Raw genomic sequence first — 72,089 nt, 5'->3', positions numbered from 1 at the left:
GAAAAGCTCCCAACGGGCAATTGAATGCCATTTTCCATTCATCCCCCTCCCGGATCCTCACACAGTAATAGTAAGGTAAAGGTTTCCCTTGACGTAAAGTCCAGTCGTGTCCGACTCTAGGGGGCGGTGCTCATCTCCGTTTCTAAGCCTTGGAACCGGCGTCCGTAAGGACCCGTCAGTGGTCATGTGGCCAGCATGACGTCACGGAACACCGTTACCTTCCCGCCGAAGTGGTACCTATTGATCTACTCACATTTGCATGTTTTCGAACTGCTAGGTGAGCAGGAGCTGGGACTAGCAATGGGAGCTCACCCCGCCGCACGGTTTCGAACCGCCGACCTTCCGATCGGCAGCTCAGCGGTTTAACCCGCAGCGCCACCGTGTCCCTATTATAGGCTTCCCTTAAATAGGCTTCCCTTAAATTCAGTTTCGAGAAGATTTTCCCCTTAGCCAGATGTGATAACATATCTTTTATCAAAGGCAAGGGATATTTATTTGAGATTGAGACTGCATTGAGCCCATGGAAATCGGTACAGAGTCTTAATGTCCCATCTTTCTACGGGCGGAAGAGAACCGGTGCCCCTACTGGCGAGCTAGCTGGTTCAATGAACCCTCTTGCCAAGTTTTTGTCCACAAACTCCCGTAACAAAGTTAGTTCCTTCTGAGTCATTGAGTAAATCTTTGGCTTAGGCAATTGGGTGTTAGGCACCAGCTCAATGGCACAGTCAGTTTTCCGATGGGGGGGAAGTTGATCCGCTTCTTTCTCCCCAAACACATCAGCAAATGCCTGGTATTCCTCCGGTAGACCCTCAAGAGGGGTTGAGTACTGTGGAGTCTCAGCTGCCGCTACCCCCACCACCTCCTCTGGGGCTTCGTTTCCCTCTGGTGCTTGATAAAATCCATCCCTAAAGGTTACAGTTCGATAGACCCAATTTATCTGAGGATTTTGTTGGACCAACCATGGGACACCCAAAACCACCAAAGGACCCCCCACCGGAGCCACTACAAATGACAACCCTTCCCGGTGGCTACCCATTTGCAAGGCTACCAAACCGGTGAAATGCGTGACCGGTTTGCCCCCTGCCATGGATCCGTCCAATTGGGTGAAAGCTATGGGTCGTTGCAACGGAAAGGTGGGCAACTCCAAGGCAGCTACCACGTCGGGATGCATTAAGCACCGTGAGCACCCAGAATCGATCATCGCCCACACTTCTATCGTCTTCAAGTGGGATCCCAACTTTACTTTCACAGTGAGAATGCGATAGTTGCCACTCACCGACACAGGCTCGCGCCCCTCCTCTACCACCTGCCCTGCGGCGCCCTTTAGAGCAGGTGGCTGGCGTTTCCCGCCAGCTGCAGCAATTCCGGTTCACTCTCGTCCCCGTAGAACAGCACGCTTTCCAGCTCGCTGTCAGCGACTGCTGCTTTCATTTTCCTCGGCAGAGAGGGGGACTTCGCAGTCGACTTCCCCTGCCGGTCCTCGCCCTTCGCCCTTGGGCACGCCGCCGCACGGTGCCCCTCACCACAGCGCAGGCACTGCCCCTTCGCATAACGGCGCTCCTTCTCCTCTTCCCACGAACGTTGTCCGGATCTTCCAAAGGAGCCCGAAGGGCGGGTGGGTTTTCCATCTCACCCCAACTTTGTCGCCCATCTCTGCGCAAACACCTCGTGGGCATGCTCAGCCTTTCCAGCAAGCTGGATCCACCCGTACAAGCTGTCAGGGTCATCTCGCCCCAGCGACCAGCGCAGCACTTCGGTGTTTAACCCATCCTTGAACAACTCTATTACAGTTGCCTGCGACCAATCTTCCACCTTCCCCACTAGCGCTTTAAACTCCAGTGCGTAGTCAGCTACGGTTCTCGATCCCTGCTTGAGTTCTTTCAAGGCACGCTTTGCCCGCTCCTTCACTAGTGGATCTTTGAAATGGTGCTGTAGGGCCCAGAGGAATTCGTCAAATTTCTCCAGTTCAGGGGCTTCCGACTGGCACATCTGTACATACCAGTCCGCTGCCCTCCCCTTAAGCTTGGTGGCAATGGTGATGATTTTCGCTTTTTCCGAGCGAAAAAGCGACCCCCACTCTTCCATGTACGCCTTGGCATACGTCAGGAAGAACGAGAGTTTTGTCGGGTCTCCGTCGAACTTGACAGAGAAGTCCCTCAGTCCTCTGCCTGGCGGGCCACGCCCCCCCACTGGCGGTTCAGCTGCTTTGACAGCTCCCAGCCGCCTCCGCTCAGGGACGGGCGGCGACGCTAGTTCCACCCTGGAAGCCCGGTCCCCCTCTCTTGGGCGAGCTCCCCTTCTCCGTTCCAGGGACTGTGCCTGGGAGGAAGGGGTCGAATGCCGCTGGCTTGACCCCTCCCGCACCTCTTTCAGTGAACTCAGGTCCATGCTCATTTTCTGCAAAATGAGCTCCAGAGAGTCCATCTTCGACTCTAGCACCCGAATTCAGTCTGGAGTGGGGGAGTCCCCCCTCGGCAGCACCTGTACCACCGTTGGGGACAGCGGGTATCTCTGCCTCCAGGACGAGCCCCTCGCCTCCGAGAAGTCCCCACGACTGTCGTCCCAGGTGACCAGTTCGCCCGGGGTCATGACCGTGGTCTCTGGCGCGGTCTTCATGCCCGTAGCTTCGCCTTCAGACCCCGAACTCGCCACGTCCCGAATCGCTGAGAGTTCTCCCAGGGGGGCTCTGTCGGGGCGAATCATGGTAGAGTCGGGCTCTCCCTCACCCAACCCGTCACTCTCCATGAGTAGCACATTTGGATCGGTCATCGCCAGCACTCTCCCTCACAGGATCGGAAGAACCTGTCTTTTCCTGGATAGGGGCCAGCGGGATTTGAAGTTTTTGATTCTCAGCTTTATGTAATGGTTGCCTATCCCAAACACTCAGACTCACAAGAGGTTACTTAAATGAAATCTGATTTATTAGGGAAATGATGGCAGATACAGAGAAAGCTGAGAATGACTAAAAGCGCGCCAAATACAAACTAAAAACCCTCGGCTCCAAACGTAATCCCTCCCCCCTACCAGCCATAGCAACAACCCCCCTCCCAGGTGCTGGTAACCGTTTTCCACACATCCTGGGAAAGCAATCTTGAACACATGAGATAACCCAAACACATTCCAACCCAGCGCCCAACAGATAACAACTCCCTGACGAGGAATCCTCCTCTCTCCCGAGATCAAACACGTATCAGGCAAATGTCATGCGAAACGTTACGATGTACCAAGCACATTGAAACGGTGAACATGACAAGTCTCCCCTTATTTATTCAGCCTATATGCAGGATATATACTGAGGGAAGTTGGATTAGAAGATCAGCAGTTTTAGAATTGGAGGAATAAATATCAGTAACCTGAGCTATGTTGTTACACTACTTCAATAGCTGAAAATACAAATGATCTGCAAGCTCTAGTAATGAAAGTTAAGAAGCATGGTGAAAAAATGGGACTGTGATTAAACATAAAGATGACCAAACTAATGACAACCAGTATAGCAACCACTTAAAACTGACAACAAAGATATTGAAGGGGTGAATAACTTCTGCCTTTTAGTATCAACTATCAACAGTAAAGAATCTAGCAGTCAAGAAATATGTCAAAGACATGCAAAAGATACTCAGATGTTGGGATTTGTCTGTACCTTCGAAAATCAGAATCATGCAAGCAACAGCTCTGAAGAAGCAGGATAGAAAGAGCATTGACACTTTTGAATTTGGTGTTGGACAAGACTCCTGAGAATACCATGGATAGCCAAGAAAACAAACACATAAATCATCAAACAAATCAACCCAGAGTTTTCACTAGAGGCACAAATAACCAGGCTCAAGTTATCCTACTTCAGACACGTTATGCAAAGACCTAGTTCTCCAGAAAATCGATAATGTTGGGAAAGGTGGAAGGAAAGAGAAGAGGATGATCAGCAGTAAGGTAGATGATCTCAATTACAGTTGCAATGTCTACACCACTGGGAGACATGAAGGACCAGGCTGAGGACAGATGATCTTGGAAAAATTCTATGTGGTTGCTAAGAATCATCACTAACTTGATGGCACATCATTAATCATTCACAGAATTATAGTAAATTATGATTTAGACAGATTACAATACTGTATGTTTTGGTTATACCATATTGCATCTCTTTCAGCTGCATTAATATGAGGTACTTATAAAAACAAACACCTGGTTCCAGCTATATTTACTTGGAAGCATATCGTAACAGATGCAGTGAAGTTTCAATTCAAATTACACAGCATGTAAGCTCAAGGCAGTTTACATTGTGAGAGAGGGGGGCCTCCTCTCTTTTTATCCCCACAACAACCTTCTATATAAGTTAGACTGAAGAGGATGGACTGGCTCAAAGTTACCCAGTGAGTTTCCATTGCTGAGGATGAACTTAAACCTGGGTCTCCCCTAGTCTAAACTTAACCACTACATAATTTCTATCTTAAAAAATTGGATGTATCTCATCGTAGTGGAAGAAATGGTGCCCATATGATGTGTACATCTGCTCAGTCTGCTGTCCCAGTGCTAACAGTTGAAGTGCTATCTTCATATATGAAATAGCTGTCTTTAGAGCAGGAAGGCATTTCAAGCCAAAAACCATTAATGAAGAGATTGCTCCAGCAAAACACAAGTCACTTCTCTGTTTCAGTTGGAAAGATCTACCTGTTTAGAAGTACTCTGGCCAAATTATTGCTGACTTTCCTTAATAGCTGACTTGTACACACTCAGATCTGGCAGTCTACTTAGTTGAATGTAATATAATGCATGAGAAACCTTATCTCTTAGAGTAAATCAGATTTTAAGCAATTTATTAAAGTACTGCCTGAGGATGATTGTGGTTGTGATACTTGCCAAAGCAAGCCTCATTCATTTCAGGCCCTCGCCCATGAATGCAATGCATCAAGAATCGGACTGATAAAACACAGAAATGTTATTTCTGTTTTGTGAATAATTTTGGGAGTGCTAATTTATACAGATATATTTTCAAAAGCTTAGTAAATGGCTGTTCACACAAATACTTAATTTTCTGTAAATTCTACTTTTTTTTATTGGCTATGTGTGGATAATATTGCTTGCCTATTTAGCCAAATAAGGTGAATTATTTAACAGATCCATCTGGATTTTGCAAAGATTTTGAGATTTCTCCCACTTTTTCCTTTCTTCTTTCAAGAGTTATCCTTACAAGGATCTGCTCACATGATCTAAACTAATATTCTTTGGGGCAATTGGAGTTTATTGCAGTACTGCTACAGATGTTTCCTGGAGGGTAAACTTGGTTAAATTCAGTTAGATCTTCTAAGTAAATATATTTAGGGAATTGTTTTATTTGAGTCTACAGTGTACCAAAGAACTTCAGAAGGTGTTCAACTTAAAGTATAATAAGACATCATTTTCAGGATGTGCCTTCTCAACTCTATTTTAAATTATTCATATACTCATATACTCAACAGTTTCTATTCTGGGAAAAGTTTCAAATGTATTACTGAGCAGGCATTTCCCATCCATTTTCTTCTTCTCAGCAACAGTTCAGGTCTGAGAATAAGCAGTCAGCAACACCTCCCTCAATCTGGTGTCCTCCAAATGTGTTTGTCTATGAGTGTCATCTACAGCATGTTTAGAAGCTGCAGAATAATGGTTAGAAAACATGCATTTAAATTTTTTTTTTTAGTGAGTTAGAATTTGTAACTTATTCAGATATTGCTTAAATTAATCTGTGGTTCTTTCCTAAAGTTTTTATGAAGCCATTTTTTTGCAATGTAATCATCAAATGGCTGAATTATTTTATACTATTTCTTGAAATCTGTCATTCATGTGGGTCACAGAATCAAATAGGTAGTTTGCTAGCTCTTGAAATCAGAAGTCATTGTGCAAAGCTAAATAAATAAAAAATATAACCTGCCTTTATTTTTTTAACAATCCCATAACTACTGTATCTTTTCTTCTTAGATCAAACTGTTATGTTCCCAGTGAGACTTTTAAGCAAATGAATATAAAGTAATTCTCTTGCAACCAGCAGAAATATCTTTAACCCTGTTGGAATATAGTTCATTCCTTGCTCAGAACCAGGCACCAGACACCGTAATTAAGAGGTTTTTTTTAACAAAATTATTTAGCACACAAGGCAAAAGCACTGAGTGCAACCAGCCCCCAGCCAGGTGCAACACTCTTTTATAGTCAGATACAAACAACTAGTTGGTGCATGCCTAATTCTAGAATTCTCAGGTTTTAGTTTCCTCTTAAGGCATAACCTGATTTCTCACTTTCTAATTGGCACGCCTTATCTCTGTGGCTAGAAGCAACAGTTTCTTCTCATTCCTCCCTTATCTGTCTATGTGACCCCTTCACCCCTTGTTTTCTATCTTCTACCATCCGGAGTAGGAAACTGTGGGCTGTTTAGAAGTTGTTGGACTGTAGCTTCCATCATCTCTGACCATTGAATTGAATAGAGTTGGAATCATCTGACAGCCGCAGGTTCCTCACTTCTGTCCCTCAGGATCAATTACCTGCCTACAGTTATTGATACAAGTACCTTTACCTACAGATACTGTACTTATTGTGAACTCAGTTGTTAGGATTGTGCAAAACTGTCTTGAGGGGGCTTTGTGAAGGGCCCCTGCACATGTGTGCCCAGATGGAACTTCTCCTGGGACAGCCACCAAAGCTTCATACATTGCCCACAAAATAGTTGTGCATGGTCTTATTAATTGCAGGATATCCAATACCTGTGTAAAGATTTAACATGCCAACCTTTTTAATTAAATAAAATGAAACTGGGCCACTACTACACAACAACAGCCAATCTTACAACCATTTCATCACAGAATGAATTTCTCAGTTGTTGCTAAGTAACAGGATCCCGCCTTCAGAAAGAATATCAGCCAAGGAAAATACGTTTTGATTATGTCATCGTTTTAACTTGCTGCTTCTCCTGTCTCAGTGGTTCTGTGTCCTCCTATTTCAAACCCGCTGGGAAAGTTTTTGGGGTGGCATTCCACACAACCCGACAAGCAGAACAGCAAGCTATTCAGTGAGAATATGGCAGTTCTTTAATCTGTTCCTCTGTGAGTACAAACTATTTATTTACAGCCAAAAGGCCCAAAAACAAGTTACAAATATAATCTGGACTTAACATTAAATAAAACAATTTAACAGATAAAATATTTAATAAATATTACATGATACACTTAAAAGCCCAACTCACTGATTCGTTATGAAAACCCTTTTTTAAAAATCCCCTGTGAGTAATGTGTTAACGAGATGTACATTCATGTGATCTGTAAGCTACTGTTGGTCAGGTTACAGAAAACCACTAGTGCGTGTTTGTGAATTATGTTTAAAAACTAAGTAACTGTCAAGGATACTATTGCCCCAACAATATCGCATATATCAGTATAGGGGATTTATGAACAGCCACAAAATGTCAAGTGGACAATAGCAGATATAATAAGGGGTGGGAATTCTGTATTCCAATATCTGAATATGTAGAGAGTTTGCCAACATTCATTCTGTAGTAGTTGTTTCTGCAGTTGTCCTAGAATCTATTTTTTATACAGTGATGTGGATTAAGGGAAGAAGAACATCAAGCCAATTTACCTAATGTCTTTAGAATGGAGAGAGGGCAAGTAGCTATCGTCAATTACTGAAGTTAGCTACTAAATCTTTCCTTTTTGCACATCTTTATAATATATAATATTCAGAATGGCTTTACCTTCTCCTAAACAGTTTGTTCTAATGCAAGCCAAATCTTACCAAGTTCTAATGTTTCCACCAACATGACTAAAATAATGTGAATAAATTTCCCAAAGCGCTTAAAATAATCAGTGTATTCACTTTAACTTCTCTTTTTCTCCTTGAATAGAAACTTCTTAAATCAGCATAGCTCTGCAGTGCTCAGATCAAGTACCTGTAAAAAAATATACAGATAAAAGCAATCCAAGATCTAAAAAATACAAGGCATATATTAATTACTGTTGAGTCATGCTGTGGTGGGAAATAAACATAAAATACAACATAAGCAATAAACTGGCTTAAGACAGTTAACAGGGATATCTAACTATATCATCTATATCTATCTATCATCCATCTATATCTATCTTCTATCCAAGTTCTCTGCAAAACCCTGAAAATCCCAGATGCATCTACATGCATGATGTAGCTTCCACTTTGCATCCATGCTACAACTGTTAGGACTCACTGCACGGAAAAGCATCTCTAATACATGGACTAACTTATTCTAATAACAATTTGGCTTGGGTGGGCAATAGCCCAGCTGTTGTATCCAGCCACCAACCCCATTTTGGACTGCTTGTATTGGATTTTTTTTTTTTTTTTTTGCTAAAATAAGAGGGGAAATGCATATAGCAAAACTCTACAAGCCTTAATGTGCCCATTTTGCCTTCTAATAGCTCCCAAACAGGATGAATATTCTGGTCCTGTCAAGTGACACTACCACGGCCTCAGAGGCGTGTGTGTGTAACGTTTCTTTGCCCCTACACTTGGCTCAGTGCTCTAGAATATCAGTAACAAAAATGTTTCTCTTAATATATCTTGAGAATGTGAAAGGTTATATTTTCCCTCTGCAACTAGTACTTGACAGACTTGTTTTAGGTCTCTCCAATGATTAAAATATATGAACAAGGTCTGTTCTTCTGTGGAATCGAGGTGGAATATGGATTTAACATGTGTGTGTGTTGCACAGATGCTTTCAGATCAGTCTTGACTCCTGGTGACTGCCTGGACTTGGCAACATTTACCTTTTCTTCCTTCCCAGGATTAAGAGGGAGTGACTGACCCAAGGTCGCCCAGCTTTTGTGCCTAAAGGTGGGACAAGAACTCAGTCTGCCAGTTTCTAGCCTGGTGCCTTCACTACTACACTATCAAGACACGGTCACTGGTTATTTTTCCAAAAGGGGGATATATTTTATTATCTGAAAATTAAGTAATTGCAAGCTGCAATTGTATAACCTCTAGAATAGCAGGGATCAGCAATTACTCAGATTTCACTCTCTAAAACTAAGGCTAAAACAATGTATAATATGTCTGTCAGCCTCCCTGGTTGGTTCTTTCTGAAGTTGCAATAACCTGATAGCAGAATGCACCAGTTATATCTGAACTGGCAGAGGGAGATGCTGGCAAGTTTAGAGAAGGGTTGGTTTTATCTACCCCTCCATTTTGGGGTGTGCGAGGAGCAAAATGATTGACTTATTTATTTAATAAATAAATGAAATGTGGTCAGAGGCCAAAGGAAAATTGTTCAAACTGCATCAAAGCCTCCCAAACTGCAAAACAATCCTAGCATTTGGTTCTACTTACTTTGGTGTCTTCCATTTCAATTGCCTAGAATTCTTCAATACAAATTGCTTGAATCAGTACTTCTTTGGTTCAAACAGCACTTTGCAGGAGCTGAATCAGAGCCTGGGTGCAGGGTGGCAGTCACAGATGCAGTACATGCAGTTTGGCAGTCTGTTCCCTCAAGCACTATTGGTTTATTGCCAGAAATACTTTGTTAAAGCAGCCATAAAGGATCCTCATGAGAGAGTATGAGACAACCCTTTTGGTGGTTGATGCTCCCCATTGTAAGTCCAGGAAGTACGCTGGTCCTTGTATTTGTGCATGTTACTAGGAATGTTATCTTTTAAAGAAAACTTTTGTGTTTGAAATAAAAAGGATGAAATATAATAATAATACAGAATTTGAAAATAAAATAATTAAGGGAGGAAAGGGATTACTTATTTTTTGGGGAGGGTGGCACTCAGCATGGGCTTGTGATGTAGGCCAATCATTTGTCTAGCCTAAATGAAATGGGAGGGAATTTCTTTTTCAAATCAGAAAAACAGTAAAGGCTTATGTTGTGTCTTAGTCTAAACTATCAGTTTATGGATAAGGCCTTGAACATACTTCGACAGATATTTCTCTCAGTGACTTAGGTCCAGATGAGATGATTATCTCACCTATGGACTAAGTAATGGAAGTGAGCTTTTGATTTGCACTGTTTCCATTCTTTAATAGATAACAGTTGAAAAATAAAATCCCCCATTTTCACTTTTTAAGAAATAAAAGCCACATTAAATCTAAACATAGGCATTATACCCAAAGCTATTTAAACAAACAACCATAACTGTAGTTTCAGATCACAGCTTGTTAGCAAACTCTGATTAAAACAATGCTTACTTTGAATATATTGGAAGTAAATCTAAAATAAAAGTATAGCTTTTTCTTAAAGATAAATGATGAGGGCAACAGAGGAAATATGGAACAACTGAAACATATATATAAGATTTTGTTCATTGAGCAGCAAGATGTAAATCTTTCCCAGATATGTCTACATTATCATAGCATTAGATGCAGCACCAAGCACAAATAGCCATTAATGGTAAGACTTCTGCTGTTATCCAGCAGCAGTTTTTGTACCTGGCCCTAAGAACAGAATTATGATTATGTTTATGAACTATCAGTCCCATAACCTGATTCTGTTGTTTATTCATTCAGTCACTTCCGACTCTTTGTGACTTCATGGACCAGCCCACACCAGAGCTTCCTGTCGGTCAACAACACCCCCAGCTCCCCCAGGGACGAGTCCATCACCTCTAGAATATCATCTATCCATCTTGCCCTTGGTCGGCCCCTCTTCCTTTTGCCTTCCACTCTCCCTAGCCTCAGCATCTTCTCCAGGGTGTCCTGTCTTCTCATTATGTGGCCAAAGTATTTCGGTTTTGCCTTTAATATCATTCCCTCAAGTGAGCAGTCTGGCTTTATTTCCTGGAGTATGGACTGGTTTGATCTTCTTGCAGTCCAAGGCACTCTCAGGATTTTCCTCCAACACCACAGTTCAAAAGCATCGATCTTCCTTCTCTCAGCCTTCCTTATGGTCCAACTATCTCAGCCATATATTACTACTGGGAATACCATTGCTTTAACTATGTGGACCTTTACCCATTACCTGATAGTCATTGGGTATTGGGATTTCATTATTGCTGTGGCAACTTTTGAATCTGTTTTAAACTACATAGGGCTCTTTTTATAATTTAAGAATAATATTTTTTGTAAACCTTCATAACAAAGTTAAAAAGCTATTTATAAAATCATGTAACAGTATAATTCCCTGTAACAACTTAATAATTCATAATAACTTACTTCAGGTATATCTGAAAACAGTGAAACATCACAGTAGGATTTTGTTGAATAGGAGAAAATTTAAGCTACAACCTAGCTAGTTACCTACAATACTTGTGATCTCTGTGCAGATTTTTATGTACCTGCACCTGATTTTTTTAGATGGTTCTAGAGCTGAACCATCTAAACCATCTTTTGGTGGCCTACAACAGCCAAACGTTCATACCACACATGACCAAAAAAGCTCCCATTATTTTATCTTAGTGCCTTTTGGCTGTTGCAACAACCCTATCTCTAAGAGCTTTTTTCTCTTTTATTGACAAACTTGTTGCTGAGCTTGTCTCTAATAATCTTTGTTAATCATAATCTTTTCCACTTCTGTTTTTTCCAACTACAGAAACTAACCAAACTAGCCAACTAAGCAACAGAAACTAACTTCTATTTCTGAGTCAGCATCACTGATACACTCAATGGCATTTTACAGCTTTGGAAGCTGCTTTCTGAAATGGTATAAAGCATTGAACCAAACTTCCACCATCAGGTGGGCTTTCTCTGAGTTTTCCCTGTCTAGGGGAAAGACATTGGATGCCCCATTCCCATCACTTCACAAAGCAAGCCTGTAAACTCTTCTTCCTGCTTCAGAGAGTTACAGTGGAAACAGGCTCTTCAGGTCTCATAAGTGATCTTGGTACTAAATGAGGTCATTTTCAGTAAGTATGATGTAGCTTTGACCTTTGTTCCTGCTAAGGAGCTGCCCATTTGAGCTATGGCAAAACTATCCTCAGGATTGTTACTGCTCCCTTAGTACTAAACCTAAGAGTCGTATCTCTTTAAAAGACAGTAACAAGTGTTAGGGAAGCCAGTTCGGTGTAGTGGTTAAGCCATCAGACTAGAAACCAGGAAACTGTGAGTTCTAGTTCCACCTTAGGCACAAAGGCAGCTGGGTGACCTTGGGCCAGTCATTTTCTCTCTGCCCTAGAAAGGAGGCAATGGCAAACCACTTCTAAAAAACCTTGCCAAGAAAACTTCAGGGACTAGACCAGGCAGTTGCCAGGAGTCAAAAACTGACTTGAAGACACCAAAAAAAAGCAAAGCAAAGCAAAGAAAAAAAGGTGTTGTGATACTCCCTAAAAGTGTGATCTAGTTGCAAAAAAAAACAACAAATGCAGTCCTAGGCTGCCTCAACAAAATATAGAGTCCAGATCAAGAGAAGTCATCTTTCCTCCCTACTCTGGGCATATCACGCTTAGACTATTGCTTTCACTTCTGGAAAACCACATTTTAGGAAAGACATTGACAATTCAAGCATCCAGAAAAAAGCAGCCAAGATGATAAAGGACCGGAAAGGAAAAACATATGAGGAGTATTTGGAGCCATTGGATACATTTAACCTAGAGAAGAAGAAAAAACTGTGGGGAAACATGATAGCTGTTTTCAGGTATCTGAAGCTTGGTCATATAGTAGATGAGGCAGAAAAAATCAGGCTTATTCCAGAAGTCAGGACAACAAACAATGGGTTTAAATTTCAAGGAAATTGATTTTTGTTGGACATGAAAAACAATTCCTAGTAGGAAGAGCTGTTCAACAGTGAAACAGCCTGCCTCTGGATGTGGTGGGTTCTCCTTGCTGAAGACATTTAAAGACAGACTGGATGGCCATTTTACAAGATGTTATGATAGTGGATTCCTCCTAGGGGTTGGACTAGTTGGTATCAAAGATCTGTTTCAACCATCACATTTTATGATCATTTGACTCCAATGCAGTCCTTGTAATCTCTAAAAATAATGCTGGGTTCTATTCATGCTTGAGCATTCCTGCAATTGGAAAAAGTATTAGTCATCTCTACTATGGCTTCTTGCCTGGTAGCTAATCAATCCTGCAACTGTAGGCCAATATATCAGCTGCCAAAGAGGTGGTTCATTATCTTTGGCTCCAGATACAACCTTACAGTATAACACTGGTTTGTCAACTGGTTTTTCTTCAGCAGTTTTCCAATATTATTTGGAAAACAACTTTACTTTAATATGGACTCTTCCCAAAAATTTGAGTAAAGGAGTATTTTTCTCTAAGGATTCCATCTAGAGTTATTTTATTTTATTTATTTTATTTTATTTTATTTGGTAAATTTATATAGTTGCCCATCTCACATACATGACTCTGAACGGTGTACAAAGTTAAAAACACAAAAACAGTACAGCAAAATAACCAAAAACATAACAAAAATAATTAAAAACCATTAAAAAATAATCTGCAGGATTGTGCACTCAATTTCCCAAGCAATACAGCCACTTTGCAGGCACTCTACCCATGTTACCAGATCCCCAGGCCAGATGGTAAAGCCATGTCTTCAGGCCCTTCTGGAAGGCCAATAAGGTTGGGGCCAATCTGACCTCAAGGGGAATGATGTTCTGAAGGTTGGTGCCACAGCAGAAAAGGCTCTCCTCCTGGGTCCTGTCAGATGACATTCCTTTGTGGATGGGACCCACAACATGCCCTTCCTGCTGGACCTGATGAGATAGATAGATGTGATTGGGGAGAGGCGTTCCCTCAAATAACCCAGATGCTTATCATAGATACTTCCTTCCAAGATTGAGGAATGCAGTTATGGATATGTGGTCAGTTTCAGAACAGCACCTCCATATAAATGTAATGGAACTTTTAGAGGTTTTGAAAGCTTTAAAGATGTTCAAGACCTTTTCAGTGACATAATAATATAGATGGCAATCAACAATATAGAATAGGTCTTTTATCCCAATAAACAAGGTGCAATGAAATCTTGAACCTTTTATCTGACCAAACAGGTCAGCTCTAGAATGTTCTGAAGACGTCCGCACCTTATATGTGAATGTATACATGACCATATGTATAAAAAGTCACATTTGGTCAGAGAAATAACCCTAAACTATATTTTATATACATTTAATTGTTATTCTTACTAGGATATTTAAGAAAGTGGTGAAATATCTTCAATTTCAGATGCTACTTACTACACTTGTACTACATCTTGGTGTGTGTACTGGTGCTTGTATGACACACTCCTGCTGTCTTTCTAAATGAATGTTTTACTGTGTTTGATGGTAAAATTTTTCTTTTTTAATTGTACATTTCTTTGCTGAATAGAGCCTTAGATCTTTCTTCCAAAGTGTGGCCCTGCATGTAGAACTGGCTGTATACTTGTAACTTAGTTTGGTCCAGTGGGCACAGCTTTAAGAATAAGGGATTGTATTTCATTCCCCTCATGACTCTCACTCCTGAATAGCCAATAAGCACCTCTGGGAGTGTGTAGAAATCTGATGCATAATTTAGAGCATTATAATGGACAGATAATTGTAATGCTTACATGTATTTTCAGAGAACTCAAATGTGGGCCTCTCTGCTAGTAGATGCCTGGAAATTGAGAAATTATAGGTTCCTTCCCTCTATTCCCTCCACACAAAGGATAGATTCTGTACACAATTCCAGAGTGGCATCAAATCCTCTTCATCTGGGAGTCTGTCCTGAGCTGAGAGGGTACTAGCCCACATAGTTCCAAAGGCTCCCCAACACATTCCAAGGATATCAGAAAGATGCCTCTTATTCTTCCTCACAACTATAGAGGTTCTTTTGGCTATGACTGGACACCCCACAAGTTGGGTGAAAGCTCCAGACAACACTCTGTTATGTTTCACACTTTCCCTAGAACAAGACCTTTGCCTTGGTTGGACAGGGTTAACTTCATCCTCCCAGTTCTAATGAGCTGGCCTAACCATGTACCCAGGTGTAATGATTGCCCTAGCCCAAATACTCAGACTCACAAGAGGCTGCTAAATGAAATCTGATTTATTAAGGAACTAAAGACAAATACAGAGAAAGCTGAGAATGAGCAAAAGCGCGCCAAATACAAACTTAAACCCTTGGTGCAAACGTATCCCGCCTCCCTCGTAACCGCCCCGCCCGGCACAGGTGCTAGCAATCGTCAGAGTTGCTAGCCTGGGAAAGTAACCTTGAGCGCAGTAGATAATGCAAATACATTCCAAAGCAAAGCCAAAAGATAACTACTGCCATCCTCCCCAGAAAGATGAAACACGCATCCAGTTAATGACATGCAAAACGTTACGATGCATCAAAGACATTGAAACGGCGAACATGACATACTGCCCCCCTAAAAATACCCCTAGGGACCCGGCTTAGTGGGATAAGCAGAGTGGAAATGGGCAACTAGGACAGGGGAAGCCACATCTGGTGCAGCGACCCACTCTGGATGAGGGAAATGTTTCCAACGAACTAAGTATTGTAAAGTATTGCGAAGGCGTCTAGAGTCCAAAATTTCTTTAACTTCAAAGTGTTGCTGACCGTCAATCATGATGGGGGTTGGAGGTGGAGGTTGGCGATGCCAGCGGTCAGAAGGAATAGTCGGTTTGAGCAAACTGCAATGAAAAACAGGGTGTAAGCATTTAAGGTTATGAGGCAAGTCAAGTTTAAAAGTCACAGGGTTAATTTGAGCGGTGATTGGGAAAGGACCCACAAATTTAGGAGCAAGTTTCTTGGAAGGTTGTGAGGACTTAATGAACTTGGTGGAAAGGTAAACCGAGTCCCCTACTTGAAATGCTGGCTGAGGGGCCCGCTTCCGATCAGCATACTGTTTATAATCCAATTGTGCATCAGCTAGTGCCTTTTGAATCATTGGCCAGGAGTCTGCCAGTTGCGATGCCCAATCACCCGGAGTGGCTGATCCGCCGGGAGGTTGCGGTAGATCAGGGATAGGTACAAAGTCTTTGCCTTGGGCTACACGAAATGGGGTTTGGCCAGTGCTTTGATGCACTGCATTGTTGTAAGCCACTTCGGCAAAAGGGAGGAGGTCTACCCAATTGTCCTGCTGGTAATTCACAAAAGCTCGAAGGTACTGCTCTAGAGTAGAATTTAACGCCTCTGTGGCCCCGTCCGTCTGGGGATGCCAAGCCGTGGACAGGGCTTGCTTCGTTCCTAACAATTTGAGGAACGCCCGCCAAAATTGTGAGGTAAATTGTGTGCCTCTGTCCGAAATTAAGCGGGAGGGACATCCGTGTAGCCTGTACACGTGTACCAGAAATAGGCGGGCCAACTGACGTGCCGACGGAATGGACACGCACGGGATGAAGTGGGCTTGTTTTGAGAAATAGTCTTTGACCACCCAAATGACCGTTTTGCGTTGACTGGGTGGTAACTCAACAATAAAGTCCATGGAGATTTCATCCCAGGGGCAAGAAGGGGCAGCCACCGGCTGCAGCAGTCCTTGAGGCTTGCCCACCTTGCGTTTAGACATTGCACAAACAGTGCAGGAGGCAATGTAGTCTTTGACATCTTTACGTAATGTGGGCCACCAAAACTGCCTCCGAACAAGGTGCAAGGTTTTTACAAACCCGAAGTGACCTGCCAGTTTGTCATCGTGTGAACGTAGTAACACGTCTTTTCTGAGGCTTTCAGGGACGTAGAGGCGGTTAGATTTCCAAGCGAAGCCTCGGTCAAAAGTAACATTGTTTTTATTCGCCAGCAACCAAGTATCCGTTTTCAGTTCTTTTAGAAACTTTTGTTGCAACTGGGAGGGAATTGACAAAGCGCTCGGCTGGGCGGCGTCCGCAGTGGGTGGCTGCTGCGCGCGTGTTTGGCTACGCGTCACAGCCTGCATACCCAATTGGGGCGCTGTCCACAGGGTGCTAACCACTTCTGGCGCTGCCCCGGAGTCCTGAGGTTGCCTTGACAACGCATCAGCCAGGAAATTCTTTTTCCCCGGAATAAATTTCAGTTGAAAATTGAACCGATTAAAAAATTGAGCCCAACAGACCTGTTTGGGGCTCAGTTTTCGAGGGGTACTAAGAGCCTCCAAGTTTTTATGATCGGTCCATACTTCAAAGGGATGATTCGCCCCCTCTAACAGATGCCGCCAGGCTTCTAATGCGGCTTTTACTGCAAATGCCTCCTTTTCCCATACATGCCACCGTCGCTCAGTCTCGGAGAACTTGCGGGACAAGTAGGCACATGGCTTGAGGCATCCCGTCCCGTCTTGTTGCATCAACAATGCCCCAATGGAATAATCGGAGGCATCCGCCTGCACCACAAAAGGTTTTGAGGGATCAGGATGTTGCAAAATGGGCTCTTTGACAAAAGCTGCTTTAAGCCGCTCGAACGCCATTTGACAAGCAGGCGTCCAGCGCAACAGCGCCCCTGGATTCTTTACCCTCCGAGTATCTCCCACACCCTTGGTTCGAAGCAGTTCGGTTAGTGGCAAGGCAATTTCAGCGAATCCCCTTATGAATAATCTGTAGTAGTTGCTGAACCCCAGGAAACTTTGCAGTTGCCTGCGGGTGCGGGGGCTTTCCCAGTCCATGATAGCCTGGACCTTGGCAGGGTCCATTTCTATGCCTTTATCTGAAATTCTATACCCCAAATAGTCAATTTTGGTCTGGTGAAATGCACATTTAGACAGCTTGGCATACAATTCTGCTGATCTGAGCTTACTCAGTACTCTTTTTACCAGAGCCACATGCTCTTCCATGGTTTCAGTATAGATCAATACATCATCCAAATACACCAATACCCCTTTAAACAGATATTCATGCAGTACTTCATTGATCAATTGCATAAATACCCCAGGGGCCCCAGCCAAACCAAAAGGTAACACCTTATACTGGAAGGCTCCCAACGGGCAATTGAAGGCAGTTTTCCACTCATCTCCCTCCTTGATTCGTACACGATAGTAGGCTTCTCTCAAATCAAGCTTAGAGAAGATCTTTCCCTTCGCCAGATGTGACAACATGTCCTTGATCAATGGCAAGGGATATTTGTTGGAAATTGAGACAGCATTTAATCCGCGGAAATCGGTACAAAGTCTCAATGTCCCATCCTTTTTTGGGCGAAAGAGAACCGGCGCCCCCACCGGTGAATTCGCCGGCTCGATGAATCCGCGCGCCAAATTTTTGTCCACAAAGTCTCTCAACAGAGTCAGCTCCTTTTGTGTCATAGAATAAATCTTTGGCTTGGGCAATTGGGTGTTGGGCAGCAGTTCGATGGCACAGTCCATCTTTCTATGGGGGGGCAACTGGTCGGCTTCCTTTTCGCCGAACACATCAGCAAACATCCTGTACTCTGCCGGCAAGCCTTCCAGAGGAGGGGCCGGGCAATGCGGAGTCGCAGCTGCCGCAACCCCCACCATCTCCTCTGGGGCACCCTTCCCCTCAGTCGCTTGGTAGAACCCATCCCTAAACGTGATAGTCCGGTAAACCCAGTTTATTTGGGGATTTTGCTGCACCAACCAGGGCACCCCCAACACCACCAAGGGACCCCCTACTGGAGCCACGACAAAAGACAAACCTTCCCTATGGCTGCCCAGCTGCAAGGCTACCCGCCCTGTGAAATGGGTGACCGGTTTGCCCCCTGCCATGGACCCATCCAGCTGTGTAAAGGCGATGGGTCGCTGTAAAGGGAAAGTAGGTAGCTCCAAAGCCGCTACCACGTCGGGGTGCATTAGACACCGGGAACACCCCGAATCAATCATGGCCCATACTTCTACAGTCTTGGATTGGGAGCCCAACTTCAATTTCACCGTGAGAATGCGGTAACTGCCACTCACCGATGAAGGCTCGCGCCCTTCTTCCACCACCTGCCCTGCGGCGCCCTTTAAAGCAGGTGGCTGGCGTTTCCTGCCGGCTGCAGGATTTCGGGCTCACCCTCATCCTCGTAGAACATCGCATCGTCTCCCTCGGTTTCAGCCACCGCGGCTTTCTGCTTCCTCGGCTGGGCAGGGGACTTCGTCGCCGGTTTTCCGAGCCGTTCCTCTCCCTTTGCCTTCGGGCACGCCGCCACTCAATGCCCCTCTTTACCACATCTCAGGCACAGGCCTTTTGCATACCGCTTCTCTCGCTCCTCGTCCCAGGGTCGTTGTCCTGGTCTCCCCCCGGTGCTCGATGGGCGGCTGGGCTTCACTTCCCACCCCGATTTGGCGGCCTTTCGATGGGCGAAGATCTCATGGGCATGTTCAGCCCTCCCCGCCAGCTGGATCCATTCGTACAGCGTATATGGGTCGTCCCTCCCTAAGGACCAGCGCAGCACCTCTGTATTCAGGCCATCCTTGAATAGCTCGATAATGGTGGCCTGGGACCAGTCATCCACCTTCCCAGCAAGCGCTTTAAACTCCAAAGCATAATCCGCCACGGATCTGAACCCCTGCTTAAGTTCCTTCAAGGCTCGCTTTGCCCTCTCTTTCGCCAAGGGATCCTCGAAGTGTTGTTTCAATGCCCAGAGGAACTCATCGAATTTCTCCAGTTCAGGCGCTTCCGACTGGCACATCTGGACATACCAGTCTGCCGCTCTCCCCTTCAGTTTGGTGGCAATGGTGATGATCTTTGCCTTTTCCGATTGGAAAAGCGACCCCCATTCCTCCATGTAGGCTTTAGCATTCGTCAGGAAAAATGAGAGTTTGGTTGGGTCCCCATCAAACTTGACGGGGAAGTCTCTCATCCCGCCTCCCGCCGGGCTGCGCCCCACCACCGGTGCTGCAGGGGTTGGTGCCTCCTTGGCTCGCGGCGGCGCGGGGCCCCGGGGCGGTCGCCCTGGCGATGCCGCGATTTCCATCTGGACCGACTGGTCCCCTTCGCGCCTCCGCACCGGCCGTCGCTGCTCCGGGGACTGCCCATGGGACGAAGGGGTTGAATGCCGTTGGCTTGATCCTTCCCGGGGTTCCCGCAACGAGGTCACATCTAAGCTCAGCTGTTTCAGTATTGCTTCTAACGAGTCCATTTTTGACTCCAGCACTCGGATCCGATCCGGGGTGGGGGAGCCCTCTGTTGGCTGCACCTGCACCACGTTGGGGGATAATGGGTATCTCTGCCTCCAGGATGGGCCCCCTGCCACCGTGGCATCCCCTTGGGTCTCATCCCAGGTGACCAGCTCGCCCGGAGAATTTACGGTAGTCTCTGGGGCGGTTTTCAGACCCCCGGCTTCATCCTCCGACTCGGAGCTCGCCTCTTCTAGGATGGCGGACAGCTCCCCACCTTGGGACGGTCGGTCGGGCTGCCTCACGGTCGAGTCCGGTTCCCCTTCTTCCATCATCACGATGTCGGGTTTGGTCATCGCTGGCGCTCTCCCTCACAGGTTTGGACACTTGTCTTTCCTGGACAGGGGCCAGCGGAGTTGGGATCTTAGATTCTCAGCTTTATGTAATGATTGCCCTAGCCCAAATACTCAGACTCACAAGAGGCTGCTAAATGAAATCTGATTTATTAAGGAACTAAAGACAAATACAGAGAAAGCTGAGAATGAGCAAAAGCGCGCCAAATACAAACTTAAACCCTTGGTGCAAACGTATCCCGCCTCCCTCGTAACCGCCCCGCCCGGCACAGGTGCTAGCAATCGTCAGAGTTGCTAGCCTGGGAAAGTAACCTTGAGCGCAGTAGATAATGCAAATACATTCCAAAGCAAAGCCAAAAGATAACTACTGCCATCCTCCCCAGAAAGATGAAACACGCATCCAGTTAATGACATGCGAAACGTTACGATGCATCAAAGACATTGAAACGGCGAACATGACACCAGGTCTTTGAGCTTGGGCTTATTCAACCCTTTTCTGTCTCTTTAAGCTCTAGCAGGTTACAGTGGCATACAAGCCTTGCCTCCCTGTAGACTCCTTTGCCCATGTTGGGGACTTTGTGCAGACTTAGCATGGTTGCTCCTTGTGTGGTATCAAGCTGCAGGGCAGAATTGGTGCCAGACTCCAAGCTGAGTTGGAGGGTTGTTCTAAGTGGGGCTGCTGCTGAGCATCAAATTGAGCTCCAGGCAGAGTTCAAACAGAATTGTGGCTGTGGTCCTGGAAGCAGGATGCCACGGCCCAGTTTATTGCCTGTCACTGCTAAAGGTATTGAGAGGTCACTTCCTGCTTCCTTGTTCAATGGCAGTCTTTCCTCTCTCATCCTCCCAATCACCCACCCATCCTCTGGGTTAGCTTTCTCTTTTTTATGCTAATGGTAACCTGGCTGGCTATGGATGCCAACACATCCTTGAGAAGGCCAAGCTTGTGGCTAAACTAACCAGTTAATGGATGCTGTTACGCCTGTTAAGGAGCTGGGTGTGGCCACACTTGGCTGGCTGGAAACGCTGGCATGGATGCAATTGAGATGGATCTCTGCCAGTCAGCCTGGCCCTCTCAGCAGGCTGGGAGGATTGAGTGTGCCTCCTTCATAGGGCTTCCCGGTAGAGCCAGGACAGTGTTAATTCTCATGTCCCTTTTGGGTGGGAGGGAAATAAGATGAGCACGGCTTTGGGAAGCAGCAGGTTGTTTCTGCCTGGTAGAAGCTGCACCAGTTGGCCAGTTTCAGCACTGCCTCTCCCACTTGCAGAGAACACTTTGAGCCATGCTGCTCTTTTCTCTTACACCAACACTGACCCTTTAAAGTGAGAAAAGGAAGGATAGCTTACATTTTCTTTACTTCAGAAAACCTTATAATGACTCTTGAGATGCCAATTCATCAATGATATCACTGCAGCTTTAGAAAATCTGAAGTGTTCCTTTTAATTTGTGGAAATGCATAGTTTTTGACAATAAGAAGAGTATAATATGTTTATCTGACATGCAGCAAGCTTTATAGTTGCAGAACATTTTTGTGACAAACTGTAAGCTCTGTTGGAAACATGGTATTGCTCCTCAGGACAGTATCTTTCTGACCTTAACAAATAAGGCCAAATCTTTGGCTTCCCTCACATGTTAACAATGCCAAATTGGACAACTTCCTATATTGCTGTTGCTTTTTGGAAAGTATTAAACTATTTCTTGGAAAAATGGTCAGAGGGCAGATAGTGTTTATTCTAGATTTTACAGTATTTATTGTTGCATAAGAAACGAATAACTAAATAGGTAATAGCCTTAAGGCTAAGTCAAATAAAACTGAAATAACACAGCTAATTTCACCATTACATGAAAGAAATGTTTTCTAAATACTGTATATACATTAGAGACTCATCAATATTTATCACTGTCTATACTGTAAGGACATAAGAGAACATAGCAACTGCTTGAAGGGTTATTGGTTAAGAAGTCAAGGTTAAACTTCCTCATTCTTTGACCTTTCATGGAACAGGTTACATCTATTTTATAACATTCGTATCAATATTTCAAACAAAGACCAAGTATCTTCTACCTTGCCAAACCAGCTAATGCACAAACAGGGACACTAGCTTCCCAATCTAGAATGTGGTCATTTAATTTGGGAAATCTATGAATACAACATTTACTTGAATGTAATTAAACAGCAGCTTTCAGAAACCTGGTGCCAAAGGAAAAGGAAAAAAGGATTTTTGGCAATTTTTGCACCTGGTATCCATTAATTCTGCCACTCTTGCATTCATTCTTTGTTTGCATCCAAACCATAATGAGTTGCAGAGTCAAAGAAATAATTTTAAACTTTTAATCCTTCCCTTCCTTTCTGTATTGATGAAAAAAGAGAAATGCCTTTCTGCTTTCATTTACATAAGGATATAATCCTGTTTTGATTTTGATTTTATATTTTACTTTTTTTTTAGATTTTTTTATCCTGTCTTAATTTTTATAAAGAACTCAAGCTGGGGAACATACCTAATACTCCTTCCTCCTCTTATTTTCCCCACAACAGCAACCCTGTGAAGCGAGTTGGGCTGAGAGAGAGTGACTGGCCCAAGGTCACCCAGCCGGCTTTCATGCCTACTTTTTAATACTTTTATTATTGTTTTAGTTACTTTGATCATTTGGGAGGATAAATATGGAATAAAAATGAAACAATATAAATATATACAGATTGTATACATGTGACTTTTTAAAAGTTATTTGAACATCTTTGCAAATATGTAATTTTAAGTAACTATGCATAGTATAGGGAGCCTCATGTGGCGCAGAGTTGAAGTTGGCAGTATTGCAGCCCAAACTCTCCCCACGGCCCGGGTTCGATCCCAGCAGAAGCTAGATTCTCAGGTAGCTGGCTCAGGTCGACTCAGCCTTCCATCCTTCTGAGATTGGTAAAATGAGTACCCAGCTTGCTGGGGAAGGTGACGACTGGGGAAGGCAATGGCAAACCACCCCGCTATAGTCTGCCAAGAAAACATCGTGAAAGCGGCATCCCCCCAAAAGGGCCAGACATGATTCGGTGCTTGCACAGGGGACCTTTTACCTTTCACATGGATAGTATAGAACCAAATGCATCACTTTACATTCTCAGATTCTGTAACAAAGCAAACCTGTAAGGGTTTATTATGGGAAATATATTTGACTACTGTATGATTAATAAGCCTAGCATCAGGAATATACACAGGATTCTGGCCCAAATCCTATTTGTCTATATTCAGATAGATTGAAAGAAACATGCAGTTGATAATATTTAACTTACCTTAAAGGAAGGATTGGAAGAGAAATTATAATGTCCATATTTCCCTTTTTGCTAGCTAGAAACCAACCCTGATAATCTCTTTCTCCACAATAAATGCATATACATGATACCATTATTGTGCATATATGTATGTGTCTAGATATACCTGCTGGAAGCCACACTCCAAAAAAAGGCAAGGCCAAGATATAAAAGATAAATTAATTTATTATTATTAAATATTAATTGAGTTAATAACTGTTAAGTAAAACAAATTGTCCGTAAAATAAGGTAACCCATTTATAAACATAATTGATTATTTGCATATGCCACAGTTCTTTCACACACAAGCCACTCTCAGATGAGAAAGCACAACATATATATATTCTTCTCCTTCCTCCCAGCAGAAAATAAGAAAACAGGAAGGGAAGGGAAGGGAAGGGAAGGAAGGGAAGGGATAGCTGCACTGGGAAAATAACGAAAGAAAAGGGGAGGGCAAAACTGGATCAAAATAACAGCAAGCAAGATATAACCGTCAGCCCTTTCAGGGTAGTCCAGACAAGAAATCAAAACCAGGAGTACTAACACTACTTTACTGTAAGGTTACAGTAACAGAATCTTGCAAGTCTGAAAGCACTTCCCCACTCCCCTGCCTTTACTTTCCAGAAACCTAGGGAGGGTCCCTTCTGAGATGGTTTCTCTATTCCTTCTGTGGGCTGAGATATCTCTTGTCTGACTGCTGCAGCTCCTCCTCCTGTCTCCCAGGGTCATTCTCACAACCCATTATAGTAACTCAGCAGGAAAAGAGAGAAATTGTAGTGCATGGGGAGAAATCCCTTCCCACAAGGTACAGACACAAATGAGTTAAAGAAAAACTTACCATTGACCTATTGATCAAATTTAAACCATCAAACTAAGTAGTGGGCATAGACCCTCAAAACTCAGAATAGTAAAACTCTGAGAGCCAATCAGGAGCAGGATGAGTTCCCTTTGTTGGGTGAGCTTTTTAAAAGAGGAAGGGGCAGTTCCATTTTGTCTTTATGGTGGCTTTCTGACAGGCATGCAGCATCTCTTCCTAACTCCAAGCCAGGAACAGAGCCCCAGTGTCATGTTCACCATTTCAATGTTCTGTTAACATCGTAACGTTTCACATGTCAAGCCGTCAATCCGTGTCTTACATGCTTCCACGTTTCCTGGTATTTTCCATTATTGCTGTGTTCTTTATTTTGCTCCTTTGGAATGTATGTTTGGGTTTCCTACTCTATTCTGTGTTCTTAGTGTGTGTATATATATTCAGTTGTTACTTTGGTTCCCCCCACCTTTTTTTCTTCCTTTTGGCTTTCAGTTCCCATTTAGTTTCTTAACCTTGATAACATAATGATGACTTTCATTTTTTTAAACTGAATCAGCCTCCTCATTCTGAAGGATTTCAATTTAGAGCCTGCATCTCCCTGCTTGGGTTATACTAAGGAAGGAAGGGGAGACAGGAGGTTTGTTGCTTTCTTCCTCCTAAATAAACTAGTGCAGAGATGGAGTTTTTCTGGAAGAAAGTGCATGGCAGCAGCATTTAGCAAGATATTCTTGCCCAGGAATTGTGGGAATAGGTAGGAAGACAATGGGCCGAGGTTGACCTAGAAAGACCTTTGTGGGAATCGGGGGGCCTGTCCACCACATTCCTATAAGACAGTGTTTTTCAACCTCAACAACTTTAAGATGAGTGGACTTCAACTCCCAAAATTCCCCAGCCAACATGCTGGCTGGGGAATTCTGGAAGTTGAAGTCCAACATCTTAAAGTTGTTGAGATTGAGAAGCACTGCTATATGTGTATATGCAAGTCCACCCTGTTACAGAAGCTCTGTTTAGGCACTGCATAAAAGGTTAAAATTCAGCTGGTAAGCAGCCACTTCCAAGTGACAGCAACATTCAAAGTCATCCATTCTTTTCAGCAGTCACATCTGAAGTCATGTTTACCTCTTGCTCATCCAACTTCAGGCCTTCTGTATTTTCCAGGGAATGTAAGATGACTCACCACCAATTCATGCAGACCAATGTGGAGAGAGAAAACCTCATCTTCCTATTAGTTATATTATGTAATATGGTGAATTACAGATATAACCCCCATCTATTAATTGAGTTTCACAGTTCATTCTTTTGACTGAAACTCCAAATATAGCTATTGCAATATTCAGTAGTCCCAGCTGCAGTGTACACTGAACTGGGTTGAAGACACTGTGCAGAATTTCAGCTAAAGGTTTTATAGCTGCACTGTAGCTGCCACCTATTACCTGCACAGCCATTGTTTTATTTATATTAAAAATTTCCATCCAAATAAGATAATCATGGTGGCTTACAGCAAACACAAATATACAAATAGAAACTAATGATGTAAAAATAGCACAAATCATAATTAAAAATAGTCCCCAAATTAAAACAACCCTGAAAAATAGATCCAAAAAGTTTCAGAGATTCAAGATTCTCAGTCACAGAGTGTACTGGCAAGACTCCAAGGTAACAGTCCTTTTATGCACCGCTAAAGAAATTGATACAAAGCCATAAGGCCCTGGAAGATTAGGCCAGGGAAGAGACCATTCTTTCCGGTGTTGCCGTAAATCTCTGGAGCTTCCAGATGCAGACAAGCAAGGCAGGTGGCCAGATGGTAAGGCATATGCCTTCAGGTCTGCTTGGACAGGATAGTCTGTTCCTCCCCTCCCTATTGAAAGATATAGGTGTTAACAAAATCAAAGGAAGCGGATCTTTAATATATCAGCTGTGAATGTATTTGAGATGCCACAGTAATCTAGCAAACTTTGAAAGAACTTAATACCACAGAATTATAGTATTGCAAAAATAAAGATTGAGAATAGAAGCCCATTCTTCTATGTGCAATTATGACTTTGTCCCCAAAGATGCACAATGCATGAGGGATGCTAGTCCACTTACCTAGACTTGTTCTGTTGCTTCTTCCCATCTGATCTGAATGGACCACAGGCTTTGACATCATCAGAAATAAATCATTTATTTATATTTCCTTTCCTCCTTTCCTCCTCCTTCTCCTCCTATTATTATTAAATGAATAGTCTGACTTTCCTCCAGTAACTTTGCATGTGTTTGTGCCCCCAAATTTTCCTCACAACTATTCTGAGAGGTAGCTTAAATTGGGTTAGGCACCCTGTTTCCTTTGCACAGCTATACGTCTGGGGTCTTTCTTTGGTGCCTGTCAGACTTCTTGCTTCACCTGATTTTATTTTATTTTTAAATAATAATAGATCAGAAGCTGACATGTTGCAGGAAAAAAAGACTAGTCCTCTAGCGTCATCTTTATTTTAAAGAATGCCAGTGGGCATCACAAGGGCCTAAAGGCATTCTTAGAAAGTCAAAATGATGTGTGCTGTTTTTCTTTTCTCTTCATTGCATTACCAGAGACTTTGCTGGCAATGTACTGTCTGTCTTTAAAAGGTGTCGCAAGCCTGCTTGATGTGACATAACCTCGGGGTGGGGGGAGTGCTAGAGGTTCATGGAGACATTTGTGCTGTGTGGATGCATGAATCACTTTGATTTCCTTGTAAAAAGATTACTTCCAAACTGCTGGACTCACAATATTTTAAGGCATAGGTCAACATAAACTCACCTAAAATGACTTTACTTTCCTGACTAAAATCTCACATACTAACAGGGTTGTGGGGCGTGTAATAATTTCCTGCTGTGGTTAAATTAACATTCCAGAATCCAGTGGAAATTTTTTTTGCTGCCCCCACAGTAACCTGCAGTTTAGGTAACTGCCTTTGACAGAGAAGAGCAGTATTCAGACAGAGAGCTGACCATGCTCTGAAACTAACTCCCTTAAGACAACTTCTCCCAGTTATTTTTAAATATAAACAGTTGGATGTTTCTTAAGCCTTGGCTTGGTCATCTGTGCTGGCCTTATTTATTTTACAAGTTGGTTCTAAAATGTCTAGAGGATTCAGGTGGTTTTGAATAGGGAAATTAAGATTGCACAGGAAAGGCGCATGTCTACTGCCACCAGTAGACTTCAACAAAGTAAGCAGACTTAACAAATGGAGCTAGTGAGTCACAGGCAAAAGGACTGCCTTTAAGCAAACAGGAAGAGGGGAACTGAGAAGGAGCCAACATGATTCAGAGGGAAATGAAGTTTGACTGAGTAAAATACTGCTGTGAGAACTTGCTAACCAACTTTGCTATATCACACTTGATCTCCAGTTTTCAGTAGGGACTGCATTACAGCTAAGATATACCAAAGGTTTATCCTTAAGCCAGCTGCATTTTATGCATTTTGTAGTTCAGATACTCTGCAGAATTTGTTAATCTAAATGCCCTAAAGAGGCATAAATCTGAGCAAGTAGGTGGTTGAAAAAATGAGAGATGCCTTTCACACACTGCACAAACAATATCCCAGTCTAAACATCACAAAACACTATTGAGAAACACTCATGCAACTCCACTGCACATTGTTAACACCAGAGTTCAAAGAATGTGTATCTTGGAGAAATGTTACATCTTCCATGTATTCCTGCATGGAAAAGTTTAACCAATGTTGATCAAATTGTGTATTTCAATGAATCCATAAGTGAACAGAAGCTGGCACAACTTCTACATATTACAGATTACAACTTCCTGCAGATTTGAATGTGTACTTACTGTTTATGTGCAGTTTTTTACTATTTCAAAATAAGAAAATAGTGAATATAGCAGGTGTAGCAGTTCATACACTTTTTCAGTCAGTCTTTGCAACACCTCCTTTGTCAGAAGTAACAGCCTTCAAACATTTCCTCCATCCAGCTAAAAATCTTTTAATTCTTGTTTTTGGATTTTCTTTTTCACTGTCCCTTGCAGAACTCTTCTACCTCAAAAATATCCCTAGGTCTATTTTCATGCAGTCAGTGTTTGACATTTCCCTTAGATTTTCCATAATATTGAAGTTTAGGGACCAGAACACCATTCAAAACCTTTAATTTCTTTTCCTGTAAGCATTCTGTGGTACTTCATGGTGCATTGGAGATGTTTTCAGATAATTGGCTTGCTGAAATATCCAACTCCTTTTCAATTACAATTCTTTGATTGTAGTTTCCAGAATCTGTTGATATTCTTCCCTCCACCCACTGTTTCCTAAATTTTGAATACCAACCCCAAACCCTAATAGAACCACCCTTTCAAGTGTTTCATCCCTTTTAATTCCAAACGTTTATCTCTGCATAAACATAAACGTACAACAATGCATGGTTGTCACTGAACAGTTCAATTTTTATTTAATCAGCCCAAAGCACTTTGTTCCAAAATGTTTTAGGCTAATCAAGGTTTTATTTTGCATATGTTAGATGATGACTTTTGTGATGAGGTCAGAGTTATCAGAGGTTTTCTTCTGACAACTCTCCCATGCAGAGTTTGTTGTACTGTGGACAACTACTCCGGTGTCAGCTAAACTCTGCCACCAGTTGTTTGAAGTGATTTGTGGATTCTGTTTTGCTGATCTGGATTGGAGATCTGGATTGGAGGCTAGTTCTAGCAGAATTTTCATCTTCCAGATTTTGCCTTGACTTCAACAGTTCCATGTAACTTCAATTTCTTAATAACATTTTTCAAAATGTGTGGTGTAAGCATTTCACCAAGATTATGTTATAGCCTACTCCTTGAAAGACAGAAATTTCAGATGCTCGAAAAGAACCCATGGTTGATGAAAGTGGACAGCAAACCGCGCGGCGGGGTGAGCTCCCGTTGCTCGTCCCAGCTTCTGCACACCAAGCAGTTCGAAAACATGCAAATGTGAGTAGATTAATTGGTACCGCTTCAGCGGGAAGGTAACGGCGTTCCGTGAGTCATGCTGGCCACATGACCCGGAAGTGTCCTATGGACAACGCCGGCTCCAAGGCTTTGAAACGGAGATGAGCACCGCCCCCTAGAGTCGGACACGACTGGACTTTACGTCAAGGGAAACCTTTACCTTTACCTTTCACATGTCTACAGGCCTAATGAATCAATCATCTTTTGGGTTTTATTGACAACCGTTAATTTAAAAAAGTAGCAATGAAACAACTGCAGCTGCCATATTCACTACTTTCTAACTTGAATATATAAAGAACTGCACATAAATAGGATGTCTGTATTCAAAGTTGCAGAAATTCATAATCTTTAACTTTATAATATGTAAAGGTTATGTCAGTTCCTGTTCACTTACAGTGGTGTTTTCAAACTTGACAGCTTTAAGATGTGTGGACTTCAATTCCCAGAATTCCCCAGTCAGCATGCTTAAATTTCCCCAACATGCTTAGAATTCCTTAGCCAGCACATATCTTAAAGCTGCAAAGTTCAAAAAACACTGACTTAGCAGTTCTAAAATTTGACCAGGAGATGCCTAAGCAGCGTTACTGTAACAGGGTTGTTAGAAATGTAAGTAAGTAACTTTATTGATTAGTCAAATGACCATATCAGAAAGTTGGGCATCAGCCACTATAAGATATAAAATATAAAATATGATGCCATAAAACAACTAAAATACAATAAAATTAGCTAAAACATACTATGGTGCGATAAAATACAATAAAATACAGTAGGGTAAAATGGAGATAAAATTGTAAGATAAAAATGCAAGATATAATAAAACAGGTAATAAAATACAGAAACAATGTGAGTTTAAATGAATTCATCACCTTTACATGCCACCCCAATGTGTTCTATAAATTGCGTTCTCAGTTGTACAGCCCTAACCATAAACTTAACACTTCTATTGACCACATACATATTTGTGCCCTGGAGGAAGTAACATAATCTTTTGTTACGGTCCCAGTATGTGGTTCTGTCAATTAATGTCTGAAGGTACTGAGCCCTTACTGGGGCATATAGTTGGCAGTTAAATAGGACATGTGCAATATCTTCTACTTCAGGTGCTCCACAAACACATGTCCTCTCAAGGTAAGGCACTTGGTGGTGTCCTAACAACCAGGAAACACACTGAGACAAGGAACTGGTCTCTAATATTTATTGCTAGTACTTAACAGGAATCCTAACAAACTGAAGAAGCGTGGGGAAAACCCAGACATATAACCCCCAAGGGTTAAGGCGGTCCTGATCTGTGTCTCTTTGAATGGCTGAACAATTCATCAGTGCTACGCATGCGCTTGACAGTCTGGATGGGAGCCCCCTGCTTGCCATCCTTACTCATGGCAGGTGGAATCGTCCGTATTTGACCATAGAATCTAGTTGCTCAAATCTTGCTCTAGTAAGAGCTATCCTATGGTATTGAGTCAGACCCATTGTCAGGTATTTTCCTATTTGAAAGGACAGTTTATTCTTGGCCAGCCATTTCGACGACTTATTGTATGCAAGTGACTCAATGTCTGTTTGGGCATTAACATCCAAGACTCTTTGTTTGAATATTGCCTTGGCCTGATCTCTGGCTGAAAGTAAGTATTGTGATGAAAAGTCGAAAAATGCAATGGTTTGGAGGAGTTGATTGATCCATGTGGTGGGTTGAGGTGTGCCCATCTGTTCTTCAAGACACATTTTTGGTAGTCTATCATGTTCCATTGGGAGAATCTGCCACCAGTAGTTGAAAACTTTGGTTACTGATAGACTATAAATGGAATGGGTGCCTGTTTCAGCTCTTACTGCTGCTGCGGGTGTATTCCTGTCGGTCCCCACAATGGTTCTTAAAAAGCGTGCTTGATTTTGTTCAAGTAAGGAGGCCTTTGATAGGCCCCACAATTCGGCTCCATATGTTAGCAATGTTAGAAATGTGATATTCCTATTATACAAGTGTTCCCTAGTCACACAAAATTTGCACTACTATCTCAAAGAGAAACAGCCATTTTTGCTACTCGCATTTAAAAAAAAAATGAAACTTATTTGGAGATTAGAAATAAACACATTTGAGACAAATACATGTCTAGAAGTACATATTCATACATATCAAGGTTTTTTCCCAGCTTCTCCCTCTTGTAGCCTGTTGCATTTACCATACAACTGGATCAGCACTTGATGTGATCTAAGGGGTTCTGGAAAGGAACATCCATCCATATATGGAAGCACTGTTGTGCTTGTTAGCAATACATTTTCTAAAAGGTAAGTTCAGGAACAGCTTTTGAGATTGCAAATATTACATATAACTAGTGAGCTGTCAAGAAACATGGGATAATCATAACAGTTTTATTCATAATATAGGATAATCTTACTGGAGAATTTTGATGCTCTGTTTGCTCAGTCTTGTTGGCAGGGTAGGCAACCTGGTACTCTCCAGATGTCTTAAATTATATTGTTATAAACACCAACTAGCATAGCAAATGCTCAAGCATTTGGCAGTTATAGTCTAAACATTATCAAGAGGGCACTAGGTTGTCTATCTCTAACACAAAGCATATTCTTAATTCAGGCTTTTTTTTCTAATAAGGGTTTGAATCCTATAAATATATATAAGGTGATTCTATAAAATTGTTTCTTGATGAATTACTGAATAAACCCAGGCAAACATTTATTTTAGATGATGGGGGGAAAAAACTAAATCACTACCACCACCACTAATCCACTCAGACTTCTCTTGTGAAACTGTTGCAGGTCATCCAAAACCTACTTCTTGCTAATTCTCACATACAGTATATCTTTGTTATGACATTTATTAAATGCTTTATGGATAAAGTCACTTCCATTAACACTTTTTGTTCTTGATTCACTACAAATTTCAAATGTTTGAGGATTCTTCCATCAATGGCTGATTTCTAGTTCCTACCTAGAGTTCTACACCACTATATATAGTGTTTTTTCTAACTGACGTAGCAGTAGGTATGTACTTGTATGGTGAACATTTATGCACTAGGCAGCAAACCTTCACACCATCGAGAGAGATCTTATGTCAAAAGCTATTGTGGCTAAGTTATGTGATGAAAACACAATATCCACTGTGGCATCAGTTAAAAAAACAATACATTTGATTAAAAAGTCCTTTATGGAGCTTAGATTTGTCCAGTTCCTCCGTCATTTAACAGAACTTTCATCTACAGGATAAAAACTTTTTTAATGAACAAAGAAGTAACTGAGGCTCTCAGAGAGAATTGCCCCTTCATACCCTCCCTTAACAGCTGCTTCTTTAGCAACTTTCCTCTGGTTTTCTTAAAATAGCAGCTTTACCTTTCAAGATAGTAGCACCTGACAGAATGCAGCTATAGGTGTGTCCACCAGATGGACCTTAAGGTCCTGCATACTTGTTGATTGAGACAAAACATTTTGTTAGCTGACTTGTCTTTTTCTTTCCTTGAAAGAGAGTGTACCATTTCTTAACTATTTTCTAAAGAAAGTTCCCTGGTGGGCTTTGGTTCTGGGAAGACCTGGAATTGGATTTTGGCTGAATAGACTGTACCCAATGCCAACTTGTGATTGTGGTCCAAGGTAGTTACTTTAGACAGCAAAAAAAGTTATCAAATTACAAGTGCTTTTTCTGATTTTTTGCATTTGGTATCAGAAGGTTGCAAAGAATCAGACAAATTCTGGTTGTCTTGATTTCAACCACCACCGTAATCTTGTCAATTATTTTTTGATCCATTATCTTTCTAGCATTGAGAATCAGAGGGAGATTTTGAACTCTGTTGTCTCTAGAGACCATTAGTAGTAGAAACAGGTTTCTGGAGTTATTCAGCCTCCAAACAGTGAGATGGTGCCACTTGCTAGTCAGGTGAGCAACCAGGCAGTTGAAAAAAGGGTGATTTTGGTGGGAAGATAAGGATAATGAAGATTGCTGCTAAGTTGATTAGCAGGAGGGGACCTCCACCCTTTCATTAGCACTGGGATTTGGTTTATAGGAATGAGATGCAACATCAGTAAAGAAACATTAATGAAGTCTTCTATCAGAGTCCTAGTGGTGGTGACGACCAAAATCAGTTCATTTCACTAACAGTAGCTTACCATTTGAAGAAACTGAGATAAGCAGTGACATAACTATAGCTGGGATGGGCAGTCTCAGAGCACTTTTCTCATCATTTAGTATCACATTCCATCAACACAAAGAAATTGCCTCTCCCACATTAAAGCATGCTAAATCCTTGGTTCATTACAGCTTGAGAGACTGGTTTTTCTTTTGTTGCTAGTCTGACCACTCTGATGTGAATTGTTCAGTCCTTGGAGGATGCAGCTTTTGAACCATCTTTCCATGGAGCTATCATTAAAGATAGAAAAGACAATAGGATTTGGAAGATGTAGAAGTTAGAGGAGACATCAGGATTGAAAAAGGGAAAAGGTATGGAGATAACTTTGGGATGAGAAAGCAGTTAACTATCATCCTGGAAAATAAATGGTAAGAGCCTGGCAGAACAAAATAACATCACTCTTTATTCATGTGATTTTGCCCTTCCTTCCTGGGCAGTAGGAAAGATTAAATCATACTTGGATTCCCCCAAGCCCTAAACAGGGAAGTTTCTTTTCCTGAAGTTAGATATGACTGTGATAACTTCCTCGGCAATTTTGCATTCATGTATGTTCACGTTTGTCACTCTGGTTAAGATTTCAGTAGTTCTCATGCCTTGCATGAGGTCCTGGTTACAATTTAGGATGATGTTCAGGGTTGACTTGATTAATTCTATGACATGTGCTTATCCACTGTATCTGAGGATAATTGAAATACCCCATTATTACAATACTCCCCCCCCTCCAAATGCTTCCATGATTTTAAATCATCTCAAAATTCTACAGGTCAACAGGAAGAGAGCATATTCCCTGTGTTAAATTGTTTTGGAGACTTGGTATTGTCACTTACAGCAATTATAGAGGAATCTATCTGAGATTTCTAGTTTGCTATTACTCTGGACAGAGCAGTATCACCAAGTATATCCTTTCTATAGAACTTCTGTCCCGTGATTAATGTATCCTACTCTCTTCATTCAGACAATCATTACGTCCAATGTATCAATTAACTCCTTTAAAACTGAATACATTGGCTCTCCCATCTTACACAGAAACTTGGTATTCCTTGCTATGTCAGATAATTGTACTTCCCTTTGTAAACCTTTTGATCAAATCTTCAGATACTCTCAGTGCTAGAAGTCAGAGTTATTGAAGTAGGGAGTTCACAGTGATAACCCTGAGGTCTTGGAATAATTTCTTATACCCATCCCCATTTTATTGCTTGGAGTTGTTCTTGTTTTTGCCTTCAGAAAGGGCTGTACAGTAGAAGAGTTACTATTGATTAGGCTCTAAGGGATTAGAAATTTCTGCCACTTAACCTATAAATTTGAAGATCCAATTTTACTATGTCTTTACTTTTGGTATTTATATTGTAATGCACTTGAATTTAGGGGAGAAAGAATTCTAAAATGTTTTAAAACAATGAAAAACCACAAACAATGAAAAAAACCACAAAATTTCGGTTACTCTTAGAGCTTGCATATTTATTGAACAAATCCTACTAAAAGAGCTAAAATACATTGGGTGTTAGTGCATTATTAAAGATCACACTGTTACAAAAGCCTACATTTTCAGCAGTACACAATTGCAATTATACATAAATGCCACAACTGCTGAATACTGTTTTTTGTTACATGTATATACAGCACAATTGACTTATCTAAACTACTAGAAAAAAAGTACACAAGAATGGGGTAGGAGGAAGAGGGAGAGAAAATTAAGAAGTGCAGTGCATGCATTGGCATTTAACAGTCAAAAGCTAAATGGTTCAGGACAAAACCTGCCCAATAAAAGGAAGAGCCGAAAGACAAAAGTTATATAAAAAATCAAGGTGGGCTTCCAGACTGTGTCTAACACAACAACATTCCATGAATAGATGACACTGTTTTGTTTTGAAAAAATTTTCCTAATTCCCTGGGAGCAAGAACAAAATTGTAAAATCCACATATTGGAAATACTGTGGAATTATCATAATTGTCATTTAAAAGTTCCTGTTTCTGCATGTTTAAAAAGAGTTAATTTAATCAGTTTTTAAGATGACATTAAAAACATGCTAAACCCTTTTAAAAAATATGCCTTTCTAATGTATTAAAAAGAAAATGACAAGAGAAGACCCTTAAAGATCATAAAAAATTATTGCTGTTCTTCAACCAAATTACCCATACAGAATGGCAGAAACAAATATTGTAGTAAATTACAGTTTTGTGATTGCTCCCACTACCATTGCAAGATTGTGAGCACACCCAGGTGGGAATCAGTTCCTCACTTGCTATATTAGGAATTACTCACCCTACAACACTGAATAAGAAAGCCACACTGAAGACACAAAGAAACAAGTCAGTCCAGTCTAAAGAACGAGAACAAAGTACCAACACCTTCTTAGAACATGGAAATTAAAATAACTCCATCAGAGCTACCTTGCCAAGGAGCATGTTTAAAGTCCAAAATAGCACCATTCATCAGTGTCTCAAATCCCGTGGCAGCATCTCAGTCACTTACCACAAGGAAACCATGAGTTTCATACTACTTCTATACATCAAAAGAGTACATGGATAAAATATAGAGATATACAGACAATTGATGAAAATAAACTACTAGGCTTGTTACATCTAAAATGAAATAAAAGGGGGACTCTCAGCCTCTGCAAGAAGCAGTTAGGAATCATGGAAATGAAGAGGCAGCAGTTTACCAGTTGTATATGGTCAGTTGATTTTGGCTAGTGGAAGACATTGCTGTGGTAGAACCAGGCCTGAAGGCCCACCTGTAGTGTTTGTAAACTTGAGTTCACAGTGTGAAATTCTGAGAGCTTTTACTTGAGTCAGAATGGTCAAAAACCGGTTTATGGTACATATATTCCACTGTTATTCTCTAAAGCAAGGCTCAGAGTCCCGTACTTTTCTTCTTATGATTTACAAAGAAACAATTCCCGATATATGACACCATGATGACCTCATCAACACCGATACAGCATATTTAATACAAATGAGGAGTAATGATTAAAAAGAGGAGAGGTAATTGATTTCGTTGAAATGGTGTCCATAGCCATTCACTGGTGTTAGGAACAAAGCTTCAGCTGTCTCCTTCTTTTTGCGATTGACTTCCTTTGGGATGGGAAGATTGTCCTATATAGAAGTGGGAGGAAGAAGGAATTAGTTGCATTTCTACAAAGCCTGCCAAATATAAACTCATATCTCACAATCAACTGGAACCTTTTTGACTATCCAAACATTTGTCCCAACATAAAAATAGGTCATTTCAAGCATATCAGGAGAATCCCAACACAGAATGGCCCATTTTGAAGTCAGAGATGTTCTGATAATTCCAAGGTTAGAACATTTCAACTATGAAATATTTTATACAGTTAACTGAAAAAATCTGGAGGTGCTTCCATGGTGATTTTTTTTAAAGTGTACTTTTAAGTTTTGATGCTTCCAGATATAGGTAATCATGTCTAGTCTGCTCATGATGAAGTACCTTCTTCTCATTCAGACAAAGCAAGTTGCTCTGCAGCACATAGTGACCTATTCGAGATATTTATGAAATAAGCTACCACAACTGGAAGATTGTAAACTAAGTAAGAAAACTGCAGTACTATTTTTACAAACAGTGTTGTAAAATTCACTGGAGCCACTTAAATTGTACCTATATATTAAGGAAGGGGTAGTTTTTTTCCCAGCCAAAAGTCAAACACCAACAAGAATTGTGATTAATAAAGAAATCTTGTCCTTACTCAATCAGAGTGGATTGGCTGAGATGCTCTGCCTTGGAAAATAATTTGTAGGGCTATCATATTTAGGGTGCAAAAATGTGGAGAACCACCAGAGGGCAGCAAAAAGATACAGAAATCTCTAACTCTCTGCTGCCATTTAGTGGTCATTTCGATTTTTCCAGATCAAATCTAGTAGCCCTAATAGTTCTATATTGGTTATCTATGATAATAAACTGTATGTAAGATTCCTCAGAATGATAACATGGTTAATCTCAAAACACAATTACTGCTTTGCCTTTGGCCTTGTCTAACTGTGGTCACTGTGGAAACAAGTATGAGGCCATTTTGTTTCTTTATTCATTTACTATCTTGCCCTTCCTCTGGGATCCCAAGGTGATGGATATTGCACTCCCACCTCCAGTTTTTTCCTACAACAGCCTGGGAAGTAGGGTGCGTTGAGAAAAAGTGACTGGACCAAGTCACCCAGTAAACTTCCATACCTGAAAGTTGATTTGAACTAGAGTCTTCCCAGTCCTAGTCCAACATCCTTAACTATCTCATACTGTTTATTTATTGAATTTACAGATATATCACACCCTTCTCTGTATACAGCAATGTATATGTGTTTTTCATACAGTCTCTAATATCTCATCTGAAAGGAATTCCTACAGCTTTCACAATTAATTATCAGGAGGAAGCAAGCACAGCTATATCTCCCTCTGCAAAACTGAAAGTGTAGCATCTTCCAGTATAAGTTTTCTAGTATAACGTTCACAATGGTTTCCCTCAAATCAAACAAAACTTAACTTCAATCTACCCACAAGCTATCATAAAAAGGGGGGAAGTTAATCTTTTCTTAACATACAGCAGTTTAACGTCTACATCCCATAAATCTAACAGTGCTTTCTGATAAACCCCTCTGTGCATGTGTGTGTACTTGATTTAATGGACTTTCATTTAGCAGACTCCAGTTACAGTGGATGAAACTGCTGTCTGGACATTTCCCCAAACTGAGAAGTCTGTTATATCCAAAGTAATCTGGACAAGGCAGTTAAATTCCTGTTAATTTTACATCATTCATAGTAATTTATGCCATTTGAAAATCACGGAGATTATTTTACAGCTACTTATTCTACTGACTGAGTTTTAACATTTTCCTCAGCAGAAAAATTCTTTTGAAATAAAGTTCTAGCAATGAAGCTTACAAATGCTAATCAAAAGAGTTGATCAACCCTGTTAGTCTTGGCTTTTCCTGTAGGCATTGGGCTAGGACAATACATGGGCCCATTTTCTGGCAGAAAGAATGCATGATTGATGAACCTAGCTTTATGTTGTTCTGTTGGCTTATGGAATACATACATACATACAGGAGTTGCAATTACACAAGTTGGGCAGCTATATACGTCTTCTACATACATACATACATAAATATCCATCACACAGTTACAATTTACTTGTACAGTTAACACTCACTGACAAATGTGTGTAAAATTACAGTCAAGAGGGTAAAATAACTGTCTTTGTTTTTCAGGCACTGTAAATAAGTATACTATAATTATTAATCTTGGAAGTCAAAAAACATAAATCCTAGTATCAGCTGGGTATTTTTTTTATCAAAATCCTGCTCCTAAAATTCCAGGCTCAGAAAAATTCATATGGGTATAGTGTTCTTCAAATAACTTAGTTCTAGAACATTTATTGCTTTGGAAATTAAGCAGGTATCAACAGGGGTGTGATGGCACATGCCTGATGACATCATCATATGTGAAGACCTAATTTGCAATTTGCGTTGTATGTACGATGACAACATGATGCATGTGATTTCAAGAAACAATAGACCTGTTTATCTTAAATTAAGGTATGGACTAGTAATCACCCACTACTGTCATGAGTACTGATGGCGAGCAGGAGAGGGCCTCGATCCAGGGTGGAAAACGCATGCGTAGTACTGAGGAATTAAGCAGCCATTCAAAGAGACACAGAATAGACCTGCCTTAGATTTTGGGATTTATATGTCTGGGTTTTTCCTACGCTTCTTCAGTTTGTTAGGATTCTGTTTAATGTAGCAGTAATAAACACTAGAGACCTACTCCTCGTCTCAGCGTGATTTCTGACTGTTAGGACAACTACTGATTTAGCACAGGATAAGCTGACCACTTTTCCTTATCAGTATCTAGTCAGTTAAATTGTGACATAACTGAAGTTTCTAAATAATTCTGAAAGACATTTCCACATATCTTATAATGCAATTTACCATCTTCAGTGTGGTAAGAGCTCATACGTATTATACAGTTGTTGAACTGTCAGTTTCCTAGAAGTACCCCACTCGTCTCTACAAGCTCGAAAGACAAACCAAGATAATAGTTGTAATCTCATTTGTGTATAAGTAACAACTAAGGGAGCTTTCTCTGAGTATTGTCCAATTGTGAACTAACTAGTGAATGGTAAAATTAGTCTCTAAAATCATCTTGCTATTCATGGAAACTATTTATTTGTTTATTTATTTATTTTTCAAATTTTGCCACTGCCCATCTCCCCCCAGAAGAGGGACTCTTGATGTTGTGAGAATCCAGAAACTGGGTACTTGGTTCTTCAGATAGAAAGCCATCCCTTCCAAAACAAGTTGCAAATCTTTATCCAAGTCAACAAAACCTTCATCAATTGCATTTTCATCTTGTCTGGGTTAAATTTAAAATTGTTTGCTGTCATATTTTAATAAAAAGAACTACAAACTCTTGAAATAATTGGAGTCTCCTGATTAGAAAAGAATATTACCTTGATTCCAGAATATTTCCAAACTTCTTTGCCAACAATATCCCACAACTATATTTTACATTTTACAACAAGATTTTCCATATTCAGAATTTGCAACTATGTTAAAAAACCAGTTTAAACCATAACTTTGTTACTACACTTGCTGAAGCAAGCTAACTTTAAGCAAAAGCCCAATTATCTGTCAAGTGTCATATACAATCCATTCAACTTCTCTCTATAAGCAATAAATATTTGACAATTGGGCATATGCTGGCAAAGGGAGTTTATCAATTAAAACTCAGCCTACCATAGTTCTCCATATTATCTTTATGCTGGTAACCTAAATCACCCTAATTCATAACATATCTTTTCCTGCCAGGCCAGATCTATGAAGGAGAAAGAATGAACATGGGAAGAAAAGCCTGTAGATACTAGACCTGGTGAAAACAGCAGTATTCTGAGGCAGAAACTATATTCAGTACACCAAGCTCCCTCTTCGTCCCCAAGCACCTTCTCCAATGTTACATGGTAACTTTCCTGTCACTTATTCTGAGCAGAAATAGAGCGATTAAGTTTTACCAGAATGGGGAGAACCATGGTAAGTCAAATAGAGTTTATTATTACATCTGCCTTCCTTTGCTCTGAGTAAATCAAAAGGGTGATCAGATATCTACTTTTTTCTTATTGTTGTTACAATACGTTACTCTTTTCCCATGGGAGCTCAGGGAATATATATGCGAATCTCCTCTGATTTTAGCTCCATCACAATCCTATGAGATGACAAATAACAGCTGGCTCAAGTCAGCTTTGGTTGAGTAGACATTTGAACCTGGGTTTCCATGGTTTGAATCCAACAATTTAACCAAAACACTATTATGGGCTGTTATTACAAGTAAACTTAATTTTAGCACACTAGTCCCCAGCTCCAACAGTAGCAGTAAGACCAGTACCAGGACATAAAATACGAATGGGCTGTGATGCTGACAGCTTCAGTGGACAACTCCCATTCAAGAGAAAATGCTATTCTGCTTCTTTTTGTACTCTTTCTGTGAGAAAAAAAAATTAATGTATGTGAAATACTGGGTTAAAAAGCTGGATATAGGGCATTGAATTGTATGGCCTTTTACCACTATGCACTAATAAATCTACTGTAAGTTTCAAAGCATCCTATACAACAAAATTATTTTGTATGATTCTATATACTACACCTCAGCCTGAAAATCCAGAAATATTTATCAAGCCAATCTACATCAAGGCCTTGGTATATGACAATTACAGTGATAAGATTTGGTCTGAAAATATGAGAAAATTGTATTTGGATACCAGAGGAGAATTTCCTTTTGGTACGACAATTGTTTCCTTAATATAATTTTGGTTTTGCTTTTTGGTTTAGTTTTTTACTGTCAGAGGATATAGAAGAAAACTTAAAACTTGGAAGAAACACAGATAGTCTAAAGATTTGGGCAGTGTGACAAAAGTATTGTGTTATGCAGTTCCTATTCAGCTGTAAAAACAACTGCAATCCTGAAATTCTGCCATACAATCATGAGATAAAAATCCCATGTGACTACTCTAGGATCTGCAAATACAGTTCTCTTTTCCATACAGCCATTTATACATGCCTACTCTGTGAAAAAGAAAAAGGGCCTTTTTGTCTGGAATTCTGATTTTTTAAAATCCATTTATGTTTTATTGTTCCTTCTTAATATGTGGGTTTCATAAAACTGAATGACTTGAGCTGTTTTCAACAGACTTCTTTGATCAACTAGTTTCTCTGATTGTATAAAATCTGATCAAACACTACTGATGATAAAATCCTGTTTTACATAGTCTTATAATATCTACTAGGACAGTTTGAACTGATTAAGTCTTTAATACAATTATAACAATACAACCTTAAACTTGTTTTCTACAGGGTGCACTCAATGTCATGTTCATCGTTCCAATGGTTTGCATACATCGTAACGTTTCGCATGTCATGTTTCTGATCCGTGTCTCTCATCCGCGGGGTGGGGAATTTCAGCCTTGCCAGGCTGTTATCTCTGTGCTGCTCTGAAGGAATGTGTGTTTGGGTTATGACATGTATTCAAGGTTGCTTTCCCAGGCTTTTTAGTTTGTATTTGGCGCGCTTTTGCCTATTCTCAGCTTTCTTCGTATATGCATACTATTCTTTCAATAAATCAGTTTTATTCAGAAACCGCTGGTGAGACTGAGTCTGTTGGGATAGGCAATCATTACATAAAACTGAGAATCATCAAAAACTTAACCCGCTAGCCCCTAACCAGGTTACCTGTGACGGGGAGCACTAGCAATGTCTTTACTACGAGAAGCCAAGTGGATTGAAGAGGAGCCGGACACCACGGCAGCGAAGGTGGCCCGGAGCTCCCGCGCAGAGAGGGCGGCGCGCCGAGAACAGCTGGGTCTACAAACTGGCGAGCAGCTGGTAACGTCGGAAACGACGGGCACTTCAGGGGCCGACTATAGAACTGGGGACGAGGACTCCGCTGTAGGGGAGGCAGAAGAGGTCCGGAAACCAGGACCTCCGTTGTCACCCACAGTGGTAGTGGTAACCGGTGCGCCCGAAGAATCGGTCACCCCCGCGCGTATGAAGACTTTAGAGGAGAAACTGGAATCCTTAGCGGTTATGCTAAAGGAAAGCCGTAGAAAGTCGGGGTCTGCTGAGGGAAGACGAAGAGACGCTAGGGACCAGAGTGCCAACCCTGAGTCACCACCCCCATCTCCGCGGAGAAGAAGTAGAGCCCGGTTCCAACAGTCAGCAAAAGGGAGGAGAACCCTAGACTTTACTGAAAAATCCGAACCTCTGGAGGTGGCGAGACCCCCACCCCCTTTTTCGGTGAAGTTTGATGGCGACCCCACGAAGCTGTCTTTCTTCCTTACCAATGCTAATAGCTATATGGAGGACTGGGAGCAGAGCTTTCGCTCCGAAAGGGGGAAAATCAATGCCATTGCAAATAAGCTAAAGGGGAGGGCGGCGGATTGGTACGTCCAGCTGTGCCAAGCAGAGGCCCCAGAGTTAGAAGACTTCGAGGAGTTCCTGTGGGCGCTAAAACAACACTTTGAAGACCCTTTCGCCCAAGAAAGAGCGAAACGGGCTCTGAAGATTCTTGCCCAAGGGTCACTTTCAGTGGCAGATTACGCGTTAGAATTCAAAGCACTGGCTGGAAAAGTTGAGGATTGGTCCCAGTCTACCATAGTGGAGATGTTTAAAGATGGGTTGGAAACCGAGGTCCTTCGGTGGGCTCTGGGGCGTGATGACCCAAAGACTTTGTATGGGTGGATTCAACTAGCAGGCAGTGCTGAAAATGCTCTGGAAACCTTCGTGCATCGCAAGGCAGTAAAACAAGCCAAAACAATCAAAAGCACCCGCGCTCCAATCTCTTCAGGACGACCCAGCCAGCGTTCGCGGGAGGAGGAGAGGGAACGTCGCTTTGCCAAGGGGCAATGTCTGCGCTGTGGGAAGGAAGGACACCGAGCGGCGGCGTGCCCAAAAAGAAGAACCGAGGATCGCCCAGCTAAACCAGTCGGGAAGTCGCCATCCCTACCAAGGAAGATGAAAGCCGCACTGGCTGAGGCGGAGCTTGAAGGCATCCCCTTCTTTGGAGAAGAGAGGGGACTGGAGATCGAGGAGCCGGTGGAAAACGCCAGCCACCTGCTTTGAAGGGCGCCGTGGGGCAGGTGGAAGAAGAAGAAGATGGGCGCGACCATGTTTCGGTGAGTGGGAATTTCCCTACCCTGACCGTTAAAGTGAAGTTGGGGTCCAGCACCAGAACTATAGAATTGTGGGCCATGATCAATTCGGGGTGTTCACGGTCCTTGATGCACCCCGACGTGGTAACTGCGTTGGAGTTATCCACGTTTCCTTTAAAGCGGCCGATGATCTTTACCCAGTTGGATGGGGCCACGGCAGGGGGGAAACCAGTTACCCACTCTACAGGGATGGTTGCATTGCAAATGGGCAGCCATTGGGAAAAATTACCGTTTATTGTGGCACCGGTAGGGGGACCTTTGGTCATCTTAGGGATGCCCTGGTTTGTACGGCAAAATCCCCTTATAAACTGGGTGCATCGAACGGTGACATTCGCAGATGGATTTTATAAAGCCCCTAATAAGGACCAACTAGACGACAGCGAGGTGGGACGGGCAGCAACAACTTCTCTGCAGGTCCTCGAGCCGCTGGAAGGGCTGCCGGAGCAATACCAGGACTTTGCAGATGTGTTTGGTGAAAAGGAGGCGGACCGGCTGCCGCCTCATCGCAAAACTGACTGTGCCATAGAATTTGTTCCTAATGTGAAATTGCCTAGTCCTAAAATTTATTCTATGACCCAGAAGGAGCTGGCAACACTACAAGAGTTCATTGACAAAAATCTAGCTAAGAGGTTTTATTGAACCAGCCAGCTCTCCGGTGGGCGCACCTGTACTGTTCCGACCAAAGAAGGATGGCACTTTGAGACTGTGTACAGATTTCCGTGGGCTCAATGCAGTATCAATATTAAATAAATATCCTTTGCCCCTAATAAAAGATATGCTAACACATCTGGCAAAGGGAAAAATGTTCTCTAAGTTGGACTTGAGGGAGGCGTATTTCCGTATTCGCATACGGGAGGGGGATGAATGGAAAACTGCTTTTAATTGTCCTTTGGGTGCTTTTCAATATAAAGTACTACCATTTGGATTGGCGGGAGCGCCAGGAGTTTTTATGCAACTGATCAATGAGGTCTTGCATGACCACCTATTTAAAGGGGTGTTGGTGTATTTGGATGATGTTTTAATATATACCGAAACTATGGAAAAGCATGTTAACCTAGTCAGACAAGTACTGAGCAAACTGAGAAATGCGGAATTGTATGCTAAACTGTCTAAATGTGCATTTCATAAATCGCAAATTGATTATTTGGGCTATAGAATTTCAGATAAAGGAATTGAAATGGATCCCGCTAAAATTGAAGCCATTTTGGCATGGGAGCCACCACGCACGCGTAGGCAGCTACAAAGTCTCCTTGGATTCGCGAATTTCTATCGGCCGTTCATCCAGGGGTTCGCGGAAATAGCGCTACCCCTCACTGAGTTACTCAAAACAAAAGGTTTGGGGGATACACGGAGGGCGAAAAATCCGGGAGCGCTACTAAAATGGACACCCGCATGCCAAATGGCTTTTGAAACCCTTAAACAACTGTTTACGTCCGAACCTATTCTACAGCATCCTGATCCTGACAAACCATTTGTAGTGCAGGTGGACGCTTCTGATTTCTCTATTGGAGCCCTATTATTACAAAACGACAAGTTCGGACGGTTAAAGCCATGTGCCTACCTCTCCCGTAAATTCTCAGAGACAGAAAGGAGGTGGCACATTTGGGAAAAAGAGGCTTTTGCTGTTAAAACTGCTTTGGAAAGCTGGCGTCACTTATTGGAGGGGGCTGCCCACCCTTTCGAGGTTTGGACTGATCATAAAAACCTTGAAGCACTGACTGCGTCTCGTAAACTCAACCCAAAGCAAATTAGATGGGCTCAGTTCTTTAGTCGTTTTGACTTTAAACTAAAATTTATTCCAGGAAAAAAAAACTTTCTGGCTGATGCACTATCGCGCCAGCCTCAGGATGCCACTGCTGTGCCCGACATAGTGGGAACTCTCTGGACAGAGCCCCAAATGAGTCTGGTAGCTGTGACTCGCAGCCAAACTCATGCGCAGCAAACAGACGCTTCAATTTCACCTCGCACAAAGCCCTTGCCTGTTCCCTCAGACTTGCAACAACAGTTTCTTTCCGAACTGAAATCTGACACTTGGTTGCAAGCAAACCTTAACAATGTTACTTTTAAACAGGGTTTTGCATGGAAACATGATCGTCTCTATGTGCCTGAGGCTTTACGCAAAACCATCCTCTCACGATCCCATGATGACAAATTGGCTGGGCATTTTGGGTTTTTGAAGACCCTTCATTTGGTTAGACGCCAGTTTTGGTGGCCAACGCTCAGGCGCAACATTAAAGACTATATTAGTTCCTGCCCAGTATGTGCTGCTTCTAAACGAAAAGTGGGAAAGCGCCAGGGCTTGTTGCAACCTGTGGCTAATCCCTCCCGCCCCTGGGAGGAAATTTCTATGGACTTCATTGTTGATTTACCTCCTAGCCAGAGAAAAACTGTAATTTGGGTGGTAAAAGATTTTTTCTCTAAGCAAGCCCATTTCATCCCGTGTACCTCCATCCCATCTGCGCAGCAGCTGGCCCGCCTCTTCATTGTACACGTGTACAAAATTCACGGATGCCCCTCCTGTTTGGTGACTGACAGGGGCACACAATTCACGTCCCGATTTTGGAGGGAATTTATGAAATTACTGGGCACTGAACAGGCATTGTCTACGGCGTTGCATCCGGAGACTGACGGAAATACGGAAGCAGTTAATTCTACACTTGAACAGTATTTGCGTGCTTTTGTTAATTATCAACAAGATAATTGGGTTGACCTTCTACCTTTTGCAGAAGTTGCGTACAACAATGCCATTAATCAAAGCACTGGCCAAGTGCCTTTCCATACAGTTTTTGGCCGTGACTTTGTTCCGATCCCGGAGCTGCCTCAACCAACATCCCCTCCCTCTTCACCTGCTGATTGGGCAGCATGCCTGGGAGACTCCTGGCCGAAAATACAGCAAGCACTTACAGATGCCCAAGCCACTTATAAACGTCATGCTGATTCTAAGCAGTCATCCCTACCATCTTTTCGAGTCGGTGATAAAGTCTTATCTTTCCACCAAATTCATCAAATCTACACAGCCTTCCAAAAAGTTGGCACCTAAATTTATTGGTCCTTTTTCTATTGTTGCTCAAATTAATCCTGTTACTTTTAAATTAGATTTGCCTATAAATCTTAAACGTTTGCATCCTGTGTTTCATTGCAGCCTGCTTAAGCCTTTCAACGAATCAACCCGCTGGCATCCACAACCTTCCTCTCCTGCACCTATCATGATTGATGGTCAGCAACACTTTGAAGTCAGAGAAATCCTTGATTCCCGACGATGTCGTTCTGTTTTACAATACCTTGTTCGCTGGAAGCATTTCCCTCATCCTGAGTGGGTTGTTGCCCACGATGTTCACTCCCCTATTCTGGTTACCCATTTCCATGCTGCTTATCCTGATAAGCCTGCTCCTTAATTTTGCTTAGTTTCTTTAAGGGGGGCAGTATGTCATGTTCATTGTTCCAATGGTTTGCATACATCGTAACGTTTCGCATGTCATGTTACTGATCCGTGTCTCTCATCCGCGGGGTGGGGAATTTCAGCCTTGCCAGGCTGTTATCTCTGTGCTGCTCTGAAGGAATGTGTGTTTGGGTTATGACATGTATTCAAGGTTGCTTTCCCAGGCCGATGTGTGACGTTTACCAACACTTGGGAGGGGGTGGTTGCGATGATGGGGTAAGGGGCGGGATCGGGTTAGAGGCAAGGGTTTTTAGTTTGTATTTGGCGCACTTTTGCCTATTCTCAGCTTTCTTCGTATATGCATACTATTCTTTCAATAAATCAGTTTTATTCAGAAACCGCTGGTGAGACTGAGTCTGTTGGGATAGGCAATCATTACACTCAATGAGATATAGTAGTGGTATTTATTTCCAAATAACCCTACTAAGGCTTCCATTACAAGTCTATTAGTTGCTATGGAAGAAAAAGTTTAGATTTCGGAAAACATTAACAAACCAGACTGAAGAAACTTGGGGTACAGGTGGTGTTTTCTTCACCTCCTCTAGACAAAGAAGAAACCCAGGAAGGCAGAGAAGAATAAAAGTGAACAACTGATTACATAGACAGTGTCACTGGAACAAGTTGGATTCTCTGACAATGGGACATATTTCCAAGATAAGGGACTTACTGCAATAGATGGGCTGTACCTCATAACAACTAGGAAAAATGTGTTTGGATGACATGTTGCAAACCTAAAATGGAAGGCTTTAAACTGAATCTTGTGAGGGAGAAAGAAGGGAGCCTATAAAACAGTGTGATACCAAGTACTGAGAATGGGACTGGGAGGTGTATGCTGGATGTGGAGACACCCAATAATGAGCATATAAATACAAGAAGTAATGGGTCAAGTTACATGATCCAAGGATCCCAGTGTCTCCATACAAACCCACAAAGTATGTAAAACAAACAATTAGAGAGCTCAGTGCAGGAAGGCAAATATAATTAGGCATTACTGAAACCTGGTGGGACAAAAGTTATGAATAGAATGCAAGTATTGAAGGAACAGGCCAGATAAAAAGGGAGGAGGAATGGCACTATATATGAAGAAAAAGCATGCATAACTGAGATCCAGGAATTTGAGCATGAAAGTCCAATTAGAAGCACTTGGGGATATAAGGAAAGGGAAACAACAAAGATATATTTATGGAGGTGTGCTATAGACTGCCAAGTTAGACAGAGGATATGGCTAATGCCCCCCTGGACCAGATTACAGAACTTTCAGCAAGTGACATAGTAATGGGTGATTTCAACCTTCTGTTGGAAAACCAGCACAGCCAAGACTGTAAGAACAACAACCACAACAAACAATAATCCTAAGTGGTCTTGCTGACTGTTTCATTTTCCAGAAGATTGAAGAAAGTAAAGGTGGATTGGTTCTACTCAATCTTAATCGATAGAGAGGATCTGGTTGAAGAGGTAAAAGCAGTGGCAACCATGGGAAAAATAATCACATCATATTGGGTTTCAAGATACTACTGAAAGAGAAATTAGAGGGTAGTCATTCAAGCACACTAAACATCAGGAGAGCTAATTTCAAAAAGCTTAGATAAATATAAGGCAGAATTTCATGGACAGTTATCAGCAGGTCAAAGGGAGTGAGGGAATGTTGGGATTTTTATTCCCCGAAACAAGATACCAGTAATACAATCACACACCATTCCAGTGAGAAGAAACAATGGGAAGCAACTTACAATACTACTGTGGATGCATATGGAGCTTTCGACTGCACAAAGAGTTAATAGAGACATGTAGAAAATGAAAAATAGGGTGATCACCAAGGAAGCATAATAGGAAGTAGTTATTTTCTGCAGAAAGAAAATCAGAAATACTAAAGTACACAAAAAACTTAGGCTCACAAAGGAAATAATTTGTTGGCCATGTCAAGAGTAAGAGGGGAAAAGATGTAAGGAGTAAGCCTGCTGTTTGGAGAAGTCGGCAGGATGGTAATAGGTGACAGGGAGAGAATAGAGCTTCTCAATTCCTATTTAGTTCAGTCTTCTCCCCAAATATGAACTGTGTTCAAATAGATGCAAGCAGAGCTAACGTAAATAAGAAGTGTTAACCCAAAAGAAATAAAATGATAGATAGGGAGCATGTGGCTATCATAAATGAGTTTAAGACCCCAGAAACAGATCAATAAATCCAATAGTTCTGAAGGAGAATCTTGACTTAGAGCCCCTTTCTGTAATCTCTGAAAAATCAAGGAGGACCAGCTTAGTGTCAAAGGATAGGAGTAGAGTAAACATTACTAGGAAAAAGAAAAGCCAAGTAATTATAGAGTAATCAGCTTGACTTTGATACCAGGCAAAACTCTCAAATTAATTAGTTGGTTTGTGAGCACTGGTAAAAGACTGCTCGGCAGAAGCCAACATGGATTTATCAAGAAAAAATCATGCCAAACCAGTCTGATCAACTTTCTCAACAGATTCACCGTGGGAATGTGAAGGACACAATATACTTTGACATCATTTAAGAATCTGACAAAGTATTAAATGAGATCCTAGTACAGAAGATGACAAAAAGTGGGGTGGACTATGCTACCATGAGATGGATACAGTGCTAGTTGAACAATCAATTGTGCCAAATGAGTGTATAGCAGGGCTCTACATCATGCTGAATGATGTTGAGTGGTATACTGCAGTGCTCCAATCTACACTATTAATTGTTCAATATATTTATAAATTATTTGGAGGAGGGGTTATTAATTTGCAGACAACACAAGAAATAGCAAACACCTTAAAGGACAGTATCAAGACTGAGGAGGGTTTTGATTAGCTGGAACAATGGGCAGATGCCCAGATGGAGAATTTCAACAGGAATGAAAGTAAAGCCCTTCCTGACTGTGAGAATTATTTAGCAGTCGAACTGCTTGCCTCCTGGAGTCGTGGTTTTTCCATTACTGGAGGCTTTTTAACAAAGGTTGGACAGCCATTTGTCTGGGATGGTCTGAGGATTCCTACCCTGGGCAGGAGGTTGGACTACAAGACCCCCAAGGTCCACCCTACGATTCTATGGTCTGGATAGGAAAACTTAAAAACTATGAATGGGGCATTCTGCATATATGCAGTAGTATATGCAAAAAGGATTTAGGTGACTTGGTGGATCACAAGCTGAACACGAGCCAACAGTATGATATTCATGTAGTCCTCACTTAACAACCACAAGTGGGACTGGCAACTCCGTTGCTAAATGACAGAGTTGTTAAGTGAGACACATGTGACTGCAGTGGACTTATGACCTCACTTCTACCGTGGTCGTTAAGCAAGACATCATGTGACCGGGACTTACAATTTTACTGCCAGCTTCTCCATTGACTCTGCTTGTCAGAAGATGGCTGTGAAGTACCCTAATCTCGATCACGTGACCCCAGGGACCCTGTGGCAGTTTTAAATCTGAGGACGGTCATAAAGTTACTTCTTCAGCGCTGTTGTAACTTTGAATGGCTACTAAACAAGGCAATCATTTAAGCAAGGACTACCTGTAGCTGCAATTAAAGCCAATACATATTTAGGCTACATCAACGGAAGCAAAATGCCTAGGTCAAGACAAATGCTCTGAAAGTGTCCAGAGAAGAACAACCAAGATGATAAGAGACCTGAAAGGAAAATAAATCATTGTTAAGTGGTTAGAAGAATTAGGTAAGGAGACATGATAGTGATTTTCAAGTATCTGAAAGGTTGTCATACAGCAAATGGGTTAGAATGTTCAAGATTTTCCAAATGACAGGACAACAAACAATGGGATTAAATTACAATAAAGCAGATTTCAGTTGGACATGACAAAAAATTTGTAAGGGCAAGAGCTGTTTAATAATGGAAGAGACTGCCTAGGGAGGTGGTAGACTTTCCTTTGCTGGCGGTATTTGAATAGGCTAGATGGCCATTTTCAGGGTAGTTGTAGTAGCAGATTCCTGCATTGGGAATATAGACTAGATGATTTCCAACCCTTCCGTTCTATTATTTGTCTGACTCCAATACAGTCTTTGCAATTTCTGGTAATTTTAGACTATTCCTACTATATTTTTTAAAGCTGGGATCTTGTGCTTGCTTTCTCAGTTGAACTATTAACTGATGGACTGTTTTAAGACAATGATTTCAGGTACTGAGAAGACAAGAGCTGGTGAATGTTATTACTATGTTTGGAGTGAGCTCAGATTTGGTTCTGTAGAGCAGAAGGTAAAGGAGTAGGATCTACAGTTACTGACATTAGAGGGAGGTTATCTTTAACTGTGTTTCTTCCTGGCCGTTTGATTGTTTGAGATGTGTGTTGGAAGGAGGTGTGTTGATTGATTGAAGGGGTCAGGGTGGTTAGCCCTGCCAAACTGCTGACACCTGGTATGTGCTCTTTGGGGGAAAGGATTGTGTAATTGTAAGATGGCAATCTATGTAAGTGCTGGGGACTTGGATATTAAAAAAGGAAAGTATTCCAATTGTAGGTGTAAGAGGTAAGACAGGAAACACTGAATTTGCCATTACAGGAGAAGGAAGACCAGCAAACCTGTGCCAATCTGCAGCTCCAGCTCAGTTTATTTACATCTGGGTCTTGGTCAGATTATTGGCTTACCTAGCCTCAAACTGTTGTTTGTAAATGCCAGGTCTGTATATAGTAAGATTATTTTTCATTCACAATTTGGTGGTGAACAAATTTGCAGGCATGGCATCTATTACTAAGAACTGGTTGGGTACCCTCACTGAAATCTTCTCTCACAGGCTTTGGTCCTTCATCAGCCTCAGTGCCAGAGCTGATGTTCCTGAGTGTTCATCTTTAAAGACACTACTGTTGAAGAACTGGGGTGTGAAATGTCTGTATGTTAGGATAGGCCACAGGGATAAGTGCTGTTAATATATTGGCTGTCCTATTGCTGAGCAGAATCCCTGAGCTACTTGACTTGGTCTTCGGGCTAGATGCTGGGTCAAGAAGCACTCAGGAGTTTACAGCCTCCATGGAGACCCATGGTCCATGTAATTCCTATCAGATCTTTACTGTGGTCAGATCACTTTCTGATCCAGATAAGACTGACTGCCACGACTTCCAGGGGTGATTGGGCCGATTGCAGTGGTCTTCCCCAGGCACCTTACTGTGTCTGGTAGATACTCAGGGATTTTTCCAGTAATCTTATGAGCAGTTCAGATGCTGGTAATGTGAGGCAATCCAGGCCCTTGCTGACCTTACTCCTAAGCAGTCACTCTCCATAACCCAATCCCAGTTTGCACATTGATTTACTGAGGGATTCTGGGAGATACAGCAACGTAAGTGATGTCTGGAGTGTAATCTGAAGACAAGACAAGACATGAACAGACTGACCATTCATTTCTCATTCAAGCATACTCTGTAGCAGTAAGAGAAACTAAGTGCCATTACTTCTTCTCTTATTTCATTGGCAGGCTGCATATATAAATAAATTCACCTGTATATAAATAAATAAAATATTTGTTCCTGTCACTGGATTCTTTCCAACCGTTACAATCTAGGATTCTGATTCAAAGGCTACATTGGAGGAGGTTGCTTCTCCAGTTTACCCAAGGTTCAAAAGTGCTTTTTATTGCTCTGTATACTAATGGGCAAATAGCAGCAACTCACTGCCCCTTGGCTGATCTTCAAAAAACTAAGCAGGGTCAGACCAGATTAGTACTTGGAAGTGACCATTCAGAAATCTGAAGGCTGTAGGCTAGACCAAAATTGAAGACAATCTGGAAGAAGGCAAGGGAAAATCATTTCAATATGTTGCCAAATAAACTACGTAGACCCCAGGAATCATGCTAAAGGGAGTCTTTATCTTTCCTAGATGGCAGGTGATGGCTAGAAACTTTACTGTATGCATGAAGCTCATAAGCTTAAATACAGCTACCCCATAATTTTGTGCAAGTCTAGATTTGCACATGTGTCACCTCTTTTGCAGGAGCTGCATTGGTCGCCAATTTGCTTCCAGGTCCAATTCAAGGTGCTGGTTATCACCTTTAAAGCCCTACATGGCTTGGGGCCAGGTTATTTGCAGGACTGCCTTTCCCCAGTTACATCTATCCAGCCCACCAGAGCAGGGAATGTTGCGGGTCCCATCTATGAGGGAAGTACATCTAATGGGACAATGAAAAAGACCTTCTCCATGGTGGCTCCCTCCCTATCGAACATCATTCCCCCGGAGAGAAGACTGGCCCCCATCTTGATACTTTTCCGAAAGGCCCTGAAGATGTGACTCTGTCAGCGGGCCTGGAGATCCCAGGTTGATACAGAGCTGATCAAGCGGCTGATTTGATTGTGTTTGTAGCTGCCACAGGGGGTTGATGGGTTTTGCTATTGTGGATTTTAATTCTGTAAGTGGCCCAGAGTCACTGTGTGTGAGTTGGGCAGCCATATAAATTTGTTTAAGATGATGACAGATGATAGGTAGATAGATAGATAGATATAGATAGATAGATAGATGATAGAATAAGTCACTCCTTTGAATTAAAGCTTTAATTCTGACATTGCTAGCCTCATTTATAACATAATTTGCCTGTGCAGTCCAAGCCTTAATTATGGAAGTATTAACTGGATCCCACAGAGTTGTTGCAATTGTGGCATTCCTCATTTAGCCACCCTGAAGAACAGACAAAATTAGAGGGAGAGAAAGAAGCTGAAGAATTACAGAGAAACAGCAAGGTGGCATACCATTGTTTTTCCACTCAGCTAGTCCAGAAGCAAGGGAGCAAGGTGATTTTAAATGAACCTCTTAACTTGTCCATAAATAGACACTTAGGAGTCCAATCCTAAATAAAATAATAAACTAAGGAATTAGCATGCCTAGAAAACCTAATATAAATTGGGCAAGACAGATGGAAGGAAATACTTCTGAAACTCCTCACAGAGGAAATGTTGCCTCTTTCCTGCAACTATAACCAAAATGGTACATGGCTCATTCATCTCCTGTTCCTCATAAACACACTCTATAAATTAAAGGCAAGAAAACAGCGGATAATGCTCAGAATCCAGTAACCATACGCTTTTCCTTTACATTCCTCATATGACATGCCAAGATATAACCTTGCTGTATTACAGTGGGAAGGACACAAATAGAGTCATAGTATTCTTGATGGCCAGTCTTACAACCAGCGTGGAATCAGTTCTGTCATCATCCCCAAGAAATTATATCAACCTTCTTATGTCCAATTTCCAGATTAAATATAATCTGATGCTTTATAAACCAAACTAAGTACAGGTAGTTCTCAAGTTATGACCATTCGTTCAGCAATCATTCAAAGTTATGGTGGCGCTGAAAAAATGGTCCCCAAAGTTACAGCCACTGCAGTACCCCTGTGGTCACATGATCAAAATTCAGGTGCTTGGCAGCCCGCCCACACTTAAAACCGCAGGAGCGCTTCAAATCCCCCAACCTGCCTATCTCCCCCCATCTCTGCCCTTTTGGCTGCCTTGCACTCCTCAACAGTGGCACTGGGGCTGAAGTAGAGGCCCAGGGCCTTCAGCAGTCTCAGCCAGCTGCCACTGCCCCCAGTGCCTCTACTTCAGCCACAGCGCCACAGCCACTGAAGAGAGCCGCCTTAAGTCCTGAGCTCAAGCCCCAGAGCCACAGCACGAAGTACCCACTGCCCTGCACTCTACAGGCCCTGCATGCCCAGCCAACCTTAGCTGTCTTCCTCCTGCTGCTGATGCAGTATACCCAGCCTAGCGCTATGTGAGATAGCTGCTGGCTGCGCCAGGCCTTCTTCCCAAGGCTGCTTGCACCATTCTCCAAATAGCCCACCCCGTTCTTGCAATGCTTCAGGTCAGCTGGACGCAGCAGGGCCTTCAGAGTGCAAGGAGCTGGGGGTATTGCACTGTGGTACTGGGATGGCAGGCCGCACTGCAGAGTCTGAGGTGGCTCTCTTTGGAGGCAGCAGTACTGGGGCTGAAATTGAGGCCCAAGGGTGGTGGTGGCCAGCTGAGACGGCTGAAGGCCCCGGGCCTCTACTTTAGCCCCAGCACCAGTGCTGCTGCTGCTGCTGCTGAGGACTGCTACCGTGCAGGGCGGCCAAAAGGAAAGAGATGGGGGGGGAGATAGGCAGGTAGGGGGAGTTGAAGAGAGGCAGAGGAGGCAGTCCTTTCCCTTACCGAGGCTCAGGACTGGAAGAGACCAAGCCAGGAATGGCTTGGATTGGGGTGGGTCCTCACCTAATGACCAGTGGGATTTGGTTAACAACAGCAACAGGGAGTGCTGGAATTGCCATTGCTAAGCAATGCAATCATGTGATGTGTAGCAATGCAATCATGTAATGGCCGCATTGCTTAGCAAAGGGAATTCCAGTCCCAATTACTATCGTAACTTGAGGACTACCTGTAAGCCAAAACAATCCTGTAAGTTGGAAAGAGAGCAGTGGTGGTGACTTAGCACACACTGTATCTGCATGCGCAATTACTTTGAATTTTTGTGCAACAGTTGTTCTTGCACATCACAAACTAAGGCAGAGAATTCTGGTCTGCAGTCTTACTAAGTTATCATTGATCTATTGTATAACCATTTTTATTACAGATTTTGATGAAATGGTCAAAATCATGTAATCAAAATGGCCATAATATTATAGACATTGTAATTACAATCCTTAATCACAGTACTTACTGTAATTAAATACCATAATTATCTCTAACATAAGGCTGATATACTGGCTAATCTGAACTGTTCTATGTGAAGCCTGTATTTAGGCAAGGTTTTCAGGTTCATTTTATCCATAAGAACTCTAAAATGCTACAGGTAGTCCTCGGGTTATGATGGCAATTGGGACCGGAATTTTTTCACTACATCACATGACTGCATCGCTTGGCAACAGCAATCCCGCACTCCTGGTTGCCATTGTAAGCCCAGGCCTGTGTTGGACGTTAAGCAGGAAGAGGTGGCAGTCCCAGGCAAGCAGGCCGGCAGGTGCGCAGGTAGACCAGGGTTTCTCAGCCAGAGTTCTGTAGAACCCTAGGGTTCTGAGAGAGGTCACTAGGGGTTCCCTGGAAGGCCATGATTTATTTAAAAAATTATTTCAACTTCAGGCAACTTCACATTAAAGAGGTAAGTTTCATTCTTTACTTTTAGTTTAAGAACTAAAAATGCATATATACAGGCCTACACATGAAACAAATATAATAATTCTCTAAGTTCTGCCCTATATTTGAGCCTGTATGTGCAGGGGTTCCCTGAGGCCTGAAAAATATTTCAAGGGTTCCTCCAGGGTCAAAAGGTTGAGAAAGGCTGGGGTAGGCATTCCAGAGCACGGAGGGTGCCATAGGCAGGTGCTATGGAATGTGGGAGGGCGATAAAGCAGCAAGAGTGGGAGCAGGAGCGGCTTCTGACTGGCTTCCCCAATGACTTTGTGTTGGAAGTTGGCAAGGAGCATTAGAAATTGCAAACACCTGACCACGGCTCATGTGGTCATTCAGCAAGGACTGCGTGTACAGTAAAGCCAAGAAGACTTCAAAATACAGGTAGCCTTTCCTGAATGACCACTCATTCTGCAACCACTTGAACTTACAACAGCACTGAACAAGGGTAATGCCACATCCCCGCGATCGCAATTCGGGTGCTTGGCAATCGGCTCACAATTATGTCACAGTCATTTGATCACCATTTGTGACTTTCAGTGCTGGCTTCTGGAGTCCCAGGTAAGGTGCACGGAGGTGCTGTTGAGGTGCTGCAGGGGGTTGCCACAGGTGGGTGTGGGAGGCCTGGAGAGGGCCTGGCAGGGCTGGTGATGGCTGTGCGTGAGTTGGAGGATGCTGCAGGAGGGCTGGCGCAGGCCACGGGAGGGCCTGGGAGAGTTGGCACAGGCCACGTGTGAGTTGCAGAAGGCTGGGGAGGGCTGGCAGAGGCCATGTGTGGGTGGTGGTGGTGCTGTGGGCAGGAGAAAAAGTGGAAGTGACTTACTGCTGTGATTTGTCTTTTCCTGCCAGTTTCCCCATTGACTTTGCTTGTGAGAAGCCGACAAAGAAGGTCACAAATGGCAATCATGTGACCATGGCTCCCTGTGACGTCGTAATTGCAAGCTGGGCACCCACGTGCCCAGATCACAATCATGTGACTGTGGGCGTGTTGCGATGGCCAGAACTTCAAGGACTGGTTATACATCCATTTTTCCAATGCCAACATAACTTGGAACAGTTGCTGAATGAATGGATCTAAGTCGAGGACTACCTATTTTTCGTAACTGGAATCTCCATGGAATCGTTCTAGGAGTATAAAGAAGATTGCTCTTTAATTGGCTTATTCTGCTTATTGGTCAAGCTTATTGCCAAAATATTGAGTCATCAGTAAATAGAAACATTTATTAAATATGGATAAAGAATGGAATATGCATATTCTGTGGCTTCTTCAAACTATGTTTAGTCTACATAAATTTGTTATCCAATGTTGGACATTATAATAATGTCACATTTAAACTTACCCAGAAGACTATTTATTTATTTAGCCCGCCTTTATTATTTTTATAAATAATACAACCACAAACCTATGTTTAATTTCAGTAAGACTTAAATCGGTTATAAGGTAGATTACCTGAGAGCAAGTAATATGCACATATTAATGATTACATGCAAATATGCAGTTTTCAAAATGTTTTCAACATTCTGTTATACATGTATATATAAATATGTAGATTTTAAAGCACAACTTTCTGCATTCATTCTCTGGAAATCATAAAATAATTCCAACTAGCACTGCACTTTGATGTCTTTTTACCTAATGAAAGATTTTAAGAAGTATATAAATAAATATACCTTAGGAAATCCTCCGTGTCCATGGCTCATTGGAATATATTTCAGGCTGACTGTGAGCCTTGGATGATAAACCTATAGATAATAATGCAATAAAACAAGTAATTGTCATGGTTTTACTTTGGATAACTGATCATTGACAACTATATGTAAACTTGAGATTACAAACATTTTCAGGAACCTAATGTATAGTTTGGATGTGAACATGAACAGTACCCAAATAGATGTCCAGAGATTTTTAAAAGCTAATGTATGGATCTTCTGACAATTAAAGAATAAAGACAACATCTGTGAGGATGCCCTAGAAGAAATGTCTTAGACACTTAAGACACTTGTACAACTCACACTTCGCATGGAAATAAATACCAATGCTTCTTTGCATTATATATGCTTACCAATGTCCTATATTCTCCTCTAATACTGCACTGACCCGTAAACAGGGTAAGGCTTTGACTCAGTGGTAAAACTGATGCTTTGTATCCCAGGTTCAAACAAGGAATTCTCAGTGTAGAGTTGAGATAGACCATCTTAAATCCTGCACAGTTGTTGCCAGTTAAAATAGACAATATTGCACAAGTAAAAATTACTATCTTAACCAACAAGCTTTGAATATCCCAACAAATACTTAAAGCTAGAGTTGTGTCCCTTATCTCTTCTCTGCTTTACTATCGTATCACTGACTATCAATTTATTTAAACACTACTAATGATTTTTGCTGTCACCTTAATACATTTGATATTGATCAGGGTTATTATCAATTACGAGAGACACTATTATCCAAACATCTTAGCTGATAGCTTCTTAAAGTCACACACTACTGTTCAGTGACAAGCTCTCAAATTTGATGGCCTACTTTTTGGTGATGGCTTGATAAATGGGACAGAATTATACAAAAGTTATATATCAATATATGTGTATGTCTATGTGTGCATATTATGCATATTAAGGAAGTCGAGCAGACTCCCACTTAAGATGGCATATGAAGGAAGTCATTAGTGTTATTTCTTCTTGCTTTTTACTAAAGGCTCACTGCAACAAAACTGGTTGATACATAATTTCCATATATAAACAACATATAAATGGAAAAATTATCAATTTCGTCTCTCTTCTTTAATCCTAGACATGCTACGACTTATCTAAGGAAATATTTACCATATTACTATTCAAATACTGTATCCAATTGGTAGGATTTCTATTGCTATTATCAACTGGGCCAACTAAGTTCTAGCTTTCAGATCTCAACCAAGAGTCTCCAGTGCTTTGAAAAAGTGGGCATTTCAAGTACTAAACTTTAGGTAGTCCTCATGTTATGATGGCAATTGGGACTGGGATTGCTGTCGCTGTGCAATGTGGTCACGATGTCACATGGCCTTATTGCTTAGCGACAACAATCCAGGCATCCCCGGTTGCTGTTGTAACCCCAAAACGTGCAGATTAAGTGGGAAGCAGCAGGACTAACAGATAAGGAGTGCAGGGGTGCTGCAGGGGGGTGGTGGAGGCCTGGCACAGGCCATGCTTGAGTGTAGAGAGGCCAGGGAAGCAGGGAGTCGCACCAAAAAAGTGCAGGGAAGCCAGGAGAAGCAGGGTGTCATGTGAGTGCAGGGAGGCAAGGGAAAGCAGGGTGCTATGCTGTATGAGCGATGGGAGGCCAGGGGAAGCAGAGCACCACACAGGCGGAGGCTGGGAGAAGCAGGGAACCACACTGCACAAGCAAAGGGATGCCAGGAAGGAGGGTGCCACACTGCGCGAGCATAGGGAGGCCGGGGACTTTGCCAGAGCAACTTATGACGTTCCCTGCCAGCTTCTCCACTGATTTTGCTTATGGGAAACCAGCAGGGAGGGTCACAAATGGTGATCATGTGACTGCAGGGCACTGCAAACTTCCTAAGTGTGAGCTAGTTGCCAAGTGCCCAAATTACAATCATGTGACTGAGTGGGTGGTGTGACGGCTGGAACTTCAAGGACTGTTTGTAAGTATCACTCTTTCAGTGTTGTCACAACTTCGAATGGTCACTGAATGAGTGGTCAGTAAGTGAGGACTACTGTACTTATTGAAGTGATAAAAATATTGTTCAAATGGCATTACACAGACTTTCCTTATTGGGTGTCCTCCATGTGTTCAACTTTTATCTCCCAGAATTCTTTGGCAGCATAGCCACTGACCTATGCTTATGTGTAATTCTGGAAGGTTCAATAATATGGAAGGCAATAGGTAAGGATTCAGAAAGAAAGAAAGAAAGGAAGAAAGAAACAGAGACAGAGAGAGAGAAAGACAGACTTATGTTTTCCTTATTTCTAGATCAAAAAGCCATAAGGAGAAAATTAGCATAGCAAAAGGTCAAAGAGAAATGCAGTGGAAAAATTGAAGTTTTCTTCCAACTTTTAACAGGATGGAGATTTCAAATGAATCTCCAAGTCCTTTAGTCCGTTATAATTGTTAACATTATAATGATTAACATTCTGGGGAAATTGCAATGTATACTGTAGCTATGTGATACAAACATAATCTTGAAGATACCCAAGAATTACAGTACTTCACAACCTCGCTAGAATGGATTGACCTTCTAATCATATTCATTTATATCTGGTGTATTAACTTAAATCCCTCCTATGGTATGCTCCTGAACCTTCAATTGTTTTTTAAGTTTTTTTTAAAGCAATATATTTCTTGCTCTAGTTTAATGTTTGATGCTTTCAGATTCAAATAGGCAATTTGTCTGATATGACAAACAGGCTAGATGGTCATCTAACAGAGATGGTCTAGATGATCTTGCAATTCTATGATTCTATGACAACTGAATGACTAATTCTATTTCACAGTCATTGACAGGTATCCAGAGCTGAGAACTGTGTTGACTTTTCTTCACTGACAGCCAGCTAGATAATAAAGCTGAGCTTTGCCAGTTTGGGGAAAGTAGTTAGAATAATAATACAAATCTTCATTAATAAAAGAACTGATCTTTAGATTTACAGATTTATGCTGCCATGACAGTATCCTACATCACCTTCACTTGATGGAAATTGCTCTCTTGTTCAAGTGCTGCACTGGATAGCTTTGATATACCAAATATATAAATAGAATTACCTGTCAGCAAACAGAGGTCTCTAACTTCTATTTAGAGTTTCAGAACTACAATCTCAGGGAGTCAGGGAACTACAAAGACTTGTTCTGTCATAATGCTCAGGAAGAATATGCAGTAGTTTAGCTGGAACAAGGAGCTAGCACAGTAGACAGTTATCAGTTGATTTCAGTTTGGATCTGGAGGCCCACAATCCACAATTGAGCTTAATCTACTGTATGTTCAACTATCAATGTACTATATAGTGAACTTGATCACTCTCAGCTTGCATATCAACAAGCAGTACTTACGAGAGACAAAATACATAAGTATTTACTCTGCTTAAATCCATCTACATAAAGGTTTGTATGGGTTATTATTATTTTACTATTTAAAAATACTTTATACTCCCTTTAAAAATAAGTTTCTCAAGGCAGCTTGCAATAGTAACATATTCTTGTAAAAATACAATGACCTAAAACAGCAACTCTAAAATGTTAATCTTAGATATATAACTGTGGCATTTAAAGGCCAAGTGGCTTTTTTGCAGTAGGAGACCTTCATTTTCCTTGTTTTTTATTTTCAAAATCTACAGAGAATTTAGTGGTAAAGCTGTGTTATTTCTGGTCCCTCTTTTTGGAACAGGGGTTTGAGACGCAAAGCAGAGATGCAAACATTGCAAAAAAGTCTAAAAAAAATTACAGAACAAAAAAAATCTCAGCAGCTCAGCCTGGAGGTGCTCTGTGGGCCACATATAGATAACCAAGATCATAATTAATTAAACACAGACTGGAACTTTCTTATAAAAGCCATTTAAAACTAGGCTATGAGGGAGCCAAGTACACCTCATATAGAGGAACTTTTCATAAAGTGGGAATCTCAGCAGAAAAACCTCTTGTACCCATCAAGCTGATAGAGATCTCCTCCTAGTATATACCTCTTTCCCATCCTTAGTATCTTAATTACTACTATTCAGTATAGAAGGGTTTATTTTCTCTTTATTATTTTACAATGCTTATAGTCTGCTTCAATCAGATCTAACTCTGAGGCTCAGGTTTAATCAATCGGAGAACACCTAAATTGGACAAGGCAAGCAAAATTATCTACAACTTCAGTGTGCCTGTATATCTATGAACTGATGGCAAACTGGTGTGGACAAGTATGCTTTTTGGTAGTAGTTTTCCTCAGTGGAACTAGGCCAGTGTACTTTTTGGCTCAATTCTGACTACTTTGTAATAGTAATCAATGCTCAGCAGCAAGTAGTTAATGATTTTTACTCCAATGGAGTGAATGCTATTGCAAAATGTCTTCATGATGAATACCTGTCTTGTTTCCATTGGTCCCTTTTCTCTGGCTCTGTATTTTCACTTACATTCTACTGTACACTTTTTCTTGGTTCTCTGCATCCAATACTTGAAGTCACTAAATACCTGTATTATCAGACAGGAAAAATCCTAACTAATTGGGACAAGCATATATTCTCCTCTCAATCACTACAGCATCCTTCACATTTTTTTGCATTTTTGTTTTATAAAACAAACTACCAAGTTCATATTCTGATCATATTTAACATATAACCATTGGGAGAAGTCATTGGGAAGGGAAGATCAATATTTTATTTATTTATTGCTCAAATTTAGCCACCGCCCATCTCCCCCAAAGGAGGGACTCTGGGCGGTTTACAGTAAAATCCAACACAAAATGTAAACATTAAAATCACATAAAACAGTTATAATAAAATACAGTAAATAAATAAAATCCAAGAAAGGTATAAAATCCAGGCTGGTGGGAGAGACTCTAGGGTGCGAGCCACCCCCAAGAATGGTTATTCATTTTCCTGCCCCAGGCAAGATGGCAGAACCAGGTCTTCAGGGCCTTCCGGAAGGTCAGGAGTGAGGGGGCCTGCCTCACCTCCAGGGGCAAGATGTTCCAGACAGCGGGGGCCACTACAGAGAAGGCCCGTTTCCTGGACACCGCCAGATGAAATTCTCTTATGGACGGGGTCCACCAATATGCTGATAACACAAGCAAATATTTGATGTCTTGGGGAAATTTCTTGCAGATGTCCATTTGGCTAGTGAGTGAAAATCAGTCTTGTTATGCATAACGTCTTCACTTACATTGAATTTGAAGAGTTGGCTTAAAGCTCACTAATAAAATGCATGCTTTGCATACACAAGATTCCACATCAGTTCCTGGAATCTTCTGCAAAGAGGATCCCATCTAGTAAGGACTGGGAAAGAATTCTGAATCCTTAGAAAGACTGCACACAGAGTAGTGAAAATATGGCTTTCAGATATCTTTTATGTGAATTTCTCCTAATTCTGATCTTTAAGTATAATACTGCATGTAACGTGATCCAATTATAAGAAATATAGGACAATCATATAAACATTTTTATGTGTAAAAATGAGCAGAACATACAGGTTTTCTTGGGCATACCAGTGAATAGATCTGCCAATGCTGAAGCACTTGGATAAAATGAAGATTTCTATTTCCATCAGCCTCAAAAGTTTTGAACTTTTGATTTCCACTTGCAAAGAACAATGAAGCAGCAAAGACTACACATACATCAGCAGAGGATGCACACCCCATTTCTCAGTCCACAAAAATATGATCTGAATATGTAGTGGCATCCTTTAGAATTTAACATCCCATTCAATTTAGGCTCACTGCATAGCAAGCAGAGAAGAGGCCAATGGAATACAGGTAGTCCTCAACCTTCAACCATTCATTCAGCAATCGTTTAAATTTAAGATGGGGCTGAATGAATGGTGGTTACGACTGGTCCTTGGAGTTCTGGACATTCCAGTACTCCTGCAGTCACGTGATTGCAATCTGGGTGCTTGGCAACCGGTTTGCACTTATGACTAGCTGCAGCGTCCCGCAATCATGTGGTCATTTGCAACCTTTGCTGCCAGCTTCCCCAGAAAGTCAATGGGAAGACAGGAGGGAAGGTTTCAAGTTGCTGGGCTAAGTCTCCCCCACTCATGCAGCCTCCCCCAGTCGCTCTGTGCTTGTCCTGCACTGGCCACTCATGCACCCCCGTGCACTTTCCCCAACACGCGCTGCACCCTCGTGCACCCTCCCTGTCCCACATCACACCCCCGCCAACCCGCAATGCACCCTCCCTGACCCACACCACACCCTCATGCACACTCCGACCTGCACCTCTCACATCCTTGCTGCACCCTCCCCAACCTGTACCTTTCACACTTTCAAACCTCCTCCCCAACTCATGCCACACTCCCGTGCACCCTCCCTGCCCTGCGCACCTGCTCACACCCCCTCGCTGCGCCTCTCGTGCACTCCCTCCCTCCCTCCCTGACCATACCCCCCATCGCTCACTCCCCCACCCAGCAGCAGTCACCTACCTGCCTGCCTGGGACTTGCAACTTCCTGCTGGCTTCCCCACTGACTTTGGTTGTAGGAAGCTGGCAGGAAGTTGCCTCACTAACAACCAAGGGATTCAATTAACAAGAACAACCAGGACTGCAGGGATTGCCATCCCTAAGCAATGCAGCCACACTTTATGACTGCATCACTTACCGATGGAAATTCTGGTCCTAACTGCCATCGTAACTCGAGGACTACCTGTAGAGTAATAGAATGAAGACAGAGAACTATTGCATAGGGAAGGTTTTTTCCCTCTCCTTTTAAATTATTGGAATATCATGAGATGCATATTAAGTCCTATGGATCAGGCCTATGGAGAACCAAGACTGATCAAGTTTTATTAAAACCAGTCAGAAGGCCTAGCAGCATATGTAGGTTTACTGGCAATCAGGATACATGGCATAATCAGAGACTATCAGACCAAAAAAATACCAACACCAGAGAGTAATAGCCAGGGATGAAAGTCAAACTACATGCATATCTGTGCAACCTAAGAAGAGGGTCAGAGCCGCAGCTAAGGGCTGGAACACAGGCAGCACAAACTCAGAGGGTGAGTCCTAAGTCAAAGACTGAAGCCTAGGACACAGAGTTGCATAAATGTACCTATATATGAGATTGATGGGCACAAGAAATAAAGTCAGCCCAATATTTTAGAGCATAATCTCAATTTCTGAAAAGAAAGAAAAAATGGCTGAAAGTCGAAACTTGAAAGCAAAACATTATTGCTAATAGTACCTAATGAAGATTGTTTTACAAATTTATTTTATGTATCAAGGTCTCCCACTAGCACTTATGTTTCTGTCAAACAGTGCAAGATGAAATGCATGAGTTGCATACTACTGTGCTTTGGATGTTTGTTGAAATTGCTATGTATCTTTCAGATAAACACAAAATAAATATGTGTCAGAAAATCATTTTTACGTTAATATCTCTACCAGACAGAACCAGGTCATTTCATAAACTTTAAAAACAAGGGCAAGGAAACAGTGAGTTCCTTAAGCTTCTTCCAACACTTCCACCTGCATATTAGGACTTCCCCATATTCTCTTTTAATCCAACAATACAATAGGTGCTGGCCTAGAAACCAGGAGACTTGTGCGTTCTAGGCTCCCTTATGCATAAAAGCCAGCTAGGTGACTTTGAGCCAGTCACCCTCTCTCAGTCCAACTCACCTCATATGGTGGTTGTTGCTGTGGGGAAAATAGGAGGAGGGAGTATTAGGTATGTTTGCAACCTTGAATTATAAATAAAATGTATTTAAAAAGTCTGAGCTCCGTTATCTGGGCGGAGTTTGAGATGGCTGATCCTGAGGAAGTGGACAGGGTCCTCATGGCTGTGAGCTCGGCCACCTGTGTTCTGGACCCATGCCCAGTTGGTTGGTTAAGGCTTCCCCAGAAGTGGCATGTGGCTGGGTCCATGTGGTGGTTAATGCCTCTTTGCAGGAAGGAGTGGTACCACCTGCTTTTCAGAAGGCAGTGGTGCATCCCCTTCTCAAGAGGCCATCATTGGACCCAACAGTTAGACAACTTTTGTCCAGTCTCCATTGTGGAGAGGGTGGTTGGCGATCAACTACAAAGGGCCCTGGATGAAGCAGATTGCTGGGATCTTTTCCCGTCTGGGTTCAGGAAGGGGCACAGCACCGAAATGGCATTGGTCGTGCTTGAAGATGACCTTTGGAGAGCTCAGGATGGGGGTAGTGCAACCATTCTGGCCCTCCTGGACCTCTTGGAGGTTTTCATTACCATCAACCATGGTATCCTTCTGGACCGGCTTCAGGGGCTGGGAGTGGGAGGCACTGTTTTGCAGGGATGTCTCAGGTCTTTTGCCTTTCCTCTTTAACATCTACATGAAACCGCTGGGGAGGGTCAGTATACTGATGATACCCAGCTATACATCTCCACCCCTTGCCGGGCAAGTGATGCTGTTGTGCTTCTAGCCAAGTACCTGGACGCTGTAAGGGCCTGGATGGGGAGAAACCAGCTTCAGTTCAACCCTGGCAGACGGAATGGCTCTGGGTCTTTGGCTTGCCAGGCCTGGGTAATATGTCATCTTTGTGGACTGGGTGGCACTCCCCTGGACTGAGCTGGTGTGCAATTTGGGGGTCCTCCTAGACTCATGGCTCCTGCTTGAGCAGGTGGCAGCTGTGGCTAGAGGGGCCTTTGCACAGGTTCGCCTTGTGTACCAATTGCACCCTTTCCTGGACCGGGAGGCCTTGCTCATGGTCAGTCATGCCTTGGTCATGTCCTGTCTGGATTAATGCAACATACTCTATATAGGGCTGCCCTTGAAGACCATCTGGAAATTACAACTGGTCCAGAATGTGGTGGTGTGCAGTGATGGGTGCCCCTAGGTTCACCCATGTTACATCCCCCTTGCACAAGCTGCACTGGCTCCCAGTTTCCCTCCACGCACAACTCAAGGTACTGGTTATTACCTTTAAAGCCCTATCTGACATGGGACCAGGTTATTTGCAAGACTGTTTCTCCCTAAGGACATATGACCATTCTACTAGATCTGATAGGATGGGCATGCTGCTAGTCCCCTAATGTTGCCATCTTATGGAACCTAGGAAGTGTGCCTTTTCCGTGGCAGCCCCTGCCCTACAGAACACCCTTCCCCCTGAAGTTCGGCAGGCCCCCACCCTTTTAACCTTTTAAAAAGCACTCAAGACCTAGCCTTTCCCCCAAGCGCTGGGATAGGGTGTGATTGGTAAGATGAACTTTTGGGCTGCATGGCAAAGTTTAGCTTTGGTGCTAGGTCTTTTAATATTTTTGCTTTTAATATTTTTATTGTAAATAGATGTTATTTCATTTTTTGGTTGTGAGCTGCCCAGAATTTGGTACAAGATAGGCAGCTACATAAATGTTTTAAATAAATAAATAAATGTAAAAGAGGCAGGATAAAAATCTAACAATAAATAGTAATAAATAATAACGACAATATGGCTTCTCAGTGTGTTGGAGATGCTTCCGAATTTATCCAGACTTCAGGAAATGTTTATTAGGTGAAATATAGGCTAATATATGAAGAAATCCTCACAAATGCTAGTGTTCCTCAGTCCTTTGGAAGCCACTATACGTTTGCATGAAGTGCTAACTGAAAATGTTGTTGTACAGATAGAGAATAAATCTGCTGGTTGATGACCAAAATAAAAGAGACTTGAACCTGATATAGAATAAAAAACTATGAATAAGATGTCAGGTTTAACATACAAGGCAATTTATAGAAGCAATTTTTAATGATGTAGAATTAAATTGGAATCCTGGGAATATATGTTGCAATTTACTTGAGTAAGAGCCACTGAATTCAATGGAGCTCACTTCTGAGAGAAGAGTATTGCACTATAGTATTATCTTACCTATAAATAGTTCTGGTGTAATAGGAGGTTCTACTTCTAAATAACTCTTTTTAGGATGTGGAATTAAAAAAAAAATTGTTCTGCAAACATGATTTCAGAAAATTGTATGGCATTAGCTAATATATAGCCATGTCAAAAGAGATACACAGCTGTGGTTAGTTTTATTACACACATGGTTCAACTGGCATTTATAACCACTTGCTGTGTAGTTGAGATTTTGTGGTCCCAATTTTAATTACCAGTAGTCACTTTTTCTTTCAGTAAACTAAGAATCTCATCTAATGGGATAACATAATTCCCAAAAATATAAACTGAATGATTCTTAAAATAACCACAAATATAATTAATGTCACCCAGTGGGATTCCATTTCCGCAACGTAAGTTTTCCTTATACTCTTCCTCCTGCACCTTCATCACTTCCCAACAAATAAAAAGGTGGATTTTTTGAGGGGGGAGGCACTGAAAGACAGTGTGAATTAGAATTCCACCCATTTGCAGACATACTTAGAGGTAACTTAATATTCACAGACATTTTTGACTTTCAGTTCTCTAGTGAAATAATACATTAAATGATGAGAAAAGTCTTCCCAAAAAGGAAAAGGGTGTATAGGAATTCCTGAAAAGTACTCATTATATTTTTTGGCAAGTTGGACCCAGAAAAAAAAACAACCCACCACATTTGCTTAGTTGAATTATGTCATAGTACAAACTAGTCCAGTTCATATTTGTTCAGAAGATCCCACGTGATCAATGAGACTTACTCATTATAAGGAATTAATAAGCCAGTAATTTTATTTAGACTCTGTTCTTCTGCAGTTGTACTCAAAGTTTAAAATACAATAGTTAGGTATATTCCTGAATTTCAGTTTAAAGGAACTGATCATATTAAGAAAAAGCATTTCAAATAAAACATACAAGCAGCTGACAAAAAACGAAGTATGCATATAACTGCAGTGTCATTCCTACTTCACATAAAAATATCTACAAAACTCATTACAAAGGAGGTCAGTTGACCTCATCTATACTTGCTTTTTGCCTCTATCTTGTAAAGTTTTCTGACAATATAAATGCAGTGTAACTCTAATTTAATCTATTAAGCTTATAGTAAATTAAGTTAGATCAATAGTGATCTATACAGTAGTGTCTTCCTTTGTTGCTAATGACATTATCACTAAACAATTAGAATACAGCAAAAAGGTTAGCCTTAGCATTTCCAACTTTTTCTAAAATGGCCCATCAAATTTTACAATATATATTTCCTTACATTACTATTTTTACAAGGAGGGTGGGCTGTCTACCATTCTAGAATTTACATTACTAATATTCCTCCCAATTACACAGATTAGTACATATGATACTAATTGTTGGGCCACTTTATTTTTTCATTTTTTTGTTTTATTATTATTATATAATAATCAGAATCCTGATAACAGACCACAATTAATGTTCCTTAGGGAACACCTATTTAATATGAACAAATGTAAGAAAAGAAGAAATTACTTAAGTACAAGTGTAATACTGGGAAGAGAAGCACATTGAAAAGGGTTTATTTTCATACAAACGTTAAGACACCATGCAGAGATACATTTAGTCTACTTTGGAAATTAAAACTCCTTTTTTACAAAAGGTTGTCAAATAATTCTTTTCAAAAGATTAAACAAATAAGCTATTCTTAGTAAAATCATAATATATTAGGTATTTCTGTTGTTAGATAGGATGGTTTTAAAAATGTACAGTAACCGATATTGGCATGCAACTTAGTTTTTTGTAAAAAACAAAACAAAACCCTGTTGCATGTTTGAATGCATGTGATATATTAAACAAGTCTTCTTGCTCAAAATAAGCCTTAATTTAGGAAGACAGGCCAGATTTCCATTCCTGAAAATGGAAAATCCTACTCACAAGGACTTTTCAAGTGCATTATTCATTGTATGGCAAATTCCCAAAATCTCAATACATGCATTTTAAAGGTCATGTCTATGAACGTATGTTGAAATAAGTATGCCAGTTTAATTTTTTTTAAAATTAGAACATTCTTACCATTCTTGCACTCTTTTAAGACTCAGCAATATACTTTCTTTCTGTCAGCACAATGAAAATTCTCTGCAAAAGATGAAAGAAAAAAGAAAAAACTCAAATCATGTCACCTAATAGGAGGCAACTTGTCCAATGATTAAGAAAACAAATAAACAATAGTTAAGGGGAAAAAAACTTGAAAAGTCCTTTGCTCACATGTCCTTTCTCCATCCTGATTCCTTAGTCTAAACTGAATATATTCCACAGGTTTAAACATAGCACAAAGGAGTTCAGGATACCTAGATCTGCAAAAACAACCCCTCCAATCCAAAACAGTATGTTATAGTTAGCATATTGGACCAGCACCTCTTTGAAATGCAGCATGGATTCAGACTATACCTACTTGGAAAAATCAGACAAGGCAAGAATAGTGCCTTCTGTGTCAGCTGCATAGCTTCTCCATTGTTCTCAGACATACTACCAGCTGTCTTCCCCCTCATTGAAGATTGCAGGATTACAGTCACACTTTCAAAATGTAATAACCTAGAGAGGGGATATTTTTGGAAATGGCACTGCATTACATAACCTACCTCAAGCACTAAAAACATGCTTACACCTTTTCTCTGAGAAAAGACTATTAACTTCAACCAAATTTTGCCTAGGAATTCATTAAATTTGCTGCAAAATAATCAGCTGATTTACAGTTTGCAGAATACAGTTTCATTGACCTCAAAGTGATTCCCCTTTAAAAAGTAACATGCACAGTGTGAAACTTCTATTTTATCATATGCAGTTTTATTAAGAAAAAACCTAGAGGGGTTTGAGCAGATGAATATAAGGTTGGGGTTGTTTTTAGAAAAAAGGATAGAGGGAATTCTACACCAAATGTGCTTCCATTAAAAACCACATTTAATCTGAACATAACTCATGGATTCTGCACCAAAAATGCATAACTTAAAAAAAAAAGTCATTCCAGACTTCACTGCTGCACATTTAAATTTGTAGAAAGCTGTTGCAGGAAGAACGCCTGTTTCTAAAAATACACCCAAGGCAACCATTACTATCCAAGATTCTAAATCCTCTCTTTGCATAGAAAGACAAAGAGTTAAGTCTATATATGCTGTACTTTCCCCTTCTTCACACAGCCTTCTATGGAAACACGAAGCAAGCAAGAATAAAACAAGGAAAACCCCAACGACTCTGCTGGAGTCCAAATAAAGTGGACGAGAAACGGTAGAAAGGATAAAGACAAAGAAAAAGCAGGGAAGAAATCTTTTCAAAAGACTCTGCATTGTGGGTAAAATGTATATACTTACAGGCAAATTCCCCTTCTCACTTTCTCTCCTTTCTACATGATCTGAAATACAAATGTGAGTTTAAAAGGTGCAGCACGCTACAGAAAAGAATTCATAGAAGGGGAAAAGAGAGAGAAGGCAGGGGAAGGGGTGTGGGAAGGAATGACTGCACCTTTTTCAGAGTGCAGCCTTGGAAAACGGGGGAGGGGAGAAACGGGGTGGGGGCAGCAGCAAGAGGGGAAAATCTCGCTCTTTCAGGCTTTGGTTGTCTATGCTGGTTATATTGAACAATGAGCTAATTCTGATGGTAGCTGGCCCAGAGCCAAGCTCTCTCCTGCTCTCTAGAGCGCGCGAGTGCGCGCCCTTGTACACACCCTCCCCCTTCCCTTCGCTGCTGCAGAGCCAGACTGCTTAGTCTGCAATAATCAGTAGCTCGAAGTACCCCCCCTTCCTCCTCCTCCTCCTCCTCCTGTCTAGCAGCCGGAGAGCCACCCGACCAATCGCTGGGCACAGACCAGGGAATGCTGGAAACCCAGCAGCAGCGGCAGGATTGGCAGAGAGGGGGAGATCTCGAGCTCGCTCGCCTCCCGTCCTCTCTAATTACTGTGCCAGAGGCCCAGAACTACCTCTCGGCCCGAGTCCAAGGCTGGGCCAGAGGAGAGCACCCATTGGTGAACGTCGCCGTCGGTCAGCCCCCTAAATCTCTCCACGCCCCTACCCGCTTCGCCGCTGCTGTTGCTGCTTTCCAGACAAATAATAAAGAGCAGAGCTGGCGGGAGGGATGCCAGCCGTGAAGCAGAGCCAAAGAGCTGCACAGCCGCGGCTCGGCGCCAAACCTGAGCGGGAGGGGTGCGGGGAGAAGGAGGAGGAGAAGCGCGGCCACATACTGTAATAATAAAGTGGCGGCGGCTGCAGAGGGCATCTGAGGAGACCGGGAGAGAGAGACCAGAGGCGGCGGCAGCTGCGTTGCGCCTTGTCTGTTTCTCTGCCTGATATAAAGGGGGAGAAAATGGTGCTCAAGACGCGGGCCGGGGGCGGGGAGAACAGGCGGAGCGGAGGAGATTCCGCGCGCTGACCCAGAAAAGCACCAGTTCGCACAAGGGGGACGAGCGGGGAGGGAAGGGGGCGCACATACCCCGGGGGGGGAGGGAGAGAGCAAGAACAAGTTTCCCGGGAGGTT

Source organism: Candoia aspera, chromosome 2, assembly GCF_035149785.1.
Source record: "Candoia aspera isolate rCanAsp1 chromosome 2, rCanAsp1.hap2, whole genome shotgun sequence".
Classification (NCBI taxonomy): Eukaryota; Metazoa; Chordata; class Lepidosauria; order Squamata; family Boidae; genus Candoia; species Candoia aspera.
Note: the sequence above shows the minus strand (reverse complement) of the source record.